Source organism: Arachis ipaensis, chromosome B2, assembly GCF_059453495.1.
Source record: "Arachis ipaensis isolate K30076 ecotype BB chromosome B2, ASM5945349v1, whole genome shotgun sequence".
Classification (NCBI taxonomy): domain Eukaryota; kingdom Viridiplantae; phylum Streptophyta; class Magnoliopsida; order Fabales; family Fabaceae; genus Arachis; species Arachis ipaensis.
In genome coordinates, this window is record NC_142437.1 from 81,938,267 (window position 1) to 82,010,355 (window position 72,089).

The 72,089-nt window shown below is 38.9% G+C and overlaps 2 non-coding genes across 2 annotated transcripts; both read left to right on the forward strand.

Moving 5' to 3' along the window:
- The first annotated feature begins 11,258 nt into the window (after nt 1-11,258).
- On the forward strand, nt 11,259-11,366 carry LOC148574600 (small nucleolar RNA R71). Its single transcript, XR_015905573.1, has one exon. It is a non-coding gene; the product is annotated as a small nucleolar RNA R71 (small nucleolar RNA).
- A 36,329-nt stretch (nt 11,367-47,695) lies between these two features.
- Nucleotides 47,696-47,803, forward strand: LOC148574601 (small nucleolar RNA R71). Its single transcript, XR_015906027.1, has one exon. It is a non-coding gene; the product is annotated as a small nucleolar RNA R71 (small nucleolar RNA).
- Nucleotides 47,804-72,089: the final 24,286 nt, after the last annotated feature.

Genomic DNA, 72,089 nt, shown 5'->3' on the forward strand with positions numbered 1-72,089 from the left:
CAACCCCATACACTTGAGTGACTAGAGCGGATACACATCCGGTGAGGGTTCGATTGCTCAATTACATGTTTCCACCCATGATCATCTCTTTTCTTGCAAGTTTGTAAGATCTTTTTAATAATTCAATTCAATCGTGGGTTGAGTGATTGCTATTGCCTTAGCCCATGTGTTTGTATATGTATTCTTGGGAATTGATTTATTTTGACTAAGTGGATGCATTCATGTAGATAGATTGCATATAGATACGTTGCATGTAGTTAGTTTGCATTGAATAAATGTTGATGTCCCTTTGCTTCTTTCTTGATTTTAGCATGAGGACATGCTTAGTTTAAGTGTGGGGAGATTTGATAAACCTCAATTTTGTGGTTTATCTTGTGCTTAATTTGGGGGATTTTATCACCTTTTCCCACATTTATTCAATGAAATAGCATGGTTTTGTAATTCTCTCTTGAATTGTGCTTAAATGTGAAAATATGCTTTTTAGGCCCTAAAATTGGTGATTTTAATTCACTTTAATTCCATTCGATGCCTTGATATATTTGTTGAGTGATTTCAGGTTCATAAGGTAAGTATTTGATGGAAGGAATGAAGAAAAAGCATGCAAAGTGGGAGAACTCATGAAGAAATGAAGGAACCATAAAGCTGTCAAGCCTGACCTCCTAGCACTCAATCGACCATAACTTGAGCTACAGAGGTCCAAATGAGGCGGTTCTAGTTGCCTTGGAAAGTTAACATCCAGGGCTTCGAAATGATATAAAATTTACCATATGTTACTTCGCGCTCAATGGCGCGCACGTGCCATGTACGCGTGCGCGCCGATACTGTCCGTGGCCCACTAAAGTGAAATCGCCCCCAGCGATTTTTGAAGCACTTTGGGCCCAACCCAACTCATTTCTAATGCTATTTCATGCAGAATTCAAGCTTGGGCAAAGGGGGGAAATTTTTTGTAGCATTAGCATCATGTAGGTTAGTTTCTAGAGAGAGAAGCTCCCTCTTCTCTCTAGAATTAGGATTAGAATTTCTTAGATCTAGGTTTAATTCATGCTTTGATTTACTTTTCCTTTACAATTTCTTGTTCCTCTACTCTTCCTCTCTCTAATTTTGTATTTCATTCTTGTAATTGCTTGCTTTGTTGTTGATGCACTCTTCCTTCTTCTACTTTCTTTTAATGCAATTTATGATTCATGTTCTTTTATCATTGATTTGCTTTATTGTTGTTTAATTCCTTGCAATTGAGTAGTGTAGATTTATGTTCCTTGCAATTTTAATATACTTTCCTTTTATGCCTTCCAAGTGTTTGATAAAATGCTTAATATTAGAGTAGAATTTTGTGCTCTTGGCTTGGGAAGGTAACTTAGGAACTCTTGAGTTACTAATGTCCAAGTGATTGACGATTGGGAGCCATTAATGCTAGATCTCACCAATTGATTATGTGTAGAACTAGGACTTATGGACTTGGATTGATATAGCTCACTTGACTTTCCTCTACTATTAGTTAAGGGTTAACTTAGTGGGATTGATCCTTGCCAATTCTCATATTGTGGTTAGTGATTAGGATAGAGATCCTTGACTACCTAACCTTGCCAAGACCTTTTTGTTAGTTTAATTCCTTTGCTATTTAACTTTCATGTCTCTTATCAAAAACCCCAAAACATGCTCCATAACCAATAACAAGGCACTTTATTGTAATTCCTAGGGAGAACGACCCGAGGTTCCAATACTTCGGTTTATAAATTTAGGGGTTTGTACTAGTGACAAACAAAAATTTGTATGAAAGGACTATTGTTGGTTTAGAAACTATACTTTACAACGAGAATTCATTAGTAGAATTCTAGACCACACAAGAGTTCGTTCATCAGGTAACGATAGGGGCAAACATTCACCGAATCAATACCCTGTTGCAAATGTATTTGATGTTCGATGTCCCGTGGTGGCGGTAACTGATTAGGTTCTTGAAACACCTCTTGATATTCATGTAGTAGTTGTAGCACTTTCTCATCTTGTTTTGGTGTTTCTAAAGCAGGGTCAACTAGTTCAAGCACTCGTAAGTGGAGGAAGGAAGCAATCATATCAGCTGTCACCATCTTATTAAGGGCTTTGTTTCCAATTGTCCCAAGTTGGAACAATCGTTCACCCTGAAGCTTAACAAGGACATCCCAAACCTTAAATTCCATGGTCAAGTTCAGATAGTTTATAGTGACATTTCCTAACTGCATCAGCCACTGTACCCCCAAGACCATGTCTGCCCCTTTGATGTCAAGTATGAAGGTCTCAAGGCAGAACCCAAAGCCTTGCATCTGGAGAGGAACGGCATTGAATTTAGAAATGAATACAATACATTTCTCATTACCCACATAGACATTCAAATGAGATACCAGAGTGATTAGTAAGCCCAATGTCGTGGTGGTCGAGGCCTTCATGAAGTTGTGGGTGCTGCCCCCATCCACCAGCACCATTATCGGTCGCCCTTCACATGTCGCTGTAATTCTGATTGTCTCCAGATGATACACGCCAACCATGGCATTGAAGCTTATCGCTATTACCTCCTTCTCAGTCGGCGTTGCTATTGGGTTCGGCAGTCCCCCGCTAAGCTCCTCACTCGGTCTCCCACGCAGCAGCTTTTCCATTTCTTCCCCACCTACGAGCAAAAGGTATGTTGATTTGTATTTGTGTCCCACTGAATATTTATGATAACAATAATAGCAAAGGTCATTATCACATTGTTGCTTGATCTCTGCAACTGAAAGTCGGCGCTGAGTATTTCCACCACTGCTCCCCTGAGTTTGAATAGATGCCTTCTCTGGAGTCGTGAGCATGGGTGATGCATTTGGCATGGACGAATGCACTAGTGGGGTTTGAGCCGAACTAAATTGAGTAGGAAAGTTACCAAACGGGCTGCAACCTCCATGCGGTCTCAAGCTAAACTGAGTAGTTTGAAATTTCTGCTCATGGAGTTTGGCTAACGAAACCGCTTCCACATACGACTTTGGTTTTGCCAACATCAACTCATACTTCAAAGCATCTGTGAGCCCCACCATGAAGAGGGAGATAAGCCAGTTTTCTCCGAGCCCGGTGACCTAGTTTGAGAGCTCCTCAAAGTGGTGTTGATAATCGGCCACAGTGGTCTACTTTTTAAGCTCCTTGAGCGTCGCCTTGGGGTCATGAAAAGCATTGTGGCCAAATCTCACACATAAGGCCTCGAGGAACCTTTCCCAATTGTAGTTGATGGCATTGTTGATGCACCATGTAAGCTGGTCCCATAAGGTGGAAAGGTAGCATCCACACCCGCCATGCCTCCGGAACCGCGTACAATTCAAAATACTCCCTAGCACGGGAAGGTCTACTCCTTGACCCTAACTCTGTCAAAAATGGGAAGCTCAAGTCATGCTCCCTTTGACCATCACAATTGGCAAGTCTCCCCCATCGACTCACCTGGCTCGTAATTATTCGATGGCTCTGGGGTTGATTTCTTCAGCTTCAAGGTTTCTCTGAGCATCCGTTCAATGTTCTTCATGGTGGTCTCTATAGTCCTTAGTCTCCCCTGCGTGTCGCCGATCTGAGTAAGGGTCTCAATCTGACCTCTCTGAAGAGCAGCAATCTCGGATCGGTTTTGGTTGCAAGCATCCTCCAAGCGGGAAATTGGAGTTCCTAGTTCCATCACATGATCTCTCGATGAAAGCACCAAAAATGTTATCTCATTGATAGAATTATGATGCAATAATAATGGAATAAAGAAATCTATGAAAATATGTATGGAAAGATTCAGCAAATGCAAGGTATGATGGTCACATTTTCCCTCACTTCGAGTCCAGGGAAATTAGACTCCTCATTCTCAAGTTGTTATTCTTTTCTACCCTCATTCTATTCTACCCATTACAATATAACCCCTTCCTAAATATTCTGATCCTAACTAACTCCTTTGGCTTCCTTTACAATGCTTCCTATTTACCTTCCCATATGGTAGTCCTTCGTCCAATTAGGGGCCTTTCTCACTCTCTTGCCAACTGGCCTTCTTTTATGTCTAAGAGGCGTCAACATTAAATTTTAGCCAGTCTTGAGATGGTGGTCTCCATTTTCTAGGTACTCATACTCCTCTATTTATGTTCTGACTTGGTTGAAACTAGTCTGCTTCTTCTTTGATTTTGTTGTACTCTGCTTCTTGGGATTTGGCAATTAAGATTGTAGCTTGTGGGTTTGGTTGCATCTGTTGGAAGATTGATGCATTTCTTGATTTCCAAATCCCCAAGCTACTTTACCAATCTTGCTCCATCATTCCTCCCATTCGCCTTTAGCTTCTCTCTTGATATTTTGTAGTCTTTGTAGTAGTCAGCTTCCAATTAAGGTGAATGTTTCTTTGGATGGATTGCACTGTGACTATGATCTAACCCAAGTTGCTCTTACCTAGTTGCAAAGTAGGATAGCATGTTCAGTTGTCTCCTCTTCCTGCATACAAATAGGACATACTGCACTATTAGTAATTTTTGTTTCCTTAAATTGGCTCTTACCGGTAGTATGTCTTGAGCCACTTTCAACAAGAACATTTTTATTTTTTGAGGCGCTTTCATTTCCCAAATTCCTTTCCAAAGCTCCTTGTGATTGCTGCTTGTGGACAGTTGGGTTGCTGAGTTTGCTTTGTCCTCTCCCTTAGCTATGTGGTAGCTAGTCTTGATAGTGTATTCTCCATCTAGCTTGAAAGGCCAAATTAGTATGTCCTCTCTTAGGATCTTCAAGCACACTTTTGCTTATGCAGTCTCTACTATAAATGCTGCCAACTCCTCCCTGTCCAAAACCAAATTTTTGCTCTATCGTCTACACGTGTACATATCACATGCGGACACTAGAATATGCAAAAAACTATCACAAATGCAACCTTAACACTCCTAACCTTGTTTAAAACTCATCTGCTTGAGTTAATATTCAAAATGGCCCTTGAAATTTGACCCACAGCTCAATTTAGCCCTCTAATTTTCAAATGACCCAAATTATACCCTGAAAATATAAGGTGTGACTCAAGTTGGTCCTTCCGTACATTTTCATCACTGTAGAGATGACGTGGCATAATTAAACGATGTCGTTTTGCTGTTTGCGCCTAAACGATGTTGTTTTACGGCTCCTTCGTTACACAAACTCTCAATTGAAACCCCTTCTTCATCCTCCTCCTCAATTTGATCAGTAAATCCTCTCTCTCTCTCTCTCTCTCTCTCTCTCTCTCTTTATCTCTCTTTACACAAATCTCAATTCAAACTTCTTCTATCTCCTCCTCAATATTTTTTTTGGTTGTCTGGCAAGGAAACCAAAAAACCAGATAAGAAGAACAAACCCTCTTGAGAAGGACAAAGCTAAGATAAATCAAAAAGCAAAACATGCATAACACCCCAATTTGCCAACCAGTCAGTCACGCAATTTGCCTGACAACGAACATGCTCAAAGCGAACAATCTAATTTCTAAGAATAAGGTCAAGGATTAAGTTCAAAAAACAATATAAAAACAGCACCAACAATATAAAAATTTTATCTCAATTCACCATAATCATATAAAAACGGCAATAAATAAACATATTATAATCCAATAACTGAATAACTAAAAAAACTTAAAAGCTTAACTAATAATGTGAAGGCAAAACGCGAGGGGAGAAGATGGAGACCAAGAACGGCGATGCAGAGACTAGCGAGGGAGAGGCAGCAGCAACGGGAGCCTTGTCGAATGAAGACGCGACGATGACAACGAGAGACGCATAGCAGCACAAAGCAAGGAGACACGACGACATAGTGAAGGCGAGCCACGAACAGAGGTGATGACACAATGTCGAAGATGCACAGGAGCCAAGACGAGACACAGAGGAGCCGGCGTTGTGGAAGTGGTGCACGAAATTACAATCACATTTTTCACAACTCCGGTGCAACTAACCAGCAAGTGCACTGGGTCGTCCAAGTAATACCTTACGTGAGTAAGGGTCGATCCCACGGAGATTGCCGGCTTGAAGCAAGCTATGGTTATCTTGTAAATCTTAGTCAGGAGATTAATGATAAAAATGATTTTGTTTATGAAAAGTAAATAACATGAAATGAATGGTACTTGTGATTCAGTAATGAGGAATAGGTTGAGGTTCCGGAGATGCTCTGTCGTCTGAATCTCTGCTATCCTACTGTCTTCTTCTCCAAACACGCATGGCTTCCTTCAATGGTAAGCTGTATGTCGGTGGATCACCGTTGTCAATGGCTACCATCCGTCCTCTCGGATGAAAAATACCAGGCACGGTTTCTGTACGGGTAATCAACTGTCAGATCTCTCGTCTCGGATGAAAAATACCATGTACAGCTACCGCACGGCTAATCATCTGTCGGTTCTCACTTGTGTCAGAATAGGATCTCTCAATCCTTTTGCTCACTGTCACTGCGCCCAACATTTACTAGTTTGAAGCTCGTCACAGTCATCCCATTCCAGATCCTACTCAGAATACCACAGACAAGGTTTAGACTTTTCGGATCTCAGGAATGCTGCCAATTGGTTCTAGCCTCTACCACGAAGGTTCTAATCTCACGAATTCGAATACTCTTTTGTCAGGAGATGCAAATCGAATTCGTGGATTAGAAACCCAAGAGATACGCACTCAAGCTGTCGCCCAATGACTACGTTGAGCTCAGGTAGAACTGGACTGGTTGTCAATCAGGCGTTCATAAAATTGAGAATGATGATGAGTGTCACGGATCATCATATTCTCTATATTGAAGTACGAGTGAGTATCTTAGAACAGAATCATGTGTAATTGAATAGAAAACAATAGTAATTGCATTAATCCATTAAGACACAGCAAAGCTCCACACCCCCACATATGGGGTTTAGGGACTCATGCCATAGAAGATACAATATGAAATGTAAAATGTCATGAGTTACAAAATGAATCTCTAAAATTAGTTTTTATACTAAATAAGTAACTTAGGTTTACAGAAAATGAGTAACTAGGTGTAGATAGTGCAGAATTCCACTTTCGGGGCCCACTTGGTGAGTGTTTGGGCTGAGCTTTCAAGCTTCCACGTGCATATGCCTCAAATTGGAGTTAAACGCCACCCTGGGTGCCAAAATGGGCGTTTAACGCCAAGAATTGTGCCAGTTCTGGCGTTTTACGCCAGAAAAGGGCCTCTAGCTGGCGTTTAACGCCAATTTGGGCCATCAAATCTCAAGCAAATTATGGAGTACTATATATTGCTGGAAAGCCCAAGATGTCTACTTTCTAACGCAATTGAGAGCGCACCAATTGGGCTTCTGTGGCTCCCGAAAATCCTCTTCGAGTGCAGGAGGGTCAGAATCCAACAACATCTATAGTCCTTTCTCAACCTCTGAATCAGATTTTTGCTCAGGTCCCTCAATTTGAACCAGAAAATACCTGAAATTACAGAAAAATACACAAACTCATAGTAAAGTCTAGAAATGTGATTTTTGCACAAAAACTAATAAAAATATAATAAAAAATAACTAAAACATACTAAAAACTACCTAAAAACAATGCCAAAAAGCGTATAATTGTCTTGGATCTCCGGGTATTCGTCTTCCTTTAGATTGAACTTAACTTCTGGGATTACTGATCTTCTGCACACAATTTTGAAGTAATAGTCTGCATGTTCTTTGGTGCAGAAATTCTCATGCATCTAAAGTGGCTTTGGATTGCTTTCTTTCTTGCCTCTTGAAGTGGTTTGTCTTCCTTTGGGAGCCATGAGATTCGTTTGTTTTAGTTCAGGGATCACGAAAATCACACCAAACTTAGAGATTTACTTTTCCTCAAGTAAAAATAAATAAATAAAAAAAGAAGATGAATAGATGGAGAGAAGAATTCGAATGATGGGTAAAAAGGGTTGGCCGAATGTAAATGTAAAAGGGAGGGAGGGAATGGGTTTCGAATTTTTAGAAAAAGATAAGATAGAAAGATATGATTGATAAAAGATAAGATTTTTAAAATTTAAAAGATTTGAAAAAGATATGAGGAAGTTAAATCTGAATTTTTGTTAATGCACCTAAGAAATAAAGATAATATGGATGAATTAAAAAGATTTGGAAAGAAATTGGAAAGATAAATGAGTTTTTAAAAACGTTTTGAAAAGGAATTGAAAAGAATTTATAATATTATTAATTTTGGAATTGGAAATTCAAAGATGAATATTTGTAACATTTTTATGCAGAAAATTATGAATTAAAACATGAAAATTCGAAAAAATTGAATTGGAAACGAAATTACCTCCTCCCCTTTGCTGTTCTGGCATTAAAAGCCCAGAATGATAGCCATTCTGGCGTTTAACGCCCATCTGGTACCCATTTTGGGCGTTTAACGCCCAGCCAGGTACCCTGGTTGGCGTTAAACGCCAGAAATCCTTTGTTACTGGGATTTTTTCTGAACACCCTAGATGCTGCTGTTTCTGGCGTTAAACGCCCAGAATGCTACCCATTCTAGCGTTTAACGCCCAGAATGGTAGCCATTCTGGCGTTTAACGCCCAAAATGCCCCTTTACTGGCGTTTTGATGCTAGTGAGCTCTTTTTCTTTGTGATTCCTCTCCTTTATGTCCTGAACCTCTATTTTCCTGACTTATTCAATGAAATATATTAACTAACATGAATAACAAAATTAAATAGACTCATATAATGTTTATAAACATCTAATTTTTTATAATGGCTGGGTTGCCTCCCAGCAAGCGCTTCTTTACTGTCTTTACCTGGACTTTTATTGAGCTTTTAATTTAGTCTCAGTTTTGAGCACTCTTGCTCAACATTGCCTTCAAGATAATGTTTGACTCTCTGTCCATTAACAATGAACTTTTTGTCAGAGTCAATATCCTAAAGCTCTACATATCCATATGCTGACACACTTGTAATCACATTCAGCCAAGGGGTAGAAGTAGTGGTTGTAATGTGTGAAAATGAAGGAGTGGTGAGGGGTTTATATAGGGGTGGGGGGAGGGCTAGGTTTCGTGTATTAGGGTTGGGTTTTGGGAGGGAAAGGATTTTGAATTTGGAAGTAGGTGGGGTTTTTGGGGAAGAGTGGTGAAGAGGTGATGGGTAAGGGTGATGGAGGTGATTGGTGAAGGGTATTTGGGAAAGAGTGTTATGAAAGGGTGAGAAAGAGAGAGAGAGGTGGGGTAGGTGGGGATCCTGTGGGGTCCACAGATCCTGAAGGGTCAAGGATTTATCATCCCTACACTATTTAGGCGTGTAAACGCCCTTAGAGTGCAATCCTGGCGTTTAACGCCAGACTGCTGCTTGTTTCTGGCGTTAAATGCCAGCTTTTCTCCCTTTCTTGGTGTTTAACGCCAACTTGGTGCTCTGTTCTGGCGTTAAATGCCATCTTGATGCTTCTTTCTGGCGTTAAACGCCAGTCTAATGCTTCTTACTGGCGTTTAAATGCTAGTAAGCTTATCCTCCAGGGTGTGCTGTTTTTCATTCTGTTTTTGATTTTTCAGTTGTTTTTGTGACTTCACATGATCATCAACCTAAAGAAAACATAAAATAGCAATGAAAAATAAATAGATATAATTAAATAACATTGGATTGCCTCCCAACAAGCGCTTCTTTAATGTCAATAGCTTGACAGTGAGCTCTCATGGAGCCTCACAGATAATCAGAGCAGGGTTGAGGCCTCTCAACACCAAACTTAGAGTTTGGTTGTGGCCTCCCAACACCAAACTTAGAGTTTGAATGTGGGGGTTTTGTTTGATTCTGTATTGAGAGAAGCTTTTCATGCTTCCTCTCCATGGTTACAGAAGGAGAACCTTGAGTCTTGAATACAAGGTAGTCCTCATTCAACTGAAGGACCAAGTCTCCTCTGTCAACATCAATCACAGCTTTTGTTGTGGCTAGGAAGGGTCTGCCAAGGATGATGGATTCATCCTCATCCTTTCCAGTGTCTAGGATTATGAAATCAGCAGAGATGTAAAGGCCTTTAACCTTCACTAGCACGTCCTCTACTAGTCCATAAGCCTGTTTCATTGATTTATCTGCCATCTCTAGTGAGCTTCTTGCAGCTTGTACCTCAAAGATTCCCAGTTTCTCCATTACAGAGAGTGGCATGAGGTTTATCCCTAACCCCAGGTCACACAGAGCCTTCTCAAAGGTCATGGTGCCTATGGTACAAGGTATGAAGAATTTTCTGGGATCCGGTTTCTTCTGAGGTAATGTCTGCCTCATTAATGCATTCAGTTCATTGGTGAACAAGGGGGGGGGTTCATCCTCCCAAGTCTCATCACCAAATAACTTGGCATTCAGCTTCATGATTGCTCCAAGGTACTTAGCAACTTGCTCTTCAGTGATGTCTTCATCCTCTTCAGAGGAAGAATATTCATCAGAGCTCATGAATGGCAGAACGAGGTTCAATGGAATCTCTATAGTCTCTGTATGAGCCTCAGATTACTTTGGTTCCTCAAAGGGAAACTCCTTTCTGTCCAGAGGATGTCCTATGAGGCTTTTCTCACTGGGACTCATGTCTTCCTCACTCTCTCCAGGTTTGGCCATGTTGGTCATGGTTATGGCCTTGCACTCTCTTTTGGAATTTTCTTCTGTATTTCTTAGGAGAGTATTGGGAGGAGTTTCAGTAATCTTCTTACTCAGCTGACCCACCTGTGCCTCCAAATTTCTAATGGAGGACCTTGTTTCATTCATGAAACTTAGTGTGGTCTTGGATAGATCAGAGACTATGGCTGCCAGGCTAGAATGGCTTTGTTCAGAATTCTCTGTCTGTTGCTGAGAAGATGATGGAAAAGGCTTGCTATTACTAAACCTATTTCTTCCATCATTATTGTTGAAGCCTTGTTGAGGCTTCTGTTGGTCCTTCCATGAGAAATTTGGATGATTTCTCCATGAAGGATTATAGGTGTTTCCATAGTGTTCTCCCATGTAATTCACCTCTGCCATTGTAGGCTTCTCAGGATCATAAGCTTCTTCTTCAGAAGATGCTTCTTTAGTAGTGTTGGATGCAGCTTTCAATCCATTCAGACTCTGAGAAATCATATTAACTTGCTGAGTCAATATTTTGTTCTGAGCCAATATGGCATTCAGAGTATCAATTTCAAGAACTCCCTTCTTCTGAGGCGTCCCATTGTTCACAGGACTCCTCTCAGAGGTGTACATGAACTGGTTATTTGCAACCATTTCAATGAGTTCCTGAGCTTCTATAGGGGTTTTCAGATGATGAGATCCTCCTGCAGAATGGTCCAATGACATTTTTGACAACTCAGACAAACCATCATAGAATATACATATGATGCTCCATTTTGGAAGCATGTCAGAAGGACACCTTTTGATCAATTGCTTATATCTTTCCCAAGCTTCATAGAGGGACTCACCTTCCTTCTGTCTGAAGGTTTGGATTTCCACTCTAAGCTTGCTCATCTTTTGGGGTGGAAAGAATTTGGCCAGGAAAGCACTGACCAGCTTTTCCCAAGAGTTCAGGCTTTCCTTAGGTTGTGAATCCAACCATGTTCTAGCTCTGTCTCTTACAGAAAAAGGGAAAAGCATAAGCCTGTAGACCTCGGGATCAACTCCATTGGTCTTGACAGTTTCACAGATTTGCAAGAATTTAGCTAAAAACTGATGAGGATCTTCCATTGGAAGTCCATGAAACTTGCAATTCTACTGCATTAGAGAAACTAATTGAGGCTTAAGCTCAAAGTTGTGTGCTCCAATTGCAGGAATTGAGATGCTTCTTCCATAGAAGTTGGAAGAGGGTGCAATAAAGTCACCAAGCATCTTCCTTGCACCTCCACCATTGTTATTAGGTTCGGCATGTCTCCTTCTTTTTTGAAAATTTCTGTCAGGTCCTCTACAGAGGGTTGTGCCTTAGCTTCTTTTGGTTTCCTCTTAAGAGTTCTTTCAGGTTCAGGATCAGCTTCAACAAGAATATTCTTATCCTTGTTCCTGTTCATATGAAAAAGAAGAGTAGCAAAGAAGAGAAATCCTCTATGTCACAGTTAGAGATTCTTTTATGTGAGTAGAAGAATAGAAGAGTAGAATGAAGAAAAGAGAAGATGAAGAATTCAAACACAGAGAGGGAGAGAGGGTTCGAATTATAAGAAGAAGAGAAGTGTTAGTAAATAAATAGATAAATAGAGAGAGACGAGAGTGAGAGAAGTCGAATTTAAATTAAAATAAAAGGAAAATATTTTTATTTTTATTTTAATTATTGGTTAGTATTCAAAAATTGAAAAGAGAATTAAAATAAAATTTGAAAACTAAATAAATTACTTAATTAAAAAGATTTTTGAAAAATTGGTTAGTGATTTTCAAAAATTAGAGAGAGAGAAAAGTAGTTAGGTAGTTTTGAAAAAGATATGATTGAAATAGAAAACTTTTTAAAATTAAACAAAAAGTTAAGTAGTTAATTAAAAAAGATTTGAAAATCAATTTTGAAAAGATAAGAAGTTAGAAAAGATTTTGAAATTGATTTTGAAAAAGATATGATTGAAATTGATTTTGAAAAATATTTGAATTGGAAGTTTAAAAAGATTTGATTTTGAAAATTAAAGTTGATTACTTGACTAACAAGAAACTAAAAGATATGATTTTTAAAATTTAAAGATTGATCCTTTCTTAATAGGCAAGTAACAACTTGAAAATTTTTGAATCAAAACATTAATTGTTAGCATTGAATTCAAAAATATGAAATAAAAATAAGAAAAAGATTTTGAAAATCAAAGTTTAAAGTTTTCAAAAATTATGAAAGAAAAATGAAAAAGATTTGATTTTTGAAAAACTTTTGAAAAGATAGGATTTTTAAATTGAAAATTTTGACTTGACTAATAAGAAACAACTAAATTTTAAAACTTTTATGACTAAATCAATTCAAATTTTCGAAATTCATGAGTGAAATAAGGAAAGATATTTTTTATTTTTGAATTTTAATGAGGAAAGAGAAAAACATAAAAATGATGCAAAACATAAAAATTTAAGATCAAAACAAAAATTCATGCAAGACACTTTGAATGTCAAGATGAACACCAAGAACACTTTGAAGATCAAGATGAACACAAAAAACTTATTTTTGAAAATTTTTAAGAAAAGAAAAACATGCAAGACACCAAACTTAGAAATTTCTAATGTTTAGACACTAATAAATTGAAAATGCATATGAAAAATAAGAAAAGACACAAAACAAGAAAATGCAAAGATCAAATAAGGAAAATCATGAAGAACAACTTGAAGATCATGAAGAACACCATGCATGAGTTTTCGAAAATTTTTTTTAGAAAAATTAAAAGGATGTAATTGACACCAAACTTAAAATTTGACACTAGACTCAAACAAGAAACATAAAGATTTTTTTTTTTTGGTTTTTTATGGTTTTATAAATTTTGTTTGTATTTTTTGAAAATTAATTAGGAAAAGAAAATAAAAGAGATCCAAAATTTTTAATAAGAATTCCGGGAATCATGCAATGTTAGTCTAAAGCTTCAGTCTAAAAAGATTAGACATGGCTAGCCAAGCTTCAGCAGGACATTACATACAACAGCCAAATTGATGGGAATCAACTAGCTCCTGTGATGATAAAAGCATCATCTGAAACTCTAGAATTCATTCTTAAAAATTTTGAAGGATAAAATAGAAAATTTTTTGAAATTTTTTTTTTCAAAAATAACACGAATAAAAAGTTTAAAAGTAAAATAAAATTACCTAATCTGAGCAACAAGATGAACCGTCAGTTGTCCAAACTCGAACAATCCCCGGCAACGGCGCCAAAAACTTGGTGCACGAAATTGTGATCTCAACGGCGCCAAAAACTTGGTATGCACAATCATAATCTCAATTTTTCTTCACAACTTCGCACAACTAACCAGCAAGTGCACTGGGTTGTCCAAGTAATAAACCTTACGTGAGTAAGGGTCGATCGCACGGAGATTGTCGGCTTGAAGCAAGCTATAGTCATCTTGTAAATCTCAGTCAGGCAGATTCAAATGGTTATGGGATTTTGATAATTAAAGGATAATTAAAGCATAAAATAGGATAGAGATACATATGTAATTCATTGGTGAGAATTTCAGATAAGCGTATGGAGATGCTTTGTTCCTTCTAAAACTCTGCTTTCCTACTGCTTTCATTCAATCATTCATACTCTTTTCCATGGCAAGCTGTATGTTGGGTATCACCGTCGTCAATGGCTACCTCCCGTCCTCTCAGTAAAAATGGTCCTCTACGGTTTCCGTACGGCTAATCAACTATCGGATTTCTCGTCTCGGATGAAAAATACCAGGCACAGCTACCACATGGATAATCAGTTGTTGGTTCTCGATCGTGTCGGAATAAGATCCAATGATCCTTTTGCGCACTGTCACTGCGCCCCACAGTCGCGAGTTTGAAGCTCGTCACAGTCATCCCTTCCCAGATCCTACTCGGAATATCACAGACAAGGTTTAAACTTTCCGGATCTCAGGAATGCTGCCAATTGATTCTAGCCTATACCACGAAGATTCTGATCTCGGATTCAGATGCTCTGTTGTCAGGAGAGACGATGTGAATCGTTGAAGAGAGATCCAAGAGATACGCATTCAAGCTTGTTTTCATGTAGAACGGAAGTGGTTGTGAGGCACGCGTTCATAAGTGAGAATGGTGATGAGCGTCACATAATCATCACATTCATCATGTTCTTGTGTGCGAATGGATATCTTAGAATAAGAATAAGCTTGAATTGAATAGAAAAACAAAAGTACTTTGCATTAATTCACGAGGAACAGCAGAGCTCCACACCTTAATCTATGGGGTGTAGAAACTTCACCGTTGAAAATACATAAGTAATGAGGGTCCAGGCATGGCCGAATGGCCAGCCCCCTAAACGTGATCAAGAGATCAAGAGTGATACAAAGATAGTCTCAAAAATGATCAAAAGATTATGTAAATACAATAGTAAAAAGTCCTATTTATACTAAACTAGTTACTAGGGTTTACAGAGATAAGTAAATGATGCAGAAATCCACTTGGTGTGTGCTTGGGCTGAGCATTAAAGCTTTCATGTGTAGAGACTTTTCTTGGAGTTAAACGCCAGCTTTGGTGCCAGTTTGGGCATTTAACTCCAGCTTGTAACTCAGTTCTGGCGTTTGACGCCATAATAGGGCAGGAAGTTGGCGTTTAAAAGCCAGTTTGCGTCGTCAAAACTCGGGCAAAGTATGGACTATTATATATTTCTGAAAAGCCCAGGATGTCTACTTTCCAACGCAATTGAGAGCACGCCAATTGGGTTTCTGTAGCTCCAGAAAAGCCATTTCGAGTGCAGGGAGGACAGAATCCAATAGCATCTGCAGTCCTTTTTCAGCCTCTGAATCAGATTTTTGCTCAGGTCCCTCAATTTCAGCCAGAAAATACTTGAAATCACAAAAAAACACGCAAACTCATAATAAATTCCACAAATGTAATTTTTGAATAAAAACTAATAAAAACATAGTAAAAACTAACTAAAACATACTAAAAACTTTGTAAAAACAGTGCCAAAAAGCGTATAAATTTTCCGCTCATCAGTTGGCTCTTGAAAGAATAATGAAAAAAGAGAAATGTTATTGATAATCTGAAAAATCATAAAATTGATTCTTGAAGCAAGAAAAAGCAGTGAAAAATACAAAGCTTGCGAAAAAAAAAGTAGAAAAAGCCAATAACCCTTTAAACTAAAAGGCAAGGGTAAAAATGATCCAAGGCTTTGAGCATTAATGGATAGGAGGGTCCAAAGGAATAAAATTCTGGCCTAAGCGGCTAAATCAAGCTGTCCCTAACCATGTGCTTGTGTCATGAAGGTCTAAGTGAAAAGCTTGAGATTGAGTGGTTAAAGTCGTGATCCAAAGCAAAAAGAGTGTGCTTAAGAACTCTGGGCACCTCTAACTGGGGACTCTAGCAAAGCTGAGTCACAATCTGAAAAGGTTCACCTAGTTATGTGTCTGTGGCATTTATGTATCCGGTGGTAATACTGGAAAACAAAATGCTTAGGGTCACGGCCAAGACTCATAAATTAGCTGTGTTCAAGAATCAACATACTAAACTAGGAGAATCAATAACACTATCTGAATTCTGAGTTCCTATGGATGCCAATCATTCTGAACTTCAAAGGATAAAGTGAGATGCCAAAACTGTTCAGAGGCAAAAGGCTACTAGTCCCGCTCATCTAATTAAAACTAATCTTCATTGATATTTTTGAAAATTATTGTATTTTATCTTCTTTTTATCCTATTTTGTTTTTGGTTGCTTGGGGACAAGCAACAATTTAAGTTTGGTGTTGTGATGAGCGGATAATTTATACCGTTTTTGGCATTGTTTTTACATAGTTTTTAGTATGTTTTAGTTACTTTTTATTATATTTTTATTAGTTTTTATGCAAAAATCACATTTCTAGACTTTACTATGAGTTTGTGTGTTTTTCTGTGATTTTAGAAATTTTCTGGCTGAAATTGAGGGACCTAAATAAAAATCTGATTCAAAGGCTGAGACAGGACTGCAGATGTTGTTGGATTCTAACCCTCCTGAACTCCAAGTGGATTTTCTGGAGCTACAGAAGCCCAATTGGCAGGTTCTCAATTGCGTTGGAAAGTAGACATCTTGGGCTTTCCAGAAATATATAATAGTTTATCCTTTGCTCGAGATTTGATGGCCCAAACTGGCGTTAAACGCCAGCGAGAGACCCTTTTCTGGCGTAAAACGCCAGAACTGTCACACTTCTTGGCGTTAAACGACCATTTTGGCACCCAGGGTGGTGTTTAACTCCAATTTGAGGCATATGCACGTGGAAGCTTGAAAGCTCAGCCCAAACACTCACCAAGTGGGTCCCGGAAGTGGAATTCTGCACTATCTACACCTAGTTACTCATTTTCTGTAAACCTAAGTTACTAGTTTAGTATAAAAACTACTTTTAGAGATTCATTTTGCAACTCATGACATTTTACATTTCATATTGTATCTTCTACGGCATGAGTTTCTAAACCCCATAGGTGGGGGTGAGGAGCTCTGCTGTGTCTCAATAGATTAATGCAATTACTATTGTTTTCTATTTAATCACGCTTGATTCTGTTGTAAGATACTCACTTGTACTTCAATATAGAGAATATGATGATCTATGACACTCATCATTATTCTCAATTTTATGAATGCGTGCTTGACAACCACTCCCATTCTACCTGAGCTCAACGTAGTCATTGGGCGACAGCTTGAGTGCGTATCTCTTGGGTTTCTAATCCACGAGTTCGATTTACATCTCCTGACAACAGAGCATTCGAATCCGTGAGATTAGAACCTTCGTGGTAGAGGCTACAACCAATTGGCAGCATTCTTGAGATCTAGAAAGTCTAAACCTTGTCTGTGGTATTCCGAGTAGGATCTGGAACGGGATGACTGTGACGAGCTTCAAACTCGCGAATGTTGGGCACAGTGGCAGTGTGCAAAAGTATAGAGAGATCCTATTCCGACACAAGTGAGAACCGACAGATGATTAGCCGTGCGGTAGCTGTACCTGATATTTTTCATCCGAGATGAGAGATCCGACAGTTGATTAGCCGTACAGAGACTGTGCCTGGTATTTTTCATCCGAGAGGACGGATGGTAGCCATTGAGAACGGTGATCCACCAACATACAGCTTGCCATTGAAGGAAGCCATGCGTGTTTGTAGAAAAAGACAGTAGGAAAGCAGAGATTCAGACGACAGAGCATCTCCGGAACCTCAACATGTTCCTCATTACTGAATCACAAGTACCATTCATTTCATGTTATTTACTTTTCATAAACAAAATCATTTTTTATCATTAATCTCCTGACTAAGATTTACAAGATAACTATAGCTTGCTTTAAGCCGGCAATCTTCGTGGGATCGACCCTTACTCACGTAAGGTATTACTTGGACGACCCAGTGCACTTGCTGGTTAGTTGCGCTGGAGTTGTGAAAAGTGTGATTACAATTTCGTGCACCAGCTAGTAACTGAGGATCCCCTTCAAAAGTCTAGAGAATTATTGGAAAGACAAGAACAATCCTGGAGAAGACAAAAAATTCTCCTTCAAAAGATGGATGAACACTTGGAAAACATAAGAAAACACTCAGAACCACTAAGCAAGGAGGATGAAGACCAATTTGTGAAGGAGGAAGTGGAAGAACAAGAAGAAGAAGCACCTGTGTCAAGCAAACTTTCAATGAAGAATGAGGTGGTGGAGGTATTTGAACCTAAAACTGCATATCCACAGAAGTTAATTGAGGTGACAGAGGAACATGAAACTTCACTCCCAAAAGACTTCATGGAAAATCAAGCAGAAGAAGGGGAGGAAACCAATCAAGGAGTGTCACGCTCAATTGAAGCTGAGGATTACATAGATGAAGGGCTCATTGAGCCAGCAATTCAAAAGGCTCTGGATGAAGATAAAACTCCAATAATCACACAGCAACCAAGTCTTGAATCCAAAGAATTGAAGGCAACTAACAAGAGCACTGATCCTACCCCTGATCCAGCAAGCAAGCTCAATCAAGCCATTAACAAAAGGAAGCTTGCTGAGGAGAGGCCAAGACAGGGGACATTAGCTGGTTCATCTCTCCACTTGAGGTCATTCCTCTTAACAAACTGGAAGAAGAGGAAGAAAGTGAAGAACAACATGTCAAGCTAATGACACTAAAAGAGCGCTTGTTGGGAGGCAACCCAACCTTAGGTAACATTTCATTCCTTTGCTTTGTTTATTTTCTCTGTCTGCTTTGTTTAAATTTCAATAAATTGACATATGATTATATTCTAAGTTTGGTGTTGCAATGCAACACTTTGTTTTCAATCCCTCTGGATGAGTGCATCAATTCTAATTGAAAGTGTCACACTAAGATTCTAAGTTTGGTGTGCCGCTTATTTTTCTATGCAAGTCATTCAGCAACACTACTTGTCTGCATAATCATAATGCCTCTGCAAAGTTATCTTTCTTTTGGATTAACATTTTTATTGTTATCTTTGTTTTAATCAATTCTTTGTCGTTTATGTTTTCATTTATTTTGCTCCTTAACTATTTTTGTTAAATACCTCACCAAGAAATCCTTATTCATGACAGATTCTTTGCTTGGTGATTGTATTTAACATATAATAGTTCCCTTTGTTTAGTTTTAGTTCAAATAAATTGACATATGGTTGCATTCTAAGTTTGGTGTTTCTATGCAACAAAATTTGCTTCCATTCTTTACTGGATACTTGCATAAATTCCAAGTGAAAGTGTCACACTAAGTTTGGTGTTCCACTCATTCTTTATGCAATGTATTGGTGCACGGAATTGTGATTCACACTTTTCACAACTCCAGTGCAACTAACCAGCAAGTGCACTGGATCGTCCAAGTAATACCTTATGTGAGTAAGGGTCGATCCCACGGAGATTGTTGGCTTGAAGCAAGCTATGGTCATCCTTGTAAATTGATGAGCGGATAATTTATACGCTTTTTGGCATTGTTTTTAGTATGTTTTTAGTAGGATCTAGTTACTTTTAGGGATATTTTCATTAGTTTTTATGTTAAATTCACATTTCTGGACTTTACTATGAGTTTGTGTGTTTTTCTGTGATTTCAGGTATTTTCTGGCTGAAATTGAGGGACTTGAGCAGAAATCAGATTCAGAGGTTGAAAAAGGACTGCTGATGCTGTTGGATTCTGACCTCCCTGCACTCAAAGTGGATTTTCTGGAGCTACAGAACTCGAAATGGCGCGCTTCCAATTGCGTTGGAAAGTAGACATCCAGGGCTTTCCAGCAATATATAATAGTCCATACTTTGGCCAAGAATAGACGACGTAAACTGGCATTCAACGCCAGCCTTCTGCCCAAATCTGGCGTCCAGCGCCAGAAAAGGATCCAAAACCAGAGTTGAACGCCCAAACTGGCACAGAAACTGGCGTTCAACTCCACAAATGGCCTCTACACGTGCTACACTTAAGCTCAGCCCAAACACACACCAAGTGGGCCCCGGAAGTGGATTTATGCATCAATTACTTACTCATGTAAACCCTAGTGACTAGTTATTATAAATAGGACCTTTTACTATTGTATTAGGCATCTTTTGATCAGTGGTATGCTATCTTAGATCACAATAGGGGGCTGGCCATCTCGGCCATGCCTGGACCTTCACTTATGTATTTTCATACGGTAGAGTTTCTACACTCCATAGATTAAGGTGTGGAGCTCTGCTGTTCCTCAAAGATTAATGCAAAGTACTACTATTTTCTATTCAATTCTTCTTATTTCTTTTCTAAGATATCCATTCGCACCCAAGAACGTGATGAAGGTGATGATTATGTGTGACGCTCATCATCCTTCTCAAATCATGAACGCGTGCCTGACAAACACTTCTGTTCTACATGAATTAAGCTAGAATGAGTATCTCTTAGATCTCCTAACCAGAATCTTCATGGCGTAAGCTAGAATGATGGCGGCATTCAAGAGAATCCGGAAGGTCTAAACCTTGTCCGTGGTATTCCGAGTAGGATTCAATGATTGAATGACTGTGACGAGCTCCTAACTCGCGATTGCAGGGCGTTAGTGACAGACGCAAAAGGATAGTAAATCCTATTCCGGCATGATCGAGAACCGACAGATGAATAGCCATGCCGTGACAGGGTGCGTGAGCATATTATTCACTGAGAGGATAAGATGAAGCCATTGACAAGGGTGATGTCTCCAGACGATTAGCCGTGCCGTGACAGGGCATTGGATCATTTTCCCGTGAGATGACCGAAAGTAGCCATTGACAGTGGTGATGTATCACATAAAGCCAGCCATGGAAGGGAGTAAGACTGATTGGATGAAGATATCAGGAAAACAGAGGTTCAGAGGAACGAAAAGCATCTCCATTCGCTTATCTGAAATTCCTACCAATGATTTGCATAAGTATCTCTATCCCTATTCTATTATTTAATTTCGAAAACTCCATTATCACTTTATATCTGCCTGACTGAGATTTGCAAGGTGACCATAACTTGCTTCATACCAACAATCTCCGTGGGATTCGACCCTTACTCACGTAAGGTATTACTTGGACGACCCAGTGCACTTGCTGGTTAGTTGTATCAAAGTTGTGACAATTATGAATTAAGATCAAAGCACCAAGCTTTGGAGCCATTACCAGGGATTGTTCGAGCCTGGACATCACAATTTCGTGCACCAAGTTTTTGGCGCCGTTGCCGGGGATTGTTCGTGTGTGGACAACTGACGGTTCATCTTGTTGCTCAGATTAGGTAATTTTCTTTTTATTTTATTTTCAAAAATTTTTCAAAAATATTTCTAAAATTTTCTCATCTGTTTTCGAAAAAAATAAAAATGTTTTCAAAAATAAATTATTCTATGGCTTCAAAAATTTTTAAGAATGAATTCTAGTGTTTCATGAAATATGTTGAATCATATCTGGCTGTAAAGCCATACCCAAACTACTTTGGGATTGGTATTCAACTAATCACTCCAGCCCATGTAATTATATGTTGCAGCCTGGCTGGCTGTAAAGCCATGTCTAAATTTATTTGGACTGAGGCAGCAATTTGTTATCAAGAGCAAGCTAGTTGGAGTTAATCCACCTGCTACTGTTTCTGATTTACCTGCTGAAGCTTGGCTGGCCATTGGCCATGTCTAGTGTTTTGGACTGGAGCTTTCTTTGAAAGCTTGGCTGGCTAGTGAGCCATGTCTAATTCCTGGACTGAAGCTTTAGACTAACATGGCAAGATTCCTGGAATTCATATTAAAAATTTTGGAATCCTTATTTTTTCTTTTTTCATATAATTTTCGAAAAAAAAAATCCAAAAAAATTAGAAAATCATAAAAATAAAAAATATTTCATATTTCTTGTTTGAGTCTTGAGTCATATCATAAGTTTGGTGTCAATTGCATGTGCATCTTGCATTTTTCGAAAATTTCATGCATTCATAGTGTTCTTCATGATCTTCAAGTTGTTCTTGGTAAGTCTTCTTGTTTGATCTTGATGATTTTTTGTTTTGTGTCTTTTCATGTTTATCATATGCATTTTTGAATTCTTAGTGCCTAAGCATTAAAGAATTCTAAGTTTGGTGTCTTGCATGTTTTCTTTGCATTAAACATTTTTCAAAAATATGTTCTTGATGTTCATCATGTTCTTCATAGTGTTCTTGGTGTTCATCTTGACATTCATATCATTCATGCATGCATTCATTGTTTTGATCTAAAAATTTCATGCATTGCATAATTTTCATGTGTTTCATAAAAATTTCAAAAATCGAAAAAAAAAATATATCTTTCCTCTTTTCTCTCATCAAATTCGAAAATTTGGATTGACTTTTTCAAAAATTTTTAAAATCAAATTGTTTCTCATGAGTCAAATCAAATTTTCAATTTGAAAATCTTATCTTTTTCAAAATCTTTTTCAAAAATCAAATCTTTTTCAAAATTATTAGTTATTTTCGAAAATTTCAAAAAAAAAAATATTTTTCAAAAATCTTTTTCTTATTTTTAATAAAATTTTCGAAAATAACTAATCAATTAATGTTTTGATTCAAAAATTTCAAGTTTGTTACTTGCTTGTTAAGAAAGATTCAAACTTTAAGTTCTAGAATCATATCTTGTGATTTCTTATGAATCAAGTCACTGATTGAGATTTTAAAAATCAGATCTTTTTCAAAACTAATTTCTATCATATCTTTTCAAAAATATCTTCTTATCTTATCTTTTTCAAAATATGATTTCAAAATATCTTTTCTAACTTCCTAACTTCTTATCTTTTCAAAATTTGTTTCAACTAACTAACTAACTTTTTGTTTGTTTCTTATCTTTTTCAAAACCACCTAACTAACTCTCTCTTTCTAATTTTCGAAAATATCTCTCCCCTTTTTCAAAATTTCTTTTTAATTTATTAATTATTTTAATTTTTAAAACTTAATTTTCGAAAATTACTAACAATTTTTCAAAAACCATTTTCAAAAATCACTAACTCCTTTTCAAAAAAATAATTTTCGAAAATTCCCTCCTTCTCTCTCATCCTATTCTATTTATTCATTCATATCCTAACATCTCATCTCACATCTCTTCCATTGGTACAGTTGTGTTTCTTCCTTTACATCACATCCTTTATCTCCTTCTTTTCTTCCACTCACAAAGGGATCCCTATACTGTGGTATAAAGGATCTCTATTATTATTATCATTTTTCTGGCCATTCTTCCTTGTCATATGAGCAGGAGCAAGGATAAGAACATTCTTGTGGAAGCAGATCCAGAACCTGAAAGGACTCTGAAGAGAAAATTAAGAGAAGCTAAAATACAACAATCTAGAGATAACCTTTCAGAAATTTTCGAACAGGCAGAGGAGATGGCAGCCGAAAATAATAATAATGTAAGAAAGATGCTTGGTGACTTCACTGCACCTAATTCCAATTTACATGGAAGAAGCATCTCCATTCCTGCCATTGGAGCAAACAACTTTGAGCTGAAACCTCAATTAGTTTCTCTGATGCAGCAGAACTGCAAGTTTCATGGACTTCCATCTGAAGATCCTTTTCAGTTCTTAACTGAATTCTTGCAGATATGTGATACTGTTAAGACCAATGGAATAGATCCTGAAGTCTACAGGCTCATGCTTTTCCCTTTTGCTGTAAGAGACAGAGCTAGATTATGGTTGGATTCTCAACCTAAAGACAGCCTGAACTCTTGGGATAAGCTGGTCACGGCTTTCTTAGCCAAGTACTTTCCTCCTCAAAAGCTGAGCAAGCTTAGAGCTGATGTTCAAACCTTCAGGCAGAAAGAAGGTGAATCTCTCTATGAAGCTTGGGAAAGATACAAACAGTTGACCAAAAAGTGTCCTTCTGACATGCTTTCAGAATGGACCATCCTGGATATATTCTATGATGGTCTGTCTGAGTTATCTAAGATGTCATTGGATACTTCTGCAGGTGGATCCATTCACCTAAAGAAAACGCCTGCAGAAGCTCAAGAACTCATTGACATGGTTGCTAATAACCAGTTCATGTACACTTCTGAAAGGAATCCTGTGAGCAATGGGACGCCTATGAAGAAGGGAGTTCTTGAGGTTGATACTCTGAATGCCATATTGGCTCAGAACAAAATATTGACTCAGCAAGTCAATATGATCTCTCAGAGTCTGCATGGAATGCAAGCTGCATCCAACAGTACTCAAGAGGCTTCTCCTGAAGAAGAAGTCTATGATCCTGAGAACCCTGCAATAGCAGAGGTGAATTACTTAGGTGAACCTTATGGAAACACCTATAACTCAACATGGAGAAATCATCCAAATTTCTCATGGAAGGATCAAAAGCCCCAACAAGGCTTTAATAATGGTGGAAGAAACAGGTTTAGCAATAGCAAACCTTTTCCATCATCAACTCAGCAACAGACAGAGAACTCTGAACAAAATGCTTCTAATTTAGCAAATCTAGTCTCTGATCTATCTAAGGCCACTGTAAGTTTCATGAATGAAACAAGGTCTTCCATTAGAAATCTGGAAGCACAAGTGGGCCAGCTGAGTAAAAGGATCACTGAAATCCCTCCTAGTACTCTCCCAAGCAATACAGAAGAGAACCCAAAAGGATAGTGCAAGGCCATTGACATAAGCGCCATGGCCGAACCTCTGAGGAGAGGAGAGGACGTGAATCCCAAGGAGGAGGACCTCCTGGGACGTCCAGTGATCAATAAGGAGCTTCCTTCTGGGGAACCAAAGGACTCTGAGGCTCATCTAGAGACCATAGAGATTCCATTGAACCTCCTTATGCCCTTCATGAGCTCTGATGAGTATTCCTCTTCTGAAGAGAATGAGGATGTCACTGAAGAGCAAACTGCCAAGTTTCTTGGTACAATCATGAAGCTGAATGCCAAATTATTTGGCATTGATGCTTGGGAAGTTGAACCTCCCTTGTTCATCAATGAACTAAGTGATCTGGATCAACTGACATTGCCTCAGAAGAGACAGGATCCTGGAAAGTTCATAATACCCTGTACCATAGGCACCATGATCTTTAAGGTTCTATGTGACCTTGGTTCAGGAATAAACCTCATGCCCCTCTCTGTGATAGAGAAACTGGAAATCTATGGGGTGCAAGCTGCTAAAATCTCACTAGAGATGGCAGACAGCTCAAGAAAACAGGCTTATGGACAAGTAGAAGATGTATTAATAAAGGTTGAAGGCCTTTACATCCCTGCTGATTTCATAGTCCTGGATACTGGAAAGAAAGAGGATGAATCCATCATCCTAGGAAGACCTTTCCTGGCCACAGCAAGAGCTGTGATTGATGTTGACAGAGGAGAAATATTCCTTCAATGGAATGAGAACTCCCTTGTATTCAAAACTCAAGGATCTCCCTCTGCAACCATGGAGAGGAAGCAGCAAAAGCTTCTCTCCAAGCAGAGTCAACCAGAGCCCCCACAGTCAAACTCTAAGTTTGGTGTTGGGAGGCCACAACCAAACTCTAAGTTTGGTGTTGAACTCCCATATCCAAACTCTAAGTTTGGTGTCGGAGAGTCTCAACAAAGCTCTGCACATCTGTGAGGCTCCATGAGAGCCCACTGTCAAGCTATTGACATTAAAGAAGCGCTTGTTGGGAGGCAACCCAATGTTTATCTAATTCTTATTTTTCATGTTTTCTTAGGTTCATGATCATGTGGAGTCACAAAATAAATATAAAAATTGAAAACGGAATCAAAAAACAGCAGAAGAAAAATCACACCCTGGAGGAGCATCTGTCTGGCATTCAGCGCCAGAACAGAGCATGGTTCTGGCGCTGAACGCCCAAAATGGGCAACTTCTGGGCGCTGAACGCCAGAACAGGCATGGTTCTGGCGTTCAACGCCAGAAATGGCACACAGATGGGCGTTGAACGCCCAAAATGGCCACCAACCTGGCGCTGAACGCCCAGAGTTGGGTACAAAGGCATTTTTACATGCCTAATGGTGCAGGGATGTAAATGCCTTGACACCTCAGGATCTGTGGACCCCACAGGATCATCTCAGGATCTGTGGACCCCACAGGATCCACTCAGGATCTGTGGACCCCACAGGATCATCTTAGGATCTGTGGACCCCACAGGATCCACTCAGGATCTGTGGACCCCACAGGATCCACTCAGGATCTGTGGACCCCACAGGATCCACTCAGGATCTGTGGACCCCACAGGATCCCCACCTACCTCCACTCACTTCTTCTCACCACTCTCTTTCACACAACCCCATAAACACTCTTCCCTAAAAACCCCTCACCAATCACCTCAATCTCTCTTCCCCACTAAACCTTCACCACTCACATCCACCCACTCTTCCCAATAAACCTACCTCATAAACTCCACCTACCTTCAAAATTCAAAACCAATTTCCCACCCAAACCCACCCATATGGCCGAACCTTAACCCCCCCTCCCTTCCCTATATAAAGCCCTCCTTTCTTCATCAAATTCACACAACACACCCCTCCACACTCTCCTTGGCCGAAACCACATATCCCTCTCCCTCTCCATATTTCTTCTTCTCCTTCTTCTATTCTTTTGTTTATTGCTCGAGGGCGAGCAATATTCTAAGTTTGGTGTGGTAAAAGCATAGTTTTTTTGTTTTTCCATTACCATTGATGGCACCTAAGACCGGAGAATCCTCTAGAAGAGGGAAAGGGAAGATAAAAGCTTCCACATACGAGTCATGGGAGATGGAAAGGTTCATCTCCAAAGCCCATCAAGACCACTTCTATGATGTTGTGGCCAAGAAGAAGGTGATCCCTGAGGTCCCTTTTAAACTCAAAAGAAATGAGTATCCGGAGATCCGACATGAAATTCAAAGAAGAGGTTGGGAAGTTCTAACAAACCCCATCCAACAAGTCGGCATCTTAATGGTTCAAGAGTTTTATGCCAATGCATGGATCACCAAGAACCATGATCAAAGTAAGAACCCGGATCCAAAGAACTATGTTACAATGGTTCGGGGGAAATACTTGGATTTTAGTCCGGAAAATGTGAGGTTGGCGTTCAACTTGCCATACATGGAAGAGAACGCACGCCCCTACACAAGGAGAGTCAACTTTGATCAAAGGTTGGACCAAGTCCTTATGGACATATGTGTAGAAGGAGCTCAATGGAAGATTGACTCCAAAGGCAAGCCGGTTCAACTAAGAAGATTGGACCTCAAGCCTATAGCTAGAGGATGGTTGGAGTTTATTCAATGCTCAATCATTCCCACTAGCAACCGGTCTGAAGTTACTATAGACCGGGCCATCATGATCCATAGCATCATGATTGGAGAAGAGGTGGAAGTTCATGAGATTATACCTCAAGAACTCTACAAGGTGGCTGACAAGTCCTCCACTATGGCAAGGTTAGCCTTTCCTCACCTCATTTGCCACCTATGCAATTCAGCTGGGATTGACATAGAGGGAGATATCCTCATCAAAGAGGACAAGCCCATCACTAAGAAAAAGATGGAGCAAGCAAGAGAGCCCAGTCATGGAGCTCAAGAGGCGCAAGAAGCTCATCACCATGAGATTCCGGAAATGCCTCAAATGCACTTTCCTCCACAAAACTATTGGGAGCACATCAACACCTCCCTAGAAGAATTGAGTTCCAATATGGGACAACTAAGGGTGGAACATCAAGAGCACTCCATCCTGCTGCATGAAATAAGAGAAGATCAAAAAGCAATGAGGGAGGAGCAACAAAGACAAGGAAGAGACATAGAAGAGCTTAAGGACATCATTGGTTCCTCAAGAAGGAAACGCCACCATCACTAAGGTGGATTCATTCCTTGTTCTTGCTTTCTCTGTTTTTCGTTTTCTATGTTATGTGCTTATCTATGTTTGTGCCTTCATTACATGATCATTAGTGGTTAGTAACTTTGTCTTAAAGATATGAATGTCCTATGAATCCATCACCCCTCTTAAATGAAAAATGTTTTAATTCAAAAGAACAAGAAGTACATGAGTTTCGAATTTATCCTTGAACTTAGCTTAATTATATTGATGTGGTGACAATGCTTCTTGTTTTCTGAATGTATGCTTGAACAGTGCATATATCTTTTGAAGTTGTTGTTTAAGAATGTTAAATATGTTGGCTCTTGAAAGAATAATGACTAGGAGACATGTTATTTGATACTCTGAAAAATCATAAAAATGATTCTTGAAGCAAGAAAAAGCAGCAAAGAACAAAGCTTGCAGAAAAAAAAAAAGGGGGCGAAAAAAAAAATAGAAAAAAAAATAGAAAGAAAAAGAAAAAGCAAGCAGAAAAAGCCAATAACCCTTAAAACCAAAAGGCAAGGGCAAAGAAAAAGGATCCCAAGGCTTTGAGCATCAGTGGATAGGAGGGCCTAAAGGAATAAAATCCTGGTCTAAGCGGCTAAACCAAGCTGTCCCTAACCATGTGCTTGTGGCGTGTAGGTGTCAAGTGAAAACTTGAGACTGAGCGGTTAAAGTCAAGGTCCAAAGAAAAAAAAGAGTGTGCTTAAGAACCTTGGACACCTCTAATTGGGGACTTTAGCAAAGCTGAGTCACAATCTGAAAAGGTTCACCCAATTATGTGTCTGTGGCATTTATGTATCCGGTGGTAATACTGGAAAACAAAGTGCTTAGGGCCACGGCCAAGACTCATAAAGAAGCTGTGTTCAAGAATTATCATACTGAACTAGGAGAGTCAATAACACTATTCGAAATCTGAAGTTCCTATAGATGCCAATCATTCTAAACCTCAATGGATAAAGTGAGATGCCAAAACTATTCAAGAGGCAAAAAGCTATAAGTCCCGCTCATATGATTGGAGCCATGTTTCATTGATAGTTTGGAATTTATAGTATATTCTCTTCTTTCTATCCTATTTGATTTTCAGTTGCTTGGGGACAAGCAACAATTTAAGTTTGGTGTTGTGATGAGCGGATAATTTATACGCTTTTTGGCATTGTTTTTAGTATGTTTTTAGTAGGATCTAGTTACTTTTAGGGATATTTTCATTAGTTTTTATGTTAAATTCACATTTCTGGACTTTACTATGAGTTTGTGTGTTTTTCTGTGATTTCAGGTATTTTCTGGCTGAAATTGAGGGACTTGAGCAGAAATCAGATTCAGAGGTTGAAAAAGGACTGCTGATGCTGTTGGATTCTGACCTCCCTGCACTCAAAGTGGATTTTCTGGAGCTACAGAACTCGAAATGGCGCGCTTCCAATTGCGTTGGAAAGTAGACATCCAGGGCTTTCCAGCAATATATAATAGTCCATACTTTGGCCAAGAATAGACGACGTAAACTGGCATTCAACGCCAGCCTTCTGCCCAAATCTGGCGTCCAGCGCCAGAAAAGGATCCAAAACCAGAGTTGAACGCCCAAACTGGCACAGAAACTGGCGTTCAACTCCACAAATGGCCTCTACACGTGCTACACTTAAGCTCAGCCCAAACACACACCAAGTGGGCCCCGGAAGTGGATTTATGCATCAATTACTTACTCATGTAAACCCTAGTGACTAGTTATTATAAATAGGACCTTTTACTATTGTATTAGGCATCTTTTGATCAGTGGTATGCTATCTTAGATCACAATAGGGGGCTGGCCATCTCGGCCATGCCTGGACCTTCACTTATGTATTTTCATACGGTAGAGTTTCTACACTCCATAGATTAAGGTGTGGAGCTCTGCTGTTCCTCAAAGATTAATGCAAAGTACTACTATTTTCTATTCAATTCTTCTTATTTCTTTTCTAAGATATCCATTCGCACCCAAGAACGTGATGAAGGTGATGATTATGTGTGACGCTCATCATCCTTCTCAAATCATGAACGCGTGCCTGACAAACACTTCTGTTCTACATGAATTAAGCTAGAATGAGTATCTCTTAGATCTCCTAACCAGAATCTTCGTGGCGTAAGCTAGAATGATGGCGGCATTCAAGAGAATTCGGAAGGTCTAAACCTTGTCCGTGGTATTCCGAGTAGGATTCAATGATTGAATGACTGTGACGAGCTCCTAACTCGTGATTGCAGGGCGTTAGTGACAGACGCAAAAGGATAGTAAATCCTATTCCGGCATGATCGAGAACCGACAGATGAATAGCCGTGCCGTGACAGGGTGCGTGAGCATATTATTCACTGAGAGGATAAGATGAAGCCATTGACAAGGGTGATGTCTCCAGACGATTAGCCGTGCCGTGACAGGGCATTGGATCATTTTCCCGTGAGATGACCGAAAGTAGCCATTGACAGTGGTGATGTATCACATAAAGCCAGCCATGGAAGGGAGTAAGACTGATTGGATGAAGATATCAGGAAAACAGAGGTTCAGAGGAACGAAAAGCATCTCCATTCGCTTATCTGAAATTCCTACCAATGATTTGCATAAGTATCTCTATCCCTATTCTATTATTTAATTTCGAAAACTCCATTATCACTTTATATCTGCCTGACTGAGATTTGCAAGGTGACCATAACTTGCTTCATACCAACAATCTCCGTGGGATTCGACCCTTACTCACGTAAGGTATTACTTGGACGACCCAGTGCACTTGCTGGTTAGTTGTATCAAAGTTGTGACAATTATGAATTAAGATCAAAGCACCAAGCTTTGGAGCCATTACCAGGGATTGTTCGAGCCTGGACATCACAATTTCGTGCACCAAGTTTTTGGCGCCGTTGCCGGGGATTGTTCGTGTGTGGACAACTGACGGTTCATCTTGTTGCTCAGATTAGGTAATTTTCTTTTTATTTTATTTTAAAAAATTTTTCAAAAATATTTCTAAAATTTTCTCATCTGTTTTCGAAAAAAATAAAAATGTTTTCAAAAATAAATTATTCTATGGCTTCAAAAATTTTTAAGAATGAATTCTAGTGTTTCATGAAATATGTTGAATCATATCTGGCTGTAAAGCCATACCCAAACTACTTTGGGATTGGTATTCAACTAATCACTCCAGCCCATGTAATTATATGTTGCAGCCTGGCTGGCTGTAAAGCCATGTCTAAATTTATTTGGACTGAGGCAGCAATTTGTTATCAAGAGCAAGCTAGTTGGAGTTAATCCACCTGCTACTGTTTCTGATTTACCTGCTGAAGCTTGGCTGGCCATTGGCCATGTCTAGTGTTTTGGACTGGAGCTTTCTTTGAAAGCTTGGCTGGCTAGTGAGCCATGTCTAATTCCTGGACTGAAGCTTTAGACTAACATGGCAAGATTCCTGGAATTCATATTAAAAATTTTGGAATCCTTATTTTTTCTTTTTTCATATAATTTTCGAAAAAAAAAAATCCAAAAAAATTAGAAAATCATAAAAATAAAAAATATTTCATATTTCTTGTTTGAGTCTTGAGTCATATCATAAGTTTGGTGTCAATTGCATGTGCATCTTGCATTTTTCGAAAATTTCATGCATTCATAGTGTTCTTCATGATCTTCAAGTTGTTCTTGGTAAGTCTTCTTGTTTGATCTTGATGATTTTTTGTTTTGTGTCTTTTCATGTTTATCATATGCATTTTTGAATTCTTAGTGCCTAAGCATTAAAGAATTCTAAGTTTGGTGTCTTGCATGTTTTCTTTGCATTAAACATTTTTCAAAAATATGTTCTTGATGTTCATCATGTTCTTCATAGTGTTCTTGGTGTTCATCTTGACATTCATATCATTCATGCATGCATTCATTGTTTTGATCTAAAAATTTCATGCATTGCATAATTTTCATGTGTTTCATAAAAATTTCAAAAATCGAAAAAAAAAATATATCTTTCCTCTTTTCTCTCATCAAATTCGAAAATTTGGATTGACTTTTTCAAAAATTTTTAAAATCAAATTGTTTCTCATGAGTCAAATCAAATTTTCAATTTGAAAATCTTATCTTTTTCAAAATCTTTTTCAAAAATCAAATCTTTTTCAAAATTATTAGTTATTTTCGAAAATTTCAAAAAAAAAAATATTTTTCAAAAATCTTTTTCTTATTTTTAATAAAATTTTCGAAAATAACTAATCAATTAATGTTTTGATTCAAAAATTTCAAGTTTGTTACTTGCTTGTTAAGAAAGATTCAAACTTTAAGTTCTAGAATCATATCTTGTGATTTCTTATGAATCAAGTCACTGATTGAGATTTTAAAAATCAGATCTTTTTCAAAACTAATTTCTATCATATCTTTTCAAAAATATCTTCTTATCTTATCTTTTTCAAAATATGATTTCAAAATATCTTTTCTAACTTCCTAACTTCTTATCTTTTCAAAATTTGTTTCAACTAACTAACTAACTTTTTGTTTGTTTCTTATCTTTTTCAAAACCACCTAACTAACTCTCTCTTTCTAATTTTCGAAAATATCTCTCCCCTTTTTCAAAATTTCTTTTTAATTTATTAATTATTTTAATTTTTAAAACTTAATTTTCGAAAATTACTAACAATTTTTCAAAAACCATTTTCAAAAATCACTAACTCCTTTTCAAAAAAATAATTTTCGAAAATTCCCTCCTTCTCTCTCATCCTATTCTATTTATTCATTCATATCCTAACATCTCATCTCACATCTCTTCCATTGGTACAGTTGTGTTTCTTCCTTTACATCACATCCTTTATCTCCTTCTTTTCTTCCACTCACAAAGGGATCCCTATACTGTGGTATAAAGGATCTCTATTATTATTATCATTTTTCTGGCCATTCTTCCTTGTCATATGAGCAGGAGCAAGGATAAGAACATTCTTGTGGAAGCAGATCCAGAACCTGAAAGGACTCTGAAGAGAAAATTAAGAGAAGCTAAAATACAACAATCTAGAGATAACCTTTCAGAAATTTTCGAACAGGCAGAGGAGATGGCAGCCGAAAATAATAATAATGTAAGAAAGATGCTTGGTGACTTCACTGCACCTAATTCCAATTTACATGGAAGAAGCATCTCCATTCCTGCCATTGGAGCAAACAACTTTGAGCTGAAACCTCAATTAGTTTCTCTGATGCAGCAGAACTGCAAGTTTCATGGACTTCCATCTGAAGATCCTTTTCAGTTCTTAACTGAATTCTTGCAGATATGTGATACTGTTAAGACCAATGGAATAGATCCTGAAGTCTACAGGCTCATGCTTTTCCCTTTTGCTGTAAGAGACAGAGCTAGATTATGGTTGGATTCTCAACCTAAAGACAGCCTGAACTCTTGGGATAAGCTGGTCACGGCTTTCTTAGCCAAGTACTTTCCTCCTCAAAAGCTGAGCAAGCTTAGAGCTGATGTTCAAACCTTCAGGCAGAAAGAAGGTGAATCTCTCTATGAAGCTTGGGAAAGATACAAACAGTTGACCAAAAAGTGTCCTTCTGACATGCTTTCAGAATGGACCATCCTGGATATATTCTATGATGGTCTGTCTGAGTTATCTAAGATGTCATTGGATACTTCTGCAGGTGGATCCATTCACCTAAAGAAAACGCCTGCAGAAGCTCAAGAACTCATTGACATGGTTGCTAATAACCAGTTCATGTACACTTCTGAAAGGAATCCTGTGAGCAATGGGACGCCTATGAAGAAGGGAGTTCTTGAGGTTGATACTCTGAATGCCATATTGGCTCAGAACAAAATATTGACTCAGCAAGTCAATATGATCTCTCAGAGTCTGCATGGAATGCAAGCTGCATCCAACAGTACTCAAGAGGCTTCTCCTGAAGAAGAAGTCTATGATCCTGAGAACCCTGCAATAGCAGAGGTGAATTACTTAGGTGAACCTTATGGAAACACCTATAACTCAACATGGAGAAATCATCCAAATTTCTCATGGAAGGATCAAAAGCCCCAACAAGGCTTTAATAATGGTGGAAGAAACAGGTTTAGCAATAGCAAACCTTTTCCATCATCAACTCAGCAACAGACAGAGAACTCTGAACAAAATACTTCTAATTTAGCAAATCTAGTCTCTGATCTATCTAAGGCCACTGTAAGTTTCATGAATGAAACAAGGTCTTCCATTAGAAATCTGGAAGCACAAGTGGGCCAGCTGAGTAAAAGGATCACTGAAATCCCTCCTAGTACTCTCCCAAGCAATACAGAAGAGAACCCAAAAGGATAGTGCAAGGCCATTGACATAAGCGCCATGGCCGAACCTCTGAGGAGAGGAGAGGACGTGAATCCCAAGGAGGAGGACCTCCTGGGACGTCCAGTGATCAATAAGGAGCTTCCCTCTGGGGAACCAAAGGACTCTGAGGCTCATCTAGAGACCATAGAGATTCCATTGAACCTCCTTATGCCCTTCATGAGCTCTGATGAGTATTCCTCTTCTGAAGAGAATGAGGATGTCACTGAAGAGCAAACTGCCAAGTTTCTTGGTACAATCATGAAGCTGAATGCCAAATTGTTTGGCATTGATGCTTGGGAAGTTGAACCTCCCTTGTTCATCAATGAACTAAGTGATCTGGATCAACTGACATTGCCTCAGAAGAGACAGGATCCTGGAAAGTTCATAATACCCTGTACCATAGGCACCATGATCTTTAAGGTTCTATGTGACCTTGGTTCAGGAATAAACCTCATGCCCCTCTCTGTGATAGAGAAACTGGAAATCTATGGGGTGCAAGCTGCTAAAATCTCACTAGAGATGGCAGACAGCTCAAGAAAACAGGCTTATGGACAAGTAGAAGATGTATTAATAAAGGTTGAAGGCCTTTACATCCCTGCTGATTTCATAGTCCTGGATACTGGAAAGAAAGAGGATGAATCCATCATCCTAGGAAGACCTTTCCTGGCCACAGCAAGAGCTGTGATTGATGTTGACAGAGGAGAAATATTCCTTCAATGGAATGAGAACTCCCTTGTATTCAAAACTCAAGGATCTCCCTCTGCAACCATGGAGAGGAAGCAGCAAAAGCTTCTCTCCAAGCAGAGTCAACCAGAGCCCCCACAGTCAAACTCTAAGTTTGGTGTTGGGAGGCCACAACCAAACTCTAAGTTTGGTGTTGAACTCCCATATCCAAACTCTAAGTTTGGTGTCGGAGAGTCTCAACAAAGCTCTGCACATCTGTGAGGCTCCATGAGAGCCCACTGTCAAGCTATTGACATTAAAGAAGCGCTTGTTGGGAGGCAACCCAATGTTTATCTAATTCTTATTTTTCATGTTTTCTTAGGTTCATGATCATGTGGAGTCACAAAATAAATATAAAAATTGAAAACGGAATCAAAAAACAGCAGAAGAAAAATCACACCCTGGAGGAGCATCTGTCTGGCATTCAGCGCCAGAACAGAGCATGGTTCTGGCGCTGAACGCCCAAAATGGGCAACTTCTGGGCGATGAACGCCAGAACAGGCATGGTTCTGGCGTTCAACGCCAGAAATGGCACACAGATGGGCGTTGAACGCCCAAAATGGCCACCAACCTGGCGCTGAACGCCTAGAGTTGGGTACAAAGGCATTTTTACATGCCTAATGGTGCAGGGATGTAAATGCCTTGACACCTCAGGATCTGTGGACCCCACAGGATCATCTTAGGATCTGTGGACCCCACAGGATCCACTCAGGATCTGTGGACCCCACAGGATCCACTCAGGATCTGTGGACCCCACAGGATCCCCACCTACCTCCACTCACTTCTTCTCACCACTCTCTTTCACACAACCCCATAAACACTCTTCCCTAAAAACCCCTCACCAATCACCTCAATCTCTCTTCCCCACTAAACCTTCACCACTCACATCCACCCACTCTTCCCAATAAACCTACCTCATAAACTCCACCTACCTTCAAAATTCAAAACCAATTTCCCACCCAAACCCACCCATATGGCCGAACCTTAACCCCCCCTCCCTTCCCTATATAAAGCCCTCCTTTCTTCATCAAATTCACACAACACACCCCTCCACACTCTCCTTGGCCGAAACCACATATCCCTCTCCCTCTCCATATTTCTTCTTCTCCTTCTTCTATTCTTTTGTTTATTGCTCGAGGGCGAGCAATATTCTAAGTTTGGTGTGGTAAAAGCATAGTTTTTTTGTTTTTCCATTACCATTGATGGCACCTAAGACCGGAGAATCCTCTAGAAGAGGGAAAGGGAAGATAAAAGCTTCCACATCCGAGTCATGGGAGATGGAAAGGTTCATCTCCAAAGCCCATCAAGACCACTTCTATGATGTTGTGGCCAAGAAGAAGGTGATCCCTGAGGTCCCTTTTAAACTCAAAAGAAATGAGTATCCGGAGATCCGACATGAAATTCAAAGAAGAGGTTGGGAAGTTCTAACAAACCCCATCCAACAAGTCGGCATCTTAATGGTTCAAGAGTTCTATGCCAATGCATGGATCACCAAGAACCATGATCAAAGTAAGAACCCGGATCCAAAGAACTATGTTACAATGGTTCGGGGGAAATACTTGGATTTTAGTCCGGAAAATGTGAGGTTGGCGTTCAACTTGCCATACATGGAAGAGAACGCACGCCCCTACACAAGGAGAGTCAACTTTGATCAAAGGTTGGACCAAGTCCTTATGGACATATGTGTAGAAGGAGCTCAATGGAAGATTGACTCCAAAGGCAAGCCGGTTCAACTAAGAAGATTGGACCTCAAGCCTATAGCTAGAGGATGGTTGGAGTTTATTCAATGCTCAATCATTCCCACTAGCAACCGGTCTGAAGTTACTATAGACCGGGCCATCATGATCCATAGCATCATGATTGGAGAAGAGGTGGAAGTTCATGAGATTATACCTCAAGAACTCTACAAGGTGGCTGACAAGTCCTCCACTATGGCAAGGTTAGCCTTTCCTCACCTCATTTGCCACCTATGCAATTCAGCTGGGATTGACATAGAGGGAGATATCCTCATCAAAGAGGACAAGCCCATCACTAAGAAAAAGATGGAGCAAGCAAGAGAGCCCAGTCATGGAGCTCAAGAGGCGCAAGAAGCTCATCACCATGAGATTCCGGAAATGCCTCAAATGCACTTTCCTCCACAAAACTATTGGGAGCACATCAACACCTCCCTAGAAGAATTGAGTTCCAATATGGGACAACTAAGGGTGGAACATCAAGAGCACTCCATCCTGCTGCATGAAATAAGAGAAGATCAAAAAGCAATGAGGGAGGAGCAACAAAGACAAGGAAGAGACATAGAAGAGCTTAAGGACATCATTGGTTCCTCAAGAAGGAAACGCCACCATCACTAAGGTGGATTCATTCCTTGTTCTTGCTTTCTCTGTTTTTCGTTTTCTATGTTATGTGCTTATCTATGTTTGTGCCTTCATTACATGATCATTAGTGGTTAGTAACTTTGTCTTAAAGATATGAATGTCCTATGAATCCATCACCCCTCTTAAATGAAAAATGTTTTAATTCAAAAGAACAAGAAGTACATGAGTTTCGAATTTATCCTTGAACTTAGCTTAATTATATTGATGTGGTGACAATGCTTCTTGTTTTCTGAATGTATGCTTGAACAGTGCATATATCTTTTGAAGTTGTTGTTTAAGAATGTTAAATATGTTGGCTCTTGAAAGAATAATGACTAGGAGACATGTTATTTGATACTCTGAAAAATCATAAAAATGATTCTTGAAGCAAGAAAAAGCAGCAAAGAACAAAGCTTGCAGAAAAAAAAAAAGGGGGCGAAAAAAAAAATAGAAAAAAAAATAGAAAGAAAAAGAAAAAGCAAGCAGAAAAAGCCAATAACCCTTAAAACCAAAAGGCAAGGGCAAAGAAAAAGGATCCCAAGGCTTTGAGCATCAGTGGATAGGAGGGCCTAAAGGAATAAAATCCTGGTCTAAGCGGCTAAACCAAGCTGTCCCTAACCATGTGCTTGTGGCGTGTAGGTGTCAAGTGAAAACTTGAGACTGAGCGGTTAAAGTCAAGGTCCAAAGAAAAAAAAGAGTGTGCTTAAGAACCTTGGACACCTCTAATTGGGGACTTTAGCAAAGCTGAGTCACAATCTGAAAAGGTTCACCCAATTATGTGTCTGTGGCATTTATGTATCCGGTGGTAATACTGGAAAACAAAGTGCTTAGGGCCACGGCCAAGACTCATAAAGAAGCTGTGTTCAAGAATTATCATACTGAACTAGGAGAGTCAATAACACTATTCGAAATCTGAAGTTCCTATAGATGCCAATCATTCTAAACCTCAATGGATAAAGTGAGATGCCAAAACTATTCAAGAGGCAAAAAGCTATAAGTCCCGCTCATATGATTGGAGCCATGTTTCATTGATAGTTTGGAATTTATAGTATATTCTCTTCTTTCTATCCTATTTGATTTTCAGTTGCTTGGGGACAAGCAACAATTTAAGTTTGGTGTTGTGATGAGCGGATAATTTATACGCTTTTTGGCATTGTTTTTAGTATGTTTTTAGTAGGATCTAGTTACTTTTAGGGATATTTTCATTAGTTTTTATGTTAAATTCACATTTCTGGACTTTACTATGAGTTTGTGTGTTTTTCTGTGATTTCAGGTATTTTCTGGCTGAAATTGAGGGACTTGAGCAGAAATCAGATTCAGAGGTTGAAAAAGGACTGCTGATGCTGTTGGATTCTGACCTCCCTGCACTCAAAGTGGATTTTCTGGAGCTACAGAACTCGAAATGGCGCGCTTCCAATTGCGTTGGAAAGTAGACATCCAGGGATTTCCAGCAATATATAATAGTCCATACTTTGGCCAAGAATAGATGACGTAAACTGGCATTCAACGCCAGCCTTCTGCCCAAATCTGGCGTCCAGCGCCAGAAAAGGATCCAAAACCAGAGTTGAACGCCCAAACTGGCACAGAAACTGGCGTTCAACTCCACAAATGGCCTCTACACGTGCTACACTTAAGCTCAGCCCAAACACACACCAAGTGGGCCCCGGAAGTGGATTTATGCATCAATTACTTACTCATGTAAACCCTAGTGACTAGTTATTATAAATAGGACCTTTTACTATTGTATTAGGCATCTTTTGATCAGTGGTATGCTATCTTAGATCACAATAGGGGGCTGGCCATCTCGGCCATGCCTGGACCTTCACTTATGTATTTTCATACGGTAGAGTTTCTACACTCCATAGATTAAGGTGTGGAGCTCTGCTGTTCCTCAAAGATTAATGCAAAGTACTACTATTTTCTATTCAATTCTTCTTATTTCTTTTCTAAGATATCCATTCGCACCCAAGAACGTGATGAAGGTGATGATTATGTGTGACGCTCATCATCCTTCTCAAATCATGAACGCGTGCCTGACAAACACTTCTGTTCTACATGAATTAAGCTAGAATGAGTATCTCTTAGATCTCCTAACCAGAATCTTCGTGGCGTAAGCTAGAATGATGGCGGCATTCAAGAGAATCCGGAAGGTCTAAACCTTGTCCGTGGTATTCCGAGTAGGATTCAATGATTGAATGACTGTGACGAGCTCCTAACTCGTGATTGCAGGGCGTTAGTGACAGACGCAAAAGGATAGTAAATCCTATTCCGGCATGATCGAGAACCGACAGATGAATAGCCGTGCCGTGACAGGGTGCGTGAGCATATTATTCACTGAGAGGATATGATGAAGCCATTGACAAGGGTGATGCCTCCAGACGATTAGCCGTGCCGTGACAGGGCATTGGATCATTTTCCCGTGAGATGACCGAAAGTAGCCATTGACAGTGGTGATGTATCACATAAAGCCAGCCATGGAAGGGAGTAAGACTGATTGGATGAAGATAGCAGGAAAACAGAGGTTCAGAGGAACGAAAAGCATCTCCATTCGCTTATCTGAAATTCCTACCAATGATTTGCATAAGTATCTCTATCCCTATTCTATTATTTAATTTCGAAAACTCCATTATCACTTTATATCTGCCTGACTGAGATTTGCAAGGTGACCATAACTTGCTTCATACCAACAATCTCCGTGGGATTCGACCCTTACTCACGTAAGGTATTACTTGGACGACCCAGTGCACTTGCTGGTTAGTTGTATCGAAGTTGTGACAATTATGAATTAAGATCAAAGCACCAAGCTTTGGAGCCATTACCAGGGATTGTTCGAGCCTGGACATCACAATTTCGTGCACCATAAATCTTAGTCAGGCAGATTCAAATGGTTATGAGTCTTGATAATTAAAATATAAATAAAACATAAAATAAAATAAAGTTACTTATGTAATTCATTGGTGGGAATTTCAGATAAGCGTCTGGAGATGCTTTGTTGCTTCTGAACCTCTGCCTTCCTATTGCCTTATTTCAACCATGCGTGTTCCCTTCCATGGCAAGCTGTAGGATCCTCTCAGTGAAAATGGTCCTCTACGATTTCTGCACAGCTAATCAACTGTCAGATTTCTCGTCTCGGATGAAAAATACCAGGTACAGCTACCGCATGGCTAATCATCTGTCGGTTCCCACTAGCATCAGAATAGGATCCATTGATCCTTTTGCACACTGTCACTGTGCCCAACATTCGCAGGTTTGAAACTCTTCACAGTCATCCCTTCCCAAATCCTACTCGAAATACCACAGACAAGGTTTAGATTTTTCGGATCCCAAGAATGCTGCCAATGGTTCTAGCCTATACCACGAAGATATTAATCTCATGGACTCGGTCCGTGTATTAGATATCCAAGAGAATATACTCCAGCTGTCGTCCAATGACTACGTTGAACATCATGTAGACCGCTTGTGGTTGTCAGGCACGCGGATCTTGGCTAAGCGAGTAACGAAGATAGTGGGTGATTGTCACGGGTCACCCCTTCATTCTGACTTAACTAAATTAAGTACAAGAGTATATCTTGGAGAATAAGTAGGCGTGAATTGAAGGAAAAACAATAGTACTTGCATTAATTCATGAAGAACAGCAGAGCTGCACACCTTAATCTATGGGGTGTAGAAACTCCACCGCAGAAAATACATAAGTGAAAGAAGGTCTAGGCATGGCCGTGAGGCCAGCCTCCAAATGTAAACAATAGTCTAAGGTCTCAGGACTAAACATCCAAAGATTGTCAAAAAGACTCAAAGTATATCTCTAAATGTAGTTTTTATACTAAACTAGTAACCTAGGGTTACAAAAAATGAGTAACTAAGTGCAGATAGTGCAGAAATCCACTTCTGGGGCCTACTTGGTGTGTGCTTGGGCTGAGTATTGAAGCTTTTTCGTGCTTAGGCTGTTCTAGGAGTTAAACGCCAGCTTTGGTGCCAGTTTGGGCATTTTACGCTAGAAAGTTTTAGGCTGACTTTGAACGCAAGTTTGGTCCATCAAATCTCGGGCAAAGTATGGACTATTATATATTTCTGAAAAGCTCCGGATGTCTACTTTCCAACACAATAAAGAGCGTGCCAATTCGGCTTCTGTAGCTCTAGAAAATCCACTTCGAGTGCAGGAGGGTCAGAATCCAACAGCATCTGCAGTCCTTTTTCAGCCTCTGAATAAGATTTTTGCTCAGGTCCCTCAATTTCAGCCAGAAAATACCTGAAATCACAGAAAAACACACAAACTCATAGTAAAGTCCAGAAATGTGATTTTTGAATAAAAATATAATAAAAAGTAGCTAAAACATACTAAAAACTATGTAAAAATAATACCAAAAAGGGTATAAATTATCCGCTCATCACAACGCTAAACTTAAATTGTTGCTTGTCCCAAGCAACTAAAATCAAAATAGGATAAAAAGAAGAGAAAATACAATAAATTTCAAATATCAATGAAGCTCATTTCTAATTAGATGAGCGGGGCTAGTGGCTTTTGCTTCTGAATAGTTTTGGCATCTCACTTTATCCTTTAAAGTTCAGGATGATTGGCATCTATAGGAGCTCAGAATTCAGATAGTGTTATTGATTCTCCTAGTTCAGTATGTTGATTCTTGAACACAGCTACTTTATGAGTCTTGGCCGTGACCCTAAGCATTTTGTTTTCCAGTATTACCACCGGATACATAAATGTCATAGACACATAACTGGGTGAACCTTTTCAGATTGTGACTCAGCTTTGCTAAAGTCCCCAGTTAGAGGTGCCCAGAGCTCTTAAGCACACTCTTTTTGCTTTGGACCACGACTTTAATCGCTCAGTCTCAAGCTTTTCACTTGACACCTTCACGCCACAAGCACATGGTTAGGGACAACTTGGTTTAGCCGCTTAGGCAAGATTTTATTCCTTTGGGCCCTCCTATCCATTAATGCTCAAAGCCTTGGATCCTTTTTACCCTTGCCTTATGGTTTAAAGGGCTATTGGCTTTTTCTGCTTGCTTTTTCTCTTTTTTTTCGCCATTTTTTTCACAAGCTTTGTTCTTCACTACTTTTTCTTGCTTCAAGAATCAATTTTATGATTTTTCAGATCATCAATAACATTTTTCCTTTTTCATTATTCTTTCAAGAGCCAAAAATTTTAACATTCATAAACAACAATATAAAAAATATACAATGTTCAAGCATTCATTCAGAAAACAAAAAGTATTGCCACCACATTACATAATTAGATTATTCTCAAGATATAATTCAAAATTCATGTACTTCTTTTTCTTTTTCAGAAAATAAACTTTTTATTTAAGAAAGGTGAAGGATTCATAGGACATTCATAGCTTTAAGACATAGACATTAGACACTAATGATCATATAATAAAGACACAAACATAGATAAAACATAAAGCATAGAAATCGAAAAACAGAAAAATAAGAACAAGGAAATTAAAGAACGGGTCTACCTTAGTGATGACGGCTAGTTCTTCTTCTTGAAGATCTTATGGAGTGCTTGAGCTCCTCTATGTCTCTTCCTTGCCTTTGCTGCTCCTCTCTCATGGGCTTTTGGTCCTATATGATTTCATGGAGGATGATGGAGTGCTCTTGGTGCTCCACTCTTAGTTGCTCCATATTAGAACTCAAATCTCCTAAAGAGGTGTTGAGTTGCTCCCAATAGTTATGTGGAGGAATATGCATCCCTTGACGCATTTCAGGGATTTCATGATGAGGAATTTCCTCATGCTCTTGTTGAGGTCCATGAGTGGGCTCTCTTGTTTGCTCCATCCTCTTCTTAGTGATGGGCTTGTCCTCTTAAATGAGGGTGTCTTCCTCTATGACAACTCCAGCTGAATTGCATAGGTGACAGATGAGATGAGGGATGGCTAACCTTGCCAAAGTGGAAGGCTTGTCAGCCACCTTGTATAGTTCTAGAGATATGATCTCATGAACATCTACTTCCTCTCCAATCATGATACTATGGATCATGATAGCCCGGTCTATAGTAACTTTAGACCGGTTACTAGTAGGAATGATAGAGCGTTAGATGAACTCCAACATCCCCTAGCCACGGGTTTGAGGTCAGGCCTTCTTAATTGAACCGACTTGCCTCTTGAGTCTCTCTTCCATTGAGCTCCTTTCACACAGATGTCCATGAGGACTTGGTACAACCTTTGATCAAAATTGACTCTTCTAGTGAAAGGATGAAGTCTCCTCTCATGATTGGCAAGTTGAATGCCAACCTCACAGTTTCCGGACTGAAATCCAAGTATTTCCTCCGAACTATTGTGAGCCAATTCTTTGGGTTCGGCTTCACACTTTGATCATGGTTCTTAGTGATCCATGCATTAGCATAGAACACTTGAACCATTAAGATCCCGACTTGTTGGATGGGGTTGGTGAAAGATTCCCAACCTCTTCTTTGAATCCCACGTCGGATCTCCCGATATTCACTCTTTTTGAGCATGAAGGGGACCTCGGGGATCACCTTTTTCTTGGCCACAACATCATAGAAGTGGTCTTGATGGACCTTTGAGATGAATCTCTCCATCTCCATCCCCATCTCCATCTCTTCATAGAGGTTTCTCCGGCTTTAGGTGCCATTAATGGTTATGGAATAAATAAAAAGTAGAGATTTTTCCACACCAAACTTAAAATATTTGCTCATCCTCGAGCAAAAGAGAAAAGAAAGGAGGAGAAGAAGAAGAAATAGAGGAGATGGAGGTGAGAAGTGGGTTCGGCCACGGGGGTAAGTGTGTATGATGTGTGAAATGGAAGGTGGTAAGGAGGGGTATTTATAGGGTAAGAGAGAGAGAGAGAGAATTCGGTTATGAAGGGGTGGGTTTGGGAGGGAAATGGTTTGAATTTAAATGGTGAGGTAGGTGGGATTTTATGATGGATGGATGCGAGTGGTGAAGAGAGTATGGAGAAGAGGGTAGGATTTGATAGGTGAATGGTGTTTGGGGAAGAGGTATTGATTGGATTGGTCAAGGGTGTTTGGGGAAGAGTGTTATGGAAAGATGTGAAGAGAAGAGAAGAAGAGGTGGGGTAGGTGGGGATCTTGTGGAGTCCATAGATCCTGAGGTGTCAAGGAATTCTGCTCCCTGCACCATTCTGGCATTTAAACACCCTCTGTGTGGCAATTCTGGCGTTTAACGCCAGCTCTGCTACCTTCCCTGGCATTAAACGCCAGTCTGCTGCCCCTTTCTGGCGTTTAACGCCAGCCAGACACCCTTTTCTGGCGTTAAACGCCAGTCTTTCTGCCATTTCTGGCGTTTAATGCCAGTCAGACGCCAGACACCCTTTTCTGGCGTTAAACGCCCAGAATGCTGCCAGACTGGGCGTTAAATGCCCATTCTGCTATCCTTACTGGCGTTTAAACGCCAGTAAGCCTGTCCTCCAGGGTGTGTTATTTTTAATGTTGTTTTTGATTCTGCTTTAATTCTGCAGTTATTTTTGTGACTCCACATGATCATCTACCTAAAGAAAACATAAAATAACAATAGAAAAATAAATATTAAATAACATTGGGTTGCCTCCCAATAAGCACTTTTTTAATGTCAACAGCTTGACAGTGAGCTCTTAGAGAGCCTCATAGAGATTCAGAGCTTAATGGTGGCCTCCCAACACCAAACTTAGAAGTAGAGTGTGGGGGTTCTGTTTGACTCTGTATTGAGAGAAGCTTTTCATGCTTCCTCTCCATGGTTATAGATGGATGATAAACCCATATTTTATTATGTATTTTGTGCTCAATTTAAGTGATTTATTCAATCCTTCACCCACTTATTCATGTGAAATTGCATGGTTTTACTTTCCCTTCCTTATTATGTGATATATGTGAAAAACAGGTTTCCTATGCTTTAAAAATAGTTATTTTAAATTACTTTTTATTACCATTCGACGCCGTGATTTGTGTGTTAAGTATTTTCAGATCTCCTAAGGCAGGGATGATTTAAAAGATGGAAAGGAAACATACAAAAATGGAAGGAAAGCACAAAATGGAGTTTTTGAAGAAACTGGCAGCGACGCGAACGCATGGACGACGCGGCCGCATGCCTAGCGCGAAAAGGCAGCGACGCGAATGCGTGACTGACGCAGACGCGTGCCTTGAGCAGAATGCAAATAACGCGTACGCGTGACCAAAGCGAACGCCTGACAAGGAAAACTCCCAGATGACGCGACGGCGTGACCCACGCGGACGCGTGACAGACGCCACATGCAGCAACTGCAGAAAACGCTCCCAGCGATTTCTGAAACCCTTTTTGGCCCAGATCCAAGTCTAGAAAGCACAGATTAGAGGTTATAAAGTGGGGGAATGCATCCATTCATGGGGATGTATTCAATTATTCACTTTTCATAATTTAGATGTAGTTTTTAGAGGGAGAGGTTCTCTCCTCTCTCTCTTAGGTTTTAGGATTAGGATTTCTTATTATTTCAACTTCCTCTCAGGTTCAATATTCCTTTTACTTTATATTTCTCTTTTACTTTCAGATACTTCAATGCTTTTATTTAATTACTTATGTTGCCAAATTGGCTTATGAACCATTCATGTTAGGATTTTCTTTATTTAATATAAATTGAGGTATTTCAGATTTATGATTCTTATTTAGATTTTTGTATTCTTGGCTTTAATTGATTAACTGGAGGCTCTTGAGTTATCAAACTTATCATGATTGTTGATTAATTTCTCTAATTAACTGGAATTCCACTAACTCTAGTCTTTCCTTAGGAGTTGGCTAGGACTTGGGAATCTAATTAATTAGTCCACTTGACTTTCCCTTGCTTTCGTAAAGGTTAACTAAGTGGGATTAAACTTAATTCTCATAAGTATAACTAAGATAGGACTTCTGAATTTTCATACCTTGCCAATAGTTTTATTAGATATCAATTTATTAATTCCTGCAATTTATTTTCCTTATTCAACCCTTTCCAAACCCAAAAATACTGTTTTCTATAACTAATAATAAGAACACCTCCCTGCAATTCCTTGAGAAGACGAGCCGATGTTTGAATACTTCGGTTTATAAATTTTATTGGGTGTGTTACTTGTGACAACCAAAACGTTTGTAAGAAAGGATGATTACTCGGTTTAGAAACTATACTTGCAACGAAAATTTATTCTGAATTCTAAACCGTCAAGCATCCGTTCTTCAATGAAGATCCTTGAGCCTTAAACACAAGGTAGTCCTCATTCAATTGAAGGACTAACTCTCCATTGTCCACATCAATCACAGCTTTTACTGTGGCTAGGAAGGGTCTTCCAAGGATGATGGATTCATCTTCATCCTTCCCAATGTCTAGGATTATGAAATCAGCAAGGATGTACAGGCCTTCAACCTTCACTAAGACATCCTCTACAAGTCCATAAGCCTGTTTCCTTGATTTGTCTGCCATCTCTAGTGAGATTCTTGCAGCTTGTACCTCAAAGATCCCTAGTTTCTCCATTACAGAGAGTGGCATGATGTTTATTCCTGACCCCAAGTCACACAGAGCCTTCTCAAAAGTCATGGTGCCTATGGTACAGGGTACTAAGAAATTTCCAGGATCCTGTTTCTTCTAAGGTAATTTCAATTGAACCAGATCATTCAGTTCATTGATGAGCAATGGAGGTTCATCCTCCCAAGTCTCATTACCAAATAACTTGGCATTCAGCTTCATGATTACTCTTAGATACTGAGCAACTTGCTCTTCAACAATGTCTTCATCCTCTTCAGAGGAAGAATACTCATCAGAGCTCATGAATGGCAACAGTAAGTTTAGTGGACTCTCTATGGTCTCTGTATGAGCCTTAGATTCCTTTGGTTCCTCATTAGGGAACTCCTTGGTGGCCAGTGGATATCCATTGAGGTTTTCCTCATTGGAAATCAATGCCTTTTGACTCTCTCCAGGTTCAGCCATGTGGGGTATATTGATGGCCTTGCACTCTCTTTTTGGATTCTCTTTTGTATTGCTTGGGAGAGTACTTGGAAGGAGTTTAGTAACTCTTTACTCAGCTGACACTGGTGCCTCCAAATTTCTAATGGAGGACCTTATTTCAGTCATGAAACTTTGAGTGGTCTTAGATAGATTAGAGATTATGGTTGCCAAGTCAGAGAGGCTCTGTTTAGAATTCTCTGTCTGTTGCTGAGAAGATGATGGAAAAGGCTTGCTATTGCCAAACCTATTTTTCCCACCATTATTATTATTAAAGCCTTGATTAGGCATCTGCTGATCCTTCCATGAGAGATTTAGATGATTCCTCTACGAAGGATTGTAAGTGTTTCCATAGGATTCTCCCATGTAATTCACTTCTTCCATTCCAGGATTCTCAGGATCATAAGCTTCTTCTTCAGAGGAAGCTTCTTTAGTACTGCCGGATGCAGCTTGCATTCCAGTCAGACTCTGAGAAATCATATTGACTTGCTGAGTCAATATTTTATTCTGAGCCAATATGGCATTCAGAGTATCAATCTCAAGAACTCCTTTCTTCTGAGTTATCTCATTATTCACAGGATTTCTTTCAGAAGTGTACATGAACTAGTTATTTGCAACCATTTTAATGAGTTCCTGGGCTTCTTCAGGCGTCTTTTTCAGATGAAGAGATCCACCAACAGAGTGGTCCAATGACATCTTGGACAATTTAGACAGACCATCATAGAATATACATAAGATACTCCATTCTGAAAGCATGTCAGAAGGACACCTTCTGATCAATTGCTTGTATCTTTCCCAAGCTTCATAGAGGGATTCACCTTCCTTTTGTATGAAGGTTTGGACTTCCACTCTAAGCTTGCTCAACTTTTGAGGTAGAAAGAATTTGGCCAAGAAAGCATTGACCAACTTTTTCCAAGAGTTCAAGCTTTCTTTAGGTTGTGAGTCCAACCATATTCTAGCTCTGTCTCTTACAGCAAAGGGGAAAAGTATAAGTCTATAGACCTCAGGATTAACCTCATTGGTCTTGATAGTATCACAGATTTGCAAGAATTCAACTAAGAACTGATGAGGATCTTCCAATGGAAGTCCATGAAACTTGCAATTCTGCTGCATTAGAGAAACTAATTGAGGCTTAAGCTCAAAGTTGTTTGCTACAATTGAAGGAATTGAGATACTTCTTCCATAGAAATCAGAAGATGGTGCAGTAAAGTCACCAAGCATCTTCCTTGCACCTCCACCATTGTTATTGGGTTCGGCTGCCATGTCTTCTTCTTTTTTGAAAATTTCTGTAAGGTCCTCTCCAGAGTGTTGTGCTTTAGCTTCTCTTAGCTTCCTCTTTAGAGTCCTTTCAAGTTCAGGATCAGCTTCAACAAGAATGTCCTTATCCTTGTTTCTGCTCATATGAAAAAGAAGAGAACAGAAAAGAAGAGGAATCCTCTATGTCACAGTATAGAGATTCCATTATGTGAGTAGAAGAATAGAAGAATGAAGTAGAGAGAGAATAAGAAGAATTCGAACACAGAGAGAGGGAGAGGGTTCGAATTTTAAGAAGAAGAGAAGTGTTAGTAATTAAATAAAATAAATAGAAAGAGATGAGAGAGAGAAGAAATTTGAATTTTAAAAAGAGGGAGAAGAAAAATATTTTTATTTTTAATTAATTAATTAAGTTAGAATTCGAAAATTAAGAAAAAAAATGAAAGTCATATGAAAACTAAATAAATTAATTAATTAAAAATATTTTTGAAAAAAGTTGTTAGTTGGTTTTCGAAAATTAGAGAGAGAAAAAAATAGTTAGGTGGTTTTGAAAAAGATAAGAAATAGTAAACTTTTAAAATCAAACAAAAAAATCAAGTGGTTAATTGAAAAAGATTTGAAAATCAATTTTGAAAAGATAAGAAGTTAGAAAAGATTTTGAAATTGAATTTTGAAAAAGATATGATTTGAAATTTATTTTGAAAAATATTGAAAAGGAAATTAAAAAGATTTGATTTTTGAAATTAAAGTTGATGACTTGACTAACAAGAAACTAAAAGATATGATTCTAGAATTTAAAGATTGAACCTTTCTTAATAGGCAAGCAACAACTTAAAATTTTTGACTCAAAACATTAAATATTAGCATTAATTTCAAAAATATGAAACAAAAATAAGAAAAAGATTTTGAAAAATTTTAAGAAAGAATTTTCGAAAAACATGAAAGAAAAATGAAAAAGATTTGAAAAGATAAAATTTTTAAATTGAAATTTTGACTTGACTAATAAGAAACAACTAAATTTTAAAACTTTTTGGCTAAATCAACCCAAAATTTCGAACTTTTTGAGTGAGATAAGGGAAAGATATTATTTGGGTTAAGTTCGATTTTGGTCCCTAACGTAGGGGTCGAAAATTTGTTTCGTCCCCAACTTTTTTTTTTGCTATAAAATGGTCCCCAAAGTTTCAGTTTATTTTAAAATTGTCTTTTGGACGAAAATACCCCTCTCTCCCCTCTTCTTCCTTAACACCCATCTTCTTCCTCAATGTTAACCAGAAACAGATGCACAAATGCAGAAGAACAACAATGGATCTAAGCAGCATCAAAATTCCAAATTCAAGCCAAATCAGAAGTAGAAATTCACTTAATCAACATAGCATGACAAAAATCAGAATAAGAAACAAAAGCAAAATAGAAGCAGAAGCAGAAACAACACCAATGAACTCAGAACTCAGAAAAATCATCATCATCATAACTTAGAACTTAGAAAAATCATCATCTAAACTCAAACAAACAACAATAAAAACAACAAGAAATAGAAGAACAACAATAATAGAAGAACAACAACCCAGAACTCAAAATCATCGTCATCATCAAAACTTAGAACCCAAAATCAGAAAAACAAAAACCCATAACTTAGAACTCAATGGATAATGGAATCAAAAGAAAAACAACAACACAGAAACCAGATTGATAATCATAAGCATGCAGAAGCAGCAGAACCAGAAGAAACCACAAGAAACCAGAAACCAGAAACCGGCGAGGAGCAGCGACCCCGGCGGCGGAGCGAAGAGCGGCGGCGTCCGTGAAGACCGGTGGCGGCGGCGAGGACCCTTCCCCTTCTCCCTCTTCTTCCCGAAACCCCCCTCCCCCCTCTTCTCCTTTCGCGTTCCCTTCCCCCTTTCCCCGAGGAGCAGAGCAGCGGCGGCAGCAAAGAGCGGCGGCGACAGCGAAGAGCGGCAGCAGTAATGAAGACCAGTGGCGGCGGCGAGGAGAGTAGAAGAAGAAGAAGAAGAAGAAGAAGAAGAAGAAGAAGAAGAAGAAGAAGAAGAAGAAGAAGAAGAAAAAGAAAAAGAAGGTGGTGGTGGTGCGGTGGTGCGGTGGTCCCCCTTCCCTCCCCCTCCCCCTTCCTCCCCCCTCCCCCCTTTTTCTCGCGCCCCCTACTTTCTTTCTCTCCCCACCCTCTTCTCGTATCCCTTTCTTTCTTCTTTTTTTTTATTTATTTTATTTTATAATTTTTTAATGAGGGGTAATTTGGTAATAAAAAAATAAATTGGTAAAAAGAACGATTTTAAAACAAACTAAAACTTTTGGGATCATTTTGTAGCAAAAAAAAGTTGGGGACGAAACAAATTTTCAACCCCTACGTTAGGGACCAAAATCGAACTGAACCCATATTATTTTTTATTTTTGAATTTTTAATGAGGAGAGAGAAAAACATCTAAATGACACATGACATAAAAATTATGAATCAAAACAAGAAAAATATGCAAGAACACTTTGAATGTCAAGATGAACACCAAGAATACTTTGAAGATCATGATGAACATCAAGAACATATTTTTTGAAAATTTTTAAGAAAATAAAAACATGCAAGACACCAAACTTAAAAATTTTTAAACTTTAGACACTAATAATTCAAAAATGCATATGAAAAACAAGAAAAGACACAAAACAAAAAAATTTAAAGATCAAACAAGGAAAATCATCAAGAACAACTTGAAGATCAAGAAAGAACACATGCATAAATTTTTTAAAATTTAAAGAAAAATTAAAAAGATGCAATTGACACCAAACTTAAAATTTGACACTAGACTCAAACAAGAAACACAAAATTTTTGGTTTTTTTATGGTTTTATTGATTTTTTTGTATTTTTCGAAATTATTTGGGTAAAAGAAAATAAAGAAATTCAAAATTTTTAATAAGAATTCCAGGATTCCGGTAATGTTAGTCTAAAGCTTCGGTCCAAAAGATTAGACATGGCCAATGGCCAGCCAAGCTTCAGCATACAAATATAGACATGTCCTTTCTACAATGGAAAGTAAAAATCTCGGTCCAAAAGATTAGACATGGCTTAACAGCTAGCCAGGTTCAAACATATCTCATGAATCTCTAGAATTCATTCTTAAAACTTTGAAGAACACATTTTTTTGAATTTTTCGAAAACACATATGTAATTTTTTTAAAAAAAAAATTTCGAAAATAAAAATAAAAATAAAAAGCTTAAACATAAAATAAGATTACCTAATCTAAGAAACAAGATGAACCATCAGTTGTCAAAACTCGAACAATCCCCGGCCACGGTGCCAAAAACTTGATGCACGAAATTGTGATTCACACTTTTCACAACTCCGGTGCAACTAACCAGCAATTGTATTGGGTCGTCCAAGTAATACCTTACGTGAGTAAGGGTCGATCCTACGGAGATTGTTGGCTTGAAGCAAGATATGGTCATCCTTGTAAATCTCAGTCAGGAAGATTCAAATGGTTATGAGTATTGATAATTAAAATATAAATAAAACATAAAATAAAATAAAGTTACTTATGTAATTCATTGGTGGGAAATTCAGATAAGCGTCTGAAGATGCTTTGTTGCTTCTGAACCTCTGCCTTCCTATTGCCTTCTTCCAACCATGCGTGCCCCCTTCCATTTGCAGCTGTAGGATCCTCTCAGTGAAAATGGTCCTCTACGGTTTCTGCACGGCTAATCAACTGTCGGATTTCTCGTCTCGGATGAAAAATACAAGGTACAGCAACCGCATGGATAATCATCTGTCGGTTCCTGCTAGCGTCGGAATAGGATCCATTGATCCTTTTGCACACTGTCACTACCCCCAACATTCGCAGGTTTGAAGCTCTTCACAGTCATCCCTTCCCAGATCCTACTCGGAATACCACAGACAAGGTTTAGACTTTTCGGATCCCAGGAATGCTGCCAATGGTTCTAGCCTATACCACGAAGATATTAATCTCATGGACTCAGTCCGTGTATTAGATATCCAAGAGAATATACTCTAGCTGTCGTCCAATGACTACGTTGAACATCATGTAGACCGCTTGTTGTTGTCAGGCACGCGGATCTTGGCTAAGCGAGTAACGAAGATAGTGGGTGATTGTCACGGGTCACCCCTTCATTATGACTTAACTGAATTAAGTACAAGAGTATATCTTGGAGAAGAAGTAGGCGTGAATTGAAGGAAAAACAATAGTACTTGCATTAATTCATGAAGAACAGCAGAGCTCCACACCTTAATCTATGGGGTGTAGAAACTCCACCGTAGAAAATACATAAGTGAAAGAAGGTCTAGGCATGGCCGTGAGGCCAGCCTCCAAATGTAAAAAATAGTCTAAGGTCTCAGGACTAAACGTCCAAAGATTGTCAAAAAGACTCAAAGTATATCTCTAAATGTAGTTTTTATACTAAACTAGTAACCTAGGGTTACAGAAAATGAGTAACTAAGTGCAGATAGTGTAGAAATCCACTTCTGGGGCCCACTTGGTGTGTGCTTGGGCTGACCATTGAAGCTTTTTCATGCTTAGGCTGTTCTAGGAGTTAAACGCCAGCTTTGGTGCCAGTTTGGGCATTTAACTCCAATTCTAGTGCCAGTTTGGGCGTTTTACGCTAGAAAATTTTAGGCTGACTTTGAACGCTAGTTTTGGTCATCAAATCTCGGGCAAAGTATGGACTATTATATATTGCTGGAAAGCCCAGGATGACTACTTTCCAACGCAATTGAGAGCGCGCCAATTGAGAATCTATAACTCCAGAAAATCCACTTCGAGTTCAGGAGGGTCAGAATCCAACAGCATCTGCAGTCCTTTTTCAGCCTCTGAATAAGAGTTTTGCTGAAGTCCCTCAATTTCATCCAGAAAATACTTGAAATTATAGAAACCCACAAACTCATAGTAAAGTCCAGAAATGTGATTTTTGAATAAAAACTAATAAAAATATAATAAAAAATAGCTAAAACATACTAATAACTATGTAAAAACAATGCCAACAAGGGTATAAATTATCCACTCATCATGTATCATGCACACCATCTTATTTTTACAATCACAATGTCTTTGTTTCTCTGTGCCTTCATGGTTATCTTTAATTTTTCTTGCTAAAAACACATGTACTACTAACATTTCATTGTGTAAGACACTCATGATCCATCTTAGTCCCATCACCAGTGCCTAATTGTTGCTTGAGGATGAGCAAGCATTATGAAGTTGGTAGGGAAAGGGGAAGAATGGGAGGAAAATGACAACAATAGAAAAGATAAATTATAAGGTTGTAAAGTTCCTTTTCCTCTTATTTGTTTCTGGCACTTTAAATTGCATGATTGTCTTTATCTTCTCTGTATACATGTGTGTATGAATAAGCATAGCCTGAACCTTGATCTGTAACATGTTGCTATGCCACTATGACTACCAACTTGAGTTTTGTAAAGTTCAAAGCAGTAAAGTATCATGATCATAAACAAACAAAGGAATTAAAGAAGAACTTAGCATGTGCATACAAGTATTGGAAGGCTAGAATGATTAATTGTTGCTCAATTGCATTTGAATGTATTTAATTGAAGTTTTCATCTAGGACATTTTATGAAATTTTTGGAATAATGAAAACCTTGAAGAAGCAATTGCAAATTAAGGCAAGAAAAAAAAAAGGGAAAGAATGAGAAAGCTGAAGGCTCTGAGTACCAATGACAATTCCATTGTTAAGTACTTGTGGTGTTTATGTATCAGGCAAAAAGCTTGAAAACAAAACACTTAGAAGTCAAGGTTAGGCTCAAGTGCAAAAGCACTCCTTCAAGGCTCAAGGTTCTGAGCATCAATGATTAGAGAGTCAAGAAAAGAAACAAATAAGCTTAATGAAGTCCTCTAATTCAATACTTGTGGTGCTTATGTATCAAGTGGCAATACTTGAAAACAAAGCATTTAGCATCGTAGCTTTGTTATCAACTCATGGGGTAAAACACCCAAAAGGAGAAGCTAATAAGAAAATCAAAAGCTTGTTTCAAGGAAGAAACATAAGGAAAAGATTTCATAAAATGAGCTAGATAGAAGCATCAATCATTTACATTTCTTTTGTGATTGTAGCATGCATAGAAAACTAGCCTACCATGAATATTAACTTGCTATTCTTCTCACCTTGGTTTGTCAAAATGTACTGCATGATTCTTTTCTTGCTTGGGGACAAGCAATGTTTAAGTTTGGTGTTGTGATGACATGTCATCATGTCATGTTTTTCTATACTTTTTCATACAAGAAATTGATGATTAGTGCTTAAATATTGCATTCTTTTGTGCTTAAATGGTATATTTCTTTGATCTTTTGATTTGATAAACTTTGTAGAAAATAAGTAGAAAAAGAAGCAAAGAAGCACAAATTAAGCTCAATTAAGCTCAAAAGGAGCAAAGAGGATTTGCAGCCCTGACCTCTTCACACTCCAATAAGAATAACTTGAGCTACATAACTCCAAATGAGGTGATTTTAGTGGTATTAGAAAGTAAGAATCTAGAGATTTCCAAGCATATATGGCACTGCATGGCGGACACTAAATCTGAGGGAGAAAATTTACCCCGAAAGTGCAAAGATGAACATAGTATCAACCTGCAGTAAGGCCATCTGACCTCTTCACCTTCCAAGGAGGATAACTTGAGCTGTAGAGCTTGGAATGATGCGCTCTAAAATGAATTGGAAAGTAGACATCCAGAGCTTTTCAACGATATATAATAGTATGGGGTGAACATCAAGTTTGGGCCTCAGAAGCTGGCGCTAAACTTTGGCCTCCAAACAGCCAGCGTTCAAACAAGTGGATGCCACGTTCACTTTAGTGAAAAGTGAACGTCACGTTCACTTTAGTGAACATCTTCGGCCTCCAAAATAGCGCGACCATGCCTTCTTCAAAAGACCATAACTTGAGCTACAGATGTCCAATTGATGCGCTTCCAGTTGCATTAGAAAGCTGACATTCAAAGCTTTTCAACGATATATAGCAATCTATATTTGGCATGAGATTAAAGCACAAGTGATAGGCATCTTTAAAGACCAAGAACCACACTCAGCAACACTTTTGAAGTAACGTTCACTTCCAAAGTAAACGCTACATTCACTTTTGTGAACATTTTCGTGACAATTGGCTTTGGAAGCAAGGAGCACTCAACCAAAGAGAATAGCGCTCAATTAAGGAAGCGCAGCGTTCACTTAGGTGAACACTAGGGGGAGAATGCGCGCATCATTCGCGCAACACAAGGAGAGCGCTCACAATTTGAGCACAGCGTTCACTTATTGAACGCTAGGATAGGCCAAGCGCGCACGAGGGAAGCATGCCACAAGGAGTGAACGCTACATTCACTTACCCAATGGAGCGTGGTAGCACAAATTGCGAATCACACTTTTCACAACTTGTACCACTAACCAGCAAGTGCACTGGGTCGTCCAAGTAATACCTTACGTGAGTAAGGGTCGAATCCCACAGAGATTGTTGGTTTGAAGCAATCTATGGTTATCTTGTAAATCTTAGTCAGGAAGTCAATTATGTTTATTAGTTGAATTATGAATAACCAGTAGAGCATAAATTAAAAGTTACTTGTTGTGTAGTAATGGAGAATATGTTGGAGTTTTGGAGATGCTTTGTCTTCTGAATCTCTGCTTTCCTCTGTCTTCTGATTCATGCACGCACGTCCTCCTATGGCAAGCTGTGTGTTGGTGGATCACCGTTGTCAATGGCTACCTTCCATCCTTCCAGTGAAAACTACGCTCACGCGCTCTGTCACAGCACGGCTAATCACCGGTTGGTTCTCGATCTGGTTGGAATAGGATTTACTATCCTTTTGCGTCTGTCACTAACGCCCAGCCTTCAGGAGTTTGAAGCTCGTCACAGTCATTCAATCCTTGAATCCTACTCGAAATGCCACAGACAAGGCTTAGACTTTCCGGATTCTCATGAATGCCGCCATCAGTTCTAGCTTATACCACGGAGATTCTGATTAAAGAATCTAAGAGATACTCATTCAATCAGATATAGAACGGAGGTGGTTGTCAGGCACACGTTCATGGTTTGAGGAAGGTGATGAATGTCACAGATCATCACCTTCATCACAGTTAAGCGCGAATGAACATCTTAGATAGGAACAAGCGTGTTTGAATGGGAAACAGGAATACTTGCATTAATTCATTGAGACACAGCAGAGCTCCTCACCCCCAACAATGGGGTTTAGAGACTCATGCCGTCAGAGAATACAAAGTTTAGATCTAAAATGTCATGAGATACAAAATAAGTCTCTAAAAGTTGTTTAAATACTAAACCAGTAGCCTAGGGTTACAAAATATGAGTGGACTATGATGGATGATGCAGAGATCCACTTCTGGGGCCCACTTGGTGTGCTGGGGCCCACTTGGTGTGTGCTGGGGCTGAGACTTTAAGCAATTCACGTGCAGAGGCCATTTGTGGAGTTGAACGCCAGTTTTTGTGCCAGTTTGGGCGTTCAACTCCAGTTTTTGATCCTTTTCTGGCGCTGGACGCCAGAATTGGGCAGAGGACTGGCGTTGAACGCCAGTTTACGTCGTCTATCCTTGTGCAAAGTATAGACTATTATATATTGCTGGAAAGCCCTGGATGTCTACTTTCCAACGCAATTGGAATCATGCCATTTCGAGTTCTGTAGCTCCATAAAATCCACTTTGAGTGCAGGGAGGTCAGAATCCAACAGCATTAGCAGTCCTTTTTCATCCTGAATCAAATTTTTGCTCAGCTCCTTCAATTTCAGCCAGAAAAATACCTGAAATTACAGAAAAACACACAACTCATAGTAAAGTCCAGAAATATGAATTTTTCCTAAAAACTACTGGAAATAAACTAAAAACTAACTAAAATATACTCAAAACTATATGAAATTATCCCCAAAAAGCGTATAAAATATCCGCTCATCACAACACCAAACTTAAACTGTTGCTTGTCCTCAAGCAACCAGACAAATAAAATAGAAGACTAATAGGTTGAGAAGCAATAATATCTCAGAGTTTTTGAATGAAGCTCAGATTCTAATTAGATGAGCGGGGCTAGTAGCTTTTTGCTTCTGAACAGTTTTGGCATCTCACTTTATCCATTGAAGCTCAGAGTGATTGGCATCTATAGGAACTCAGAATTCAGATAGTGTTATTGATTCTCTTAGTTCAGTGTGATGATTCTTGAACACAGCTTCTTTATGAGTCTTGGCCGTGGCCCTAAGCACTTTGTTTTCCAGTATTACTACCGGATACATAAATGCCACAGACACATAACTGGGTGAACCTTTTCAGATTGTGACTCAGCTTTGCTAAAGTCCCCAATTAGAGGTGTCCAGGGTTCTTAAGCACACTCTTCTTTTTGCTTTGGACCTTGACTTTAACCGCTCAGTCTCAAGTTTTCACTTGACACCTGCACGCCACAAGCACATGGTTAGGGACAGCTTGGTTTAGCCGCTTAGACCAGGATTTCAGTCCTTTAGGCCCTCCTATCCATTGATGCTCAAAGCCTTGGGATCCTTTTTAATTGCCCTTGCCTTTTGGTTTTAAGGGGTATTGGCTTTTTCTGCTTGCTTCTCTCTCTTTTTTTTTTTTTTTTTTTCTGCAAGCTTTGTTCTATGCTGCTTTTTCTTGCTTCAAGAATCATTTTTATGATTTTTCAGATTATCAATAACATGTCTCATGTTCATTGTTCTTTCAAGAGCCAACATATTTAACAGTCTTAAACAACAAATTCAAAAGATATATGCACTGTTCAAGCATTCATTCAGAAGACAGAAAGCATTGCCACCACATTTAACCAATTAGAATTTGTTTTATTTAAACTCAAAATTTTATTGCTTCTTTATTCAAAAGATCTACTATTTTATTCATGTTTAATGATGATGAGAAAAATAAACTATAGCTTAATTGGAGATAAAATCAAATAGATACTAATTACTATTATATGACTTCTAAGGTAAACTTTTTATAAGGACACTGTCACAGAGTCAAGGCAGAAATTGGAAATTAACAACCTTTATTCTGGGGGTATGGGAATTCCTCTGATCCTTGGGAGGCTTGGTATCACAGAAGACTTTTGGCGCTTCAGTTCCCTTAAGTCACGTCCCTGCTCCTCTTGTTCTTTAAGCATATGGGTCAGCATTTGACTGTGTTCCTTCTGTTGTTTTATTATTTGCTCCATAGCTTCCTGTATCTTGGTGACAGACGTCTCAAGATGTTCCCAATATTCCGCTTGAGGAATCTCTGGGAGGAATTCCTGTGCTCTCTTCTTGATATGTTCCTCCTGTGCTTGTTGTCTCTCCATTGATGCTTTGGTGATTGACTTTTCAATTAGGATATATTCAGTTATTCCCATCTTGACTCCAGCATCCTTGCAGAGCAGGGAAATCACGCTTGGATAAGCCAACCTGGCCTCTCTTGAATTTTTGTTAGCAATCTTATAGAGCTCTGTTGAAATCAGCTGATGAACCTCCACTTCCTTTCCCATCATGATGCAATGAATCATCACTGCTCTTTTAACTGTGACTTCAGAACGGTTGCTGGTGGGTAACAGAGAACGCCCAATGAAGTCCAGCCATCCTCTGGCAACTGGTTTGAGATCCTCCCTCTTGAGTTGATTTGGGACGCCCTTTGTGTTGGTGGTCCACCTAGTTCCAGGAATACAGATGTCCTCTCCAATTTTATCCAGACCAATGTCTGCTCTCATCATCCTCCTATTGAAGGAGTCTGGATCATCCTTTAGCTGAGGTAGCTTCAGTATCTCTCTGATCTTGTCAGGGGTGGTATGAACAATCTTTCCCCTGACCATGGTCCGAAATTCGTAGCAGGCTGTTCCAGATAGTCTTTGCTTGTCAGTCTGCCACATATTAGCATAGAACTCCTGGACCATGTTCCTTCCTACTTTCGTTTCAGGATTAGCTAGGACTTCCCAGTTCCTGATTCGAATTTGCTCCTGGATCTCCGGATATTCATCTTCTTTCAGATCGAATCTAACTTCCGGGATCACTGATCTCAGACCCATTACTTTAAGATAATGGTCTGAATGTTCTTTAGATAAGAACTTCCCTTGATTCCAAAGTGGTTTTGGAACGCTCTCTTTCTTGTCTCTAGGAGTGTATTGTTTCCCTTTGGGAGCCATGATCTTAGTGATTTCGGAAAAACACACCAAACTTAGAGGTTTGCTTGTCCTCAAGCAAAAGAAAAGAAAGGAGAGGGATAGAAGGAGATTGAGTAGCACTTGTTGATGAAGGAGGGGGGAGGCCGAACCCAATTTAAAGGGGGGGGGAGGGGTGGATTTTCGAAAAATTGGAGGAGATAAGATAAAAAGATTGAGTTGAAAAAGATAAGATAGAAGATATAGTTTAATTTTGAAAAGATAGGATAGATTTTTGAAAAAGATAATTCTGGATTTTGAAAAAGATAATATGAAAAAGATATTGAAAAAGATATGGATTAGTTGAAAAGATTTTTGAGTGAAAAAGATAGATTTTGAAAAAGATAGATTTTTCAGAAAAGATTTTGAAAAGAGTTGGATTGAATTTGGAAAGATGGATTTTTAGAAATTAAAGTTTTTAGAAATCAGGGTTCTTGATATGTTCATGTAAAAATCATGCATTGAAGCATAAAATTTGAAATTAAAATGGAAATACGTGTGGGATTGCTTGGATTTGGCTCCTCCCTGTCCTCCTGGCGTTTGAACGCCCAAACACTGCCTGTTTTGGGCGTTCAGCGCCCAAATGCTGATCTCCTGGGTGTTCAGCGCCCAGTTGCTGCCATTCCTGGCGTTCAACGCCCAGTGGGTGGCCATTTCTGGCGTTGAACGCCCAAATGCTGCCATTACTGGCGTTCAGCGCCCAGTGGATGCCCATTTTGGGCGCTGAACGCCCAAAATGCCCCTTTACTGGCGTTTTCTTGCCATTGAGCTCTTTTACTCTGTTTTGTGTGCCGAGGTCTTCTGTAAATGATTATTTACCTTGTTGTCAATGAACTCTAAAAAATAAAGATAGAAATAGGGCAAAATGCTTAGAGGATTGTTGCCCCATGGCTGGGTTGCCTCCCAGCAAGCGCTTCTTTATTGTCTTTAGCTGGACCTTGCTGAGCTTTTAATCTAGCTGCAGCCTTGAGCATTCTTGCTCAGTGTTGCCTTCAAGATAATGCTTGATTCTCTGTCCATTGACAATGAACTTCTTATCAGAATCAATATCTTGAAGCTCCACATAACCATATGGTGACACACTTGTAATCACGTATGGTCCCCTCCACCGGGATTTCAGTTTCCCGGGGAATAGCCTGAGTCTAGAGTTAAACAACAGGACCTTCTGTCCTGGTTCAAAGATTCTAGATGACAGCTTTCTGTCATGCCATTTTTTTTATTTTTCTTTATAAAGTTTGGCATTTTCGAAAGCTGTGAATCTGAATTCCTCTAGCTCATTTAGCTGGAGCAATCGTTTTTCTCCTGCTAATTTGGCATCTAAGTTTAGGAATCTGGTTACCCAATAAGCTTTATGTTCCAGTTCCACGGGCAGGTGACATGCCTTACCATACACAAGTTGGTATGGAGAGGTCCCTATAGGGGTCTTGAATGCTGTTCTGTAAGCCCACAGAGCATCATCCAAGCTCCTTGCCCAATCCTTTCTACGGGTATTTACTGTCCGTTCCAGGATTCTCTTTAATTCTCTGTTAGAGACTTCAGCTTGCCCGTTGGTTTGTGGATGATATGGAGTGGCCACTTTGTGGCGAATTCCATACCGAACCATGGCAGAGTAAAGCTGTTTATTGCAGAAGTGAGTGCCCCCATCACTGATTAACACTCTAGGGACACCAAACCTGCTAAAGATATGTTTCTGGAGGAACTTCAGCACTGTTTTAGTATCATTGGTGGGTGTGGCAATAGCCTCAATCCATTTTGATACATAGTCAACTGCCACCAGAATATAAGTGTTTGAGTATGATGGTGGGAAAGGTCCCATGAAGTCAATTCCCCATACATCAAACAACTCTATTTCCAAGATTCCTTGTTAAGGCATGGCGTAACCATGAGGCAGATTACCAGCTCTTTGGCAACTGTCATAATTACGTACAAATTCTCGGGAATCTTTATAGAGTGTGGGCCAATAGAAGCCACATTGGAGGACCTTGGTGGCTGTTCGCTCACCTCCGAAATGGCCTCCATATTGAGATCCATGGCAATGCCATAGGATTCTCTGTGCTTCTTCTCTGGGGACACACCTACGGATAATTCCGTCTGCGCATCTCTTAAAGAGATAGGGTTCATCCCACAAGTAGTACTTTGCATCAGTAATTAGTTTCTTTTTTTGTATTCTATTATACTCCTTGGGTATGAACCTTGCAGCTTTATAGTTTGCAATATCGGCAAACCATGGTGCTTCCTGAATGGCAAATAGATGCTCATCAGGGAATGTCTCAGAGATCTCAAGGAAGGGGAGGGACGTCCCTTCCACTGGCTCTATCCGAGACAGATGATCAGCTACTTGGTTCTCTGTCCCTTTTCTGTCTCTTATTTCTATATCAAACTCTTGCAGAAGCAATACCCATCTGATGAGCCTGGGTTTTGAATCCTGCTTTGTGAGTAGATATTTAAGAGCAGCATGGTCAGTATACACAATCACTTTTGATCCTACTAAGTATGATCTGAACTTGTCAATGGCGTAAACCACTGCAAGTAGTTCTTTTTCTGTGGTTGTGTAATTTTTCTGGGCATCATTTAGAACGCGGCTGGCATAATAAATGACATGCAGAAGCTTGTCATGCCTCTGTCCCAGTACTGCACCAATGGCATGATCACTGGCATCACACATTAACTCAAATGGCAATGTCCAGTCTGGTGCAGAAATGACTGGTGCTGTGACCAGCTTAGCTTTCAGCGTTTCAAACGCCTGCAGGCATGCTGCGTCAAACACAAATGGCGTGTCAGCAGCTAGCAGATTGCTTAGAGGTTTTGCGATTTTTGAAAAATCCTTTATAAACCTCCTATAGAATCCTGCATGCCCCAGAAAGCTTCTGATTGCCTTAACATTGGCAGGTGGTGGTAATTTTTCAATTACCTCTATTTTTGCTTGATCCACCTCTATTCCCTTGTTTGAGATTTTGTGCCCAAGAACAATTCCTTCAGTCACCATGAAGTGACACTTTTCCCAGTTTAAAACTAGGTTGGTTTCTTGGCATTTTTTCAGAACAAGTTTTAGGTGATCAAGACAGGAGCTGAATAAGTCTCCATATACTGAGAAGTCATCCATGAAGACTTCCAGAAATTTTTCCACCATATCAGAGAAAATAGAGAGCATGCATCTCTGGAAGGTTGCAGGTGCATTGCATAGCCCAAAGGGCATCCTTCTGTAAGCAAACACTCCGGATGGACATGTGAATGCTGTTTTCTCTTGATCCTGGGGATCTACTGCAATCTGGTTATAGCCTGAGTAGCCATCCAAAAAGCAGTAATAATCATGACCTGCTAGTCTCTCTAGCATCTGGTCTATGAATGGTAAAGGAAAATGATCCTTTCTGGTGGCTGTATTGAGCCTTCTGTAGTCAATACACATGCGCCACCCTGTAACTGTTCTTGTAGGAACCAGTTCATTTTTTTCATTATGAATCACTGTCATGCCTCCCTTTTTTGGGACGACTTGAACAGGGCTCACCCAGGGGCTGTCAGAAATGGGATAAATAATCCCAGCCTCTAGTAATTTGGTGACCTCTTTCTGCACCACTTCCTTCATGGCTGGATTTAGCCGCCTCTGTGGTTGAACCACTGGTTTGGCATTATCCTCCAATAGGATTTTGTGCATGCATCTAGCTGGGCTTATGCCCTTAAGGTCACCTATGGACCACCCAAGAGCTGTCTTGTGTGTCCTTAGCACTTGAATAAGTGCTTCCTCTTCCTGTGAATTTAAAGCAGAGCTTATAATCACTGGAAAAGTGTCACCTTCTCCTAGAAATGCATATTTCAAGGATGGTGGCAGTGGCTTGAGCTCGGGTTTAGGAGGTTTTTCCTCTTTCAGAAGAAAGTTCAGAGGCTCTTTCATGTCCCCTGAATCCTCCAAATCAGGCTGAACATCTTTAAAGATGTTTTCCAACTCTGATTCGAGACTCTCAGCCATGTTGATCTCTTCTACCAAAGAGTCAATAAGGTCAACTTTCATGCAGTCTGTTGATGTGTCTGGATGCTGCATGGCTTTGACAGCGTTCAACTTGAACTCGTCATCATTGACTCTCAGGGTTATTTCCCCTTGCTGGACGTCAATGAGGGATCGTCCAGTTGCTAGGAAGGGTCTTCCTAGAATGAGAGTAGCACTCTTGTGCTCCTCCATTTCCAGCACAACAAAGTCAGTGGGAAAGGCGAATGGCCCAACTCTGACAATCATGTCCTCAATCACGCCTGATGGGTATTTAGTGGAACCATCAGCAAGTTAGAGACATATCCGGGTTGGTTTAACTTCTTCAGTTAAGCCAAGCTTCCTGATAGTGGATGCAGGTATCAGGTTGATGCTCGCCCCAAGATCGCATAGAGCTGTCTTGGTGCAATCACCTTCTAATATGCATGGTATCAGAAAACTCCCAGGGTCTTTAAGCTTTTCAGGAAAGCTTTTCAGAATGACTGCACTGCATTCTTCAGTGAGGAGAACTCTTTCTGTTTCTCTCCACTCCTTCTTATGACTCAAGATCTCTTTCATGAACTTGGCATAAGACGGTATTTGCTCAAGTGCCTCTGCAAATGGAATCTTTATTTCAAGAGTCCTCAGATAATCTGCAAAGCGAGCAAATTGCTTATCCTGCTCCTCTTTCCGGAGTTTTTGAGGATAAGGTATCTTGGCTTTATATTCCTCAACCTTAGTGGTTAAAGAAGCCTTTTTAGAGGGGTTGTTATCAGCACTTGTGTGTGTCTGATCCCTCACTGGCAATTGAATACCAGAGTCAGAAGCTGGAGTGACGTTAGACGCCAACTCACTGTCTGTTCCTGGCGCCTGAACGCCAGAAATGTGCCCCTGTTGGGCGTTCAACGCTGGATTCTGCCCCATTTGTGGCGTTGAACGCCAATCCTGCCTTGTTTCTGGCGCTGAACGCCAGTTTTGGGCATGGTTTGGGCGTTCAGTGCTAGCCTTCCACCCATTTTCTGGCGTTTTAGTGCCAGAATTATTTTTCCCTGGGCTCTTACTGTCCTCATGGGAATCTTTGGTGGGGTGTTCATTTCTTGAATTTTTGATGCCTTGAGGTGGGGTATTTAATGTTTTCCCACTTCTTAATTGAACTGCTTGGCATTCTTCTGCTATTTGCTTTGATAGCTGCTGCTTTGTTTGCTTAAACTGTTCTTCCATATGTATATTAGCTATCCTTGTCTCCTGTAACCTGTCTTTGAATTCAGCTAGCTGTTTTGTTAGAAAATCTAATTGCTGATTGAATTCAGCAGCTTGTTCTACAGTACTGAATTCAGCAGTTACTGTTTTAACCTCTTCATTCATGGAAGGGTTGCTGCTTAGATACAGATGCTGATTCCTGGCAACTGTATCAATGAGCTCTTGAGCTTCTTCAATTGTCTTTCTCATATGGATAGATCCACCAGCTGAGTAATCTAAAGACATCTGAGCTCCTTCTGCAAGCCCATAGTAGAAGATGTCTAACTGAACCCACTCTGAAAACATTTCAGAGGGGCATTTTCGTAGCATCTCTCTGTATCTCTCCCAGGCATCATAAAGAGATTCATTATCTCCTTGTTTAAAGCCTTGGATGTCCAGCCTTAGCTGTGTCATCCTTTTTGGAGGGAAATATTGATTCAAGAATTTTTCTGTCAGCTGTTTCCATGTTCTTATGCTGGCCTTAGGTTGGTTATTTAACCACCTCTTAGCTTGATCTTTTACAGCAAATGGAAATAGTAATAGTCTGTAGACATCCTGATCTATTTCCTTATCATGTACTGTGTCAGCAATTTGTAAAAATTGTGCCAGAAACTCTGTAGGTTCTTGCTGTGGAAGACCGGAATACTGGCAACTTTGCTGCACCATGATAATGAGCTGAGGATTCAACTCAAAGCTACTAACTCCAATGGAGGGTATGCAGATGCTACTCCCATATGAAGCAGTAGAGGGGTTAGAATATGACCCCAAAGTCCTCCTGGACTGTCCATCTCCACTTATGTCCATGATGGATATGTGGATATAACTTGGACTGATTTATCTTTTTATTTATTTTATTTTATAAGAAGTAAATACTTAAATAAAATAAAATAACTAAAAAAAATTTGAATTTTGAAATTTTTTTTTTCGTAAAAAAATTTAAAAATAATTAGTTAAAAAAAAAACGAAATTTTTGAAAAAGAGGGAAGATATTTTCGAAAATTAGAGAGAGAGAGTTAGTTAGGTAGTTGAAACAAATTTTGAAAAGATAAGAAGTTAGGAAGTTAGAAGAGATATTTTGAAAAGATATATATATATATATATATTTTTTTTTTGAATTTAGTGAGGAGAGAGAAAAACAATAAGATAGTACAAGATTTAAAATTTTTAGATCTAATGCTCCTTGTTTTTCGAAAATTTTAGAGGGAAAACACCAAGGAACACCAAACTTACAAAGTTTAAGATCAAGACACAAGGAAAACTCAAGAACACTTTGAAGACTCACAAGAACACAAGAACATGAAGGAAGAACACCAAACTTAAAATTTTTTTTTTTTGAAAACCAAACAAAATTTTCGAAAATCAAAGGGAAATCAACAAGAAAACACCAAACTTAAAGTTTGGCATAAGATTTAATAGAAAAAAAATATTTTTGAAAAAGAATGTTTTGAAAAAAAGTATAAAAGATTCTAACCCAATCAAATTAATGTTCTAGCCAAATGAGTTATGGGACCTTATTTTAAGAAAGATTATTTTTGAAAACACCAAACTTGAAGTTTGGCACAGGATTTAATAGAAAAATTATTTTTGAAAAAGGTTTTTTTTTTTTTAAAAATATGATAGCCAATTATCATGAACATAAACACCACGTTCTAAATAACTGAGCTATAAATTTAAAGTATTTTAACAAGGGTTAATTAATAAAAGACTCTAAACCAAAAAGAAAGATTTTTCCTAATCTAAGCAACAAAATAATCCGTCAGTTGTTCAAACACGAACAATCCCTGGCAACGGCGCCAAAAACTTGGTAGCACAAATTGCGAATCACACTTTTCACAACTTGTACCACTAACCAGCAAGTGCACTGGGTCGTCCAAGTAATACCTTACGTGAGTAAGGGTCGAATCCCACAGAGATTGTTGGTTTGAAGCAATCTATGGTTATCTTGTAAATCTTAGTCAGGAAGTCAATTATGTTTATCAGTTGAATTATGAATAACCAGTAGAGCATAAATTAAAAGTTACTTGTTGTGTAGTAATGGAGAATATGTTGGAGTTTTGGAGATGCTTTGTCTTCTGAATCTCTGCTTTCCTCTGTCTTCTGATTCATGCACGCACGTCCTCCTATGGCAAGCTGTGTGTTGGTGGATCACCGTTGTCAATGGCTACCTTCCATCCTTCCAGTGAAAACTACGCTCACGCGCTCTGTCACAGCACGGCTAATCACCGGTTGGTTCTCGATCTGGTTGGAATAGGATTTACTATCCTTTTGCGTCTGTCACTAACGCCCAGCCTTCAGGAGTTTGAAGCTCGTCACAGTCATTCAATCCTTGAATCCTACTCGGAATGCCACAGACAAGGCTTAGACTTTCCAGATTCTCATGAATGCCGCCATCAGTTCTAGCTTATACCACGGAGATTCTGATTAAAGAATCTAAGAGATACTCATTCAATCGGATATAGAACGGAGGTGGTTGTCAGGCACACGTTCATGGTTTGAGGAAGGTGATGAATGTCACAGATCATCACCTTCATCACAGTTAAGCGCGAATGAACATCTTAGATAGGAACAAGCGTGTTTGAATGGGAAACAGGAATACTTGCATTAATTCATTGAGACATAGCAGAGCTCCTCACCCCCAACAATGGGGTTTAGAGACTCATGCCGTCAGAGAATACAAAGTTTAGATCTAAAATGTCATGAGATACAAAATAAGTCTCTAAAAGTTGTTTAAATACTAAACCAGTAGCCTAGGGTTACAAAATATGAGTGGACTATGATGGATGATGCAGAGATCCACTTTTGGGGCCCACTTGGTGTGCTGGGGCCCACTTGGTGTGTGCTGGGGCTGAGACTTTAAGCAATTCACGTGCAGAGGCCATTTGTGGAGTTGAACGCCAGTTTTTGTGCCAGTTTGGGCGTTCAACTCCAGTTTTTGATCCTTTTCTGGCGCTGGACGCCAGAATTGGGCAGAGGACTGGCGTTGAACGCCAGTTTACGTCGTCTATCCTTGTGCAAAGTATGGACTATTATATATTGCTGGAAAGCCCTGGATGTCTACTTTCCAACGCAATTGGAAGCATGCCATTTCGAGTTCTGTAGCTCCAGAAAATCCACTTTGAGTGCAGGGAGGTCAGAATCCAACAGCATTAGCAGTCCTTTTTCATCCTGAATCAAATTTTTGCTCAGCTCCTTCAATTTCAGCCAGAAAAATACCTGAAATTACAGAAAAACACACAACTCATAGTAAAGTCCAGAAATATGAATTTTTCCTAAAAACTACTGGAAATAAACTAAAAACTAACTAAAACATACTCAAAACTATATGAAATTATCCCCAAAAAGCGTATAAAATATCCGCTCATCAGAGCGCTCCACTGGAAGGGGCACCAAGCAACCCTGACCGACTCTCAGTCAAGGCCAAACTAAAAGAGCCCACTCTAAGTGCAACTCTGGCTCAATTAATTCCAATTCAAGCCCATCGACACACCAAAGCAAGCAAAACCCATGGACATCACTCAAAGGCACAAGAAAAAGCTAGATTAGGAATTTCATTTAAATTGTAATTTGTTTTTAATTTCAATTTCATTTTCATTTTGTAAAGCCTATATAAAGGCATCAATTTCATTTCAAAAAAAGGCTGGCTCTACTAGAGAGCAATAGGAGTAGGAGTAGGATAGAATAGAAAGCTCTCTTTAATACACTTTTATTTTCTGCACTCTACATTTCAGAATTCAATTTAGCTTTATGCAATTTCCATTTCTCTGCTACAATTTCTGCAATCTTCTACTCCAATTTCTTTTTCTGCAACTTTTTAATTCTGTTCATGATCTAGCTTGATTTACTCTTCCTGCAATTTAAATTTCCAGTCACTTGTTCTCAAGATCTCTTTTATTGCTTGATTTACAGCTTCATTTAATTTCCCTGCTCCCAATCCCCTTTACATTTGATGCAATTTACGTTTCTTACTTTTTAAGATTCTGCCATTTACTTTCTGCATTTTACAATTCCTGCAATTTATGTTCTGTTGCTTCAATTTCATCCAATTCACCACTGTTAGCTTGACTAAACTAATCACCTCAGTAAATTTGCTTGATCCATCAATCCCTATGGGATCGACCTCACTCTTGTGAGTTATTACTACTTGATGTGATCCGGTACACTTGCTGGTGAGTTTGTGTGAAAATCTAATTTTTCACCCATCAGTATGCCAAGAAACTAGTTAAGAAATTCGGAATGGAGAATGCTAAGCCCCTGGGCAAATCAATGCATCTGAACTCATGGTTGGAAAAGAATGAAACTGAGAAAGATGTTGATAAAACAAGGTATAGAGGAATGATAGGTTCTCTTATATATTTTACATCCTCTAGACCGGACATGATGTAAAGTGTTAGAGTTTGTTCAATATTCCAATCACAACTAAAAAAGTCACATCTTTCTGTAGTTAAAAGAATCATTAGATATGTTCATGGTACATCCAATTTTGGTTTATGGTATCCTAGGTTTGATGATTTTTTTTTGTAGTTGAATATTGTGATGCAGATTTTGCTAGAGATATAGTGGATAACAGAAGTATTTCTGGAATTTACTACTTTTTGGACAGGTCCTTGAAAGTGTAGTCAAGGAGGAAGCAGTCCACCATTGCACTGTCTACTGCTGAAGCCAAATATATTGCTACCCTATCTTGTTGTTTCCAATTATTATGGTTGAAAACTCAGTTAGCCGATTAGAAATTAAAAGCTGAAAATATTCTTTTGTTTTATGATAACATGAGTGCCATTAATATTTCCAAAAATTCTATTTTCCACTCAAGAACAAAACATATTAAAGTGAGATTTTACTTAATAAGAGAACATTTTCAAAATAGGAATATCAATATTCAATTTATTAAATTGAGGGAACAACTAGCTGATATATTCACAAAACCTTTGGTTGAAGACAGATTCTGCAAATTAAAAACAAATTTAAGGATACTTTGTTATAAGTCTTTGTTTTAATCTTGTTGATGAAGTGTGTGAAGTTTTTGTCTCACAGGTTGAAATGAGATATTTCTGGGCAAATGAAGAGCTTTCAATATGGAACGTAGGTTCTGAATTCTAATTTTGAAATAATTTTAAGTAGGCCAAACTTTATTTTCAAATCTCAAATGGTCCTATGTGTTTCCTTAAACACAACCCCTCTGGGACTCAATATCAGTTTATTTGTAGGTAAGTGGGACTCATTGGTTTTGTCATACAGTAAAACTTTTTTTTTTTCAAGTTTTTGTCCTTTCTACATTTCAAATCATTATTTTAAAATACAACTTTTTCAACCTTGGAAAAAATCCTTTTCAAATCAAAATTTATTTTGGGTTCCAAACTTCTCTTTTTTCGAGAACACTCTTTAACTTGCAGCAATTGCAAACCTCTTCATATATCTTGAATGCTTCTTCATATTTTTCATTCTCATCATTTCAAAATTTTCTTGAAAAACTGCAACACCCCTGTGTCACTAAGATGAGGAAGAAAACTACTACACAAAGAGGAACATTCACTCATAAACCTCTCAGAATCCCTGAAAGTTCTCGTGCACAATTCCATACTCACATTCACATACATTCTCATACACCCTCTCCATCTCCCTCTCCTCTTACACTAAACGATGGCTTGCACCATAACAACGGCACATCGTTCCTCCTTCTCGTCCTAGTGCTTCGAAAGAAAAACAACAAGCAACCAATGAAGGCCTCGTGATCCCCCAAGATCTAAATCTAAGTTCGTTCCTCAATGTTATCAGAGAGGTAATCGTCGCATCCTGATGGGGCACAGAAGTTGGTGAATTAAAAATTATTAAAATAGTTACGTTGCAAGTATAGTTCTTAACTCACCAAAAATCTGCCTATCAATTTAGAAATATGTCACAGAGAGTTTAAATTAAAAATTACTGGGAGTTTAAGTCCCAGGTCGTCTCCCAACGAGTTGCAGAAAAGTGTGCTATTTTATTAATCAGATGTTTCAAAAGGCTGATTTAAGTAGATGGAAAATTAAATTGAGAAAATTTAAATAATATGAATAAAAGCCTTGACTGGGAGTTGATTAGTTGGAATCTCAATTATTGATGGTATGATTTCAAGATTAATTTATAATTAATGGTTGTTCTGTTTAGTTATCCTTTACTAGGTAAAGGAAAGTCAAACAAGTTAGAATGCTAGATCTATTCACGAGTTGCAACCCACTTAGTTCAAAGGGATTGGTGTTAGTGACTGGATAGCAATCCAACAGTTAACCCAATTACAAATTCTCTTTCAATCCTTCCAACTCAAGAGTTCCTTTCAATCAACTCCCCATCAAGTGGAGAAACTACTCACTCATTGTAAATAATAAATCCATAACATATGAAAGAGAATTAAAAGAAGACATGATTATTGGAATGGAAAATAAATTAAAATGGAAGAAATAATCCTTATATTAAATAATCATGAAAGTATTCAAATGACAAAATTGAACAAAGCAAAGAACATGGAAGAATAAAACCAAGTTAAGAGAACGAACTAGAATGACGAATTCTTGATGAGGAAATAACTCTTCTCAATGTTCCAATGCTAAGACTAATTAAAAATTAAAATTCTAAAACCTAGAGAGAAAAACCTAAAGGAGTAAAACTAGATCTAAAACTGAAAACTGTGTAGAATGAATGTTGTCTTTTGTTTCTGCATATTCTCTGGCTCTAGTATGCTGTTTCGGGCCGAAAACTGGGTCGAAATAAGGTCCAAAATCGCTCCCAGCGAATTCTGCAGATTATGCAGATCGCACATGTCACGCGATCGCGTCATCCATGTGGACGCGTCACTCGCGCTTTTCCTTGCCACGCGTTCGCGTCGTCCACGCTACCGCGTCGCTTGAGCTTTTCCAATTCGCGCGGCCGCGTGAGCCATGCGGCCGCGTCACTGCGATTTGCTCTCCTTTGCGCGGTCGCGTGAGCCAGGCGACCGCGTCACTTCTCGCTGGTTATCTCCTCAAATTCTTGTGTTCCTTCCATTTTCGCTAGCTTTCTTTCCAATCTCCAACTCATTCATGCCTTATAAAGTCTGAAATACTCAACACATAGATCACGGCATCGAATGGAATAAAGGAGAATTAAAAATACATAATTAAAGTCTCTAGGAAGCAGTTTTCAAACATGTTATAAATTCAGGAAGGAATTATAATTTCATGCTAATGTAATGAATAAGTGGGTAAGGATCATGACAAAACCACACAATTAAACACAATATAAACTATAAAATAGTGGTTTATCAACCTCCGCACCTTAAACATTAGCATGTCCTCATGCTTAATTGAAGGAGATAAGGAAATAATTATGAACATGTAGAAACTCATAAAATGCAATGCAAGCCTATATATATATATATATATATATATATATATATATATATATATATATATATGCAACTATATGATTCTTGCCCACTTGATCAAAAGTAAATAAGCTCTTCAAAATAATTACAAATCAAATTCCACTAATTCTATCATTATACAATAAAACAGATAAAAGTGCAAGAAGATCG